General features: G+C 43.9%; 2 protein-coding genes across 6 annotated transcripts; one reads left to right on the plus strand and one right to left on the minus strand.

The window, feature by feature from the left end:
- Positions 1–265: 265 nt before the first annotated feature.
- LOC311147898 (LHFPL tetraspan subfamily member 4 protein-like) lies at positions 266–14,986 on the plus strand. 5 transcript variants are annotated; one of them, XR_014614823.1, is made up of 4 exons: positions 266–1,279; positions 12,799–13,581; positions 13,804–13,820; positions 14,107–14,156. XR_014614823.1 is itself a non-coding variant. In XM_084184733.1 (4 exons), the coding sequence occupies exons 1-4, from the start codon at positions 874–876 to the stop codon at positions 14,164–14,166; spliced, it is 723 nt and encodes a 240-aa protein (XP_084040859.1). In that variant the 5' UTR covers positions 266–873; the 3' UTR covers positions 14,167–14,986. The 5 variants fall into 5 exon arrangements, 4 of the variants coding, with proteins under 4 accessions (XP_084040859.1, XP_084040860.1, XP_084040858.1 ...); XM_084184733.1 differs by having other exon boundaries at positions 12,799–13,038; positions 14,107–14,986; XM_084184734.1 differs by having other exon boundaries at positions 266–430; positions 889–1,279; positions 12,799–13,038; positions 13,804–14,986.
- Positions 14,987–33,886: 18,900 nt separating this feature from the next.
- Positions 33,887–41,953, minus strand: LOC311147888 (cytochrome P450 2K1-like). The gene is made up of 8 exons (XM_084184715.1): positions 41,641–41,953; positions 39,158–39,320; positions 38,046–38,195; positions 37,787–37,947; positions 37,488–37,667; positions 37,211–37,352; positions 35,334–35,660; positions 33,887–34,677 (listed from the first exon to the last, which is right to left on the minus strand). Exons 1-8 carry the CDS (start codon positions 41,845–41,847, stop codon positions 34,490–34,492), a joined length of 1,518 nt encoding a protein of 505 aa, XP_084040841.1. The 5' UTR covers positions 41,848–41,953; the 3' UTR covers positions 33,887–34,489.
- Between the last annotated feature and the right edge of the window lie 12,342 nt (positions 41,954–54,295).

The raw sequence follows: 54,295 nt of genomic DNA on the forward strand, positions 1-54,295 counted from the left end.
AAATGGTCAACCTAAACCTGAAATAAAATAAAAGTACGCTTCTTTCTGCATACTAACAACCTGTTACAATAACAGTAAAATAACAAGTAGGAGTGGAGAATGATTTTCATGCAAATCCATGTAGGCTATTGTGCGGTACAGTGAACGCGCCGTCATCGACAGTGCTCAGCATCTTCTGAGAGCGCGCGAGGGAGAGAGGGGGAGAGGCGGGGAGAGGGCGCAAGACAAATAGGGGATGTCACAATAATGGAGTGGCGGCAGAAGAGGTCGGTTTCTGTCAATTGGATGTACATTCTGTCTTCACGGGCTGTGCGCCGATATCTCCAGTAGCCTAGCTCACCTAGCTCAAGAAGCCCTCCACGGATGCCGCAAATGCTACACGCAAACCGGGGATCCACCACTGGCACTAGGCAACGGCTGATCAATTCTGGTGGGCTTGAATGAGAATACTAAAGGACATATTTTGAAGGTAGCATTGGTTGAGGAGATTACAAAACCATTGACCGTTTTACTGTGAAATATCATATTTTGGACTTTTTCAATAAAGGACGATGTTAGGGATTATAAATGATACATTAAAAGTGTATCTATTCATGTCTCTTTTCAACAATGTGTAGCCTTGTATGTTCGCAAGTTGAATGTACAATGTTTTGGTATCTGAAAATAAAGGCTAGTCAATAATAATAACAACAACACTAATAATAATAAGTCAACGTCTTTGCTTTGTAATGGATTTATTCTGAATAGCTACATTGCTACCAAATTACAAACTCACCTTTGGCAACTGGTGGAAACAACCGGAGACGAGCAAAAACTGAGTGCAAAAACTGTGAGTGAGTCATTTAAAGAAACAAAAGAAACAGTGTGGAAAACATGTTGCCTTCACAGGAAGCGGCCAAGATTTACCATGACAACTACATGCGGAACTCTCGCGCCATCGGAGTACTCTGGGCGATATTGACCATATGTTTTGCCATCATCAACGTGGTTGTCTTCATTCAGCCCTACTGGATCGGGGACAGCGTGAGCACACCGCAGGTGGGTTACTTCGGTTTGTTTCACCAGTGCGTTGGGAGTGGACCGCCCAACCGAGAGCTCGACTGCACGGGCAGCTTCACTGAGTTCAGCTCCATCCCCTCCGGTGCCTTCAAAGCGGCCTCGTTCTTCGTACTGCTGTCCATGATTCTGGTTCTTGGCTGCATCGCCTGCATGGCGCTCTTCTTTTTCTGCAACACCGCCAGCGTCTACAAAACCTGTGCCTGGATGCAGCTCCTATGTGGTATGTATAAAACCAATGGAAATTCCGTTACACAATATTGTTCCAGCGCATTTAATCACAGACATTCATGCAGGCACTCATTAATTTAAGGAGATATCATTGCCTGATGATAAACTGCCCCTGCACTTGAATATTTATGAAATTCTCCTTGAACAGTTTTGAAGAGGATTATCGGTATCTGCAGATAAGGTGTAGGCTATGTTTGATTCGTTCATCAATTCGAGTCAGTTAGATAGTGTGGTTGTAGTGCCAAATCTCCAGCTGACCTATTGTATTGTGGGGGATTTGGATTGATGAGATTACAACACATGGAGAGATGGTTCAGTTGATGTTTTTAAAATTACATTTGGGGATATGATTTTCATTGGTATGTCAACAGATGACTGAACACACATGGATCTGCAACACTGGTTACAAGTTACATGCAAACAACCTTGTCAAAACATGCTGCTTGTGCTGTTGCTATTGCTAAGGATGTTGGGTTGGATCTAGAGGCAGATTAGATTAACCTCGCCACAAAAACATTTTTACTTCACATTTCTACACAGATTCCAGGCTCTGCTGGCTTACTGGCAGTGGAAGTTGTGTCTCTTCATGTAGAATCCGTCTGTGGTACCATTGTCTCTCAGTCATGAGTCATGGAACTGTGGGAGGAAGACCGATATCCTATAGGCTGCCACAATCACCCACATTGAGCTCATGAGATTGCAGATGAAGCATTCATTTGCTCAACAAATCGGTCTCAAAAACAGACAACACACAACAAAATGCCTCCTTGTGTTGGGGTGGATGCATTCCTTCAACCAGGACCTAACCACATAGAGAGCTGCCCTTCTGATAAATAGAAGAAAAGAAACAAAATGAGAGTTCTCATTTTCAGGGATATGAAAATGGGGCGTGTCTATATGGAACTTAATTCACTCACTCCCACTCAGATCTATACCTCCAGGAGCTTCCAGGGCAGTTATAACTTGATCAGTGGGATATGCACCAACGTGTGGGAGTAAGATTACCACAGCAGTCAGCAAACTGAGAGAAGAAAAATATCAGCAGTTTTATTCTGTTTGAATGATCACCAATCAAACAGAGTTTCCATGACATACTCTTTCCTCTTAGGATGCCGGAACACTCACTGTATGCACTCTTACGAAATGAGACAAAAAAAACATCCATGAAGATATCAATGCTGGTATTCACAAAGCAAGTGCACACACCTGGGTCTTTTTATCTGACCATCTCTGTGTTTGCAATTGAGTCCCTTTCCCAATTGCTGATGGATCAACTCCATTTCGGTACAGGGTATAGCCTTGTGATGAGGCTGCCTCTGCTGCCTTGTGTAAAGGTGAAAGGCCTGATGGTGTTGGCTATGAGAGGCCTGATAGAGTTGGCTATGAGAGGCCTGATATTGTTGGCTATGAGAGGCCTGATGGTGTTGGCTATGAGAGGCCTGATAGTGTTGGCTATGATAGGCCTGATGGTGTTGGCTATGAGAGGCCTGATGGTGTTGGCTATGAGAGGCCTGATAGTGTTGGCTAGGAGAGGCCTGATTGTGTTGGCTAGGAGAGGCCTGATAGTGTTGGCTAGGAGAGGCCTGATAGTGTTGGCAATGAGAGGCCTGGTAGTGTTGGCAATGAGAGGCCTGATAGTGTTGGCTAGGAGAGGCCTGATTGTGTTGGCTAGGAGAGGCCTGATTGTGTTGGCTAGGAGAGGCCTGATAGTGTTGGCAATGAGAGGCCTGGTAGTGTTGGCTATGGGCCTATTGCTCTCTAACTACTGAGGAGATGATAGTTTCATAAGCTGCTGTATCCTGGGCCGTGGCAGAGAGCCGTGGCAGTGTGTGGTGCCAACAGCGTGCCAGAGCTGGGCAGAGGACCAGCTGCTCCTCCCAGTGCCCATGGGGACTACCATCATACCCCATGGTTCTCCTTTCAGTGCCCATGGGGACTACCATCATACCCCATGGTTCTCCTTTCAGTGCCAATGGGGACTACCATCATACCCCATGGTTCTCCTTTCAGTGCCAATGGGGACTATGATAATTTAATATGCCTTTTGGCAGACGCTTTTATCCAAAGCGACTTACAGTCATGTGTGCATAATTTTTTAAAACGTATGGGTGGTCCCGGGGATCGAACCCACTACCCTGGCGTTACAAGCACCATGCTCTACCAATTGAGCTACAGAGGACCACGAAGATCTAACTTTTAGACTACCATCATACCCCATGGTTCTCCTCTTTAGTCAGGAGAGGTCAATGTTATATGTTGTACTGTTTATACAAAACCGTAAACTGTACTGTTCTCCCATTCTCCCTTTGCAGTTACATCATGGACAGAAAAGTTAGATGACGAGACAGAACATAATGACGCAGCCTTACTCAGTGAGTTGATATGGCATGATCTCTGCACTGCCTGTCTGCTCCACTCTCACTCTCAGAGCAGCGCTTCTAGAACAGCAGAGCTGGCGACCGCTCCCTTAAGCCATTTCACTGGTGCCCTGCAACTGTGTTAGACAGCAGCAGGAGAAATCACACACTCCATTCCAAACACATCGAGAGAGGGATGGAGAGCGTACTGACAGAAATAGAAACAGACAAAGTCACAGGGCCATGCAAGTGTAGTGAAAATAGTGTAGTAGAAATACAATTTCTACTACAGTACATAACTTACAAGAGGATAGCCTGATTTCTATGGGCCGGTGGTTTCCAACTCTATTCCCCATCTCTCCACTGATGTCCTGACCCTGTCTGTCTAAAATATTCAACAGAACTAAGGGAGGGAACAACCTGGTGTTCTGCTCCACTCTGCTCGGGGTACAACTAGCTATTCCTGTAGCAGCATACCATATGCCTGTTCAGTTACCTCAGGGTTCTACTACTGTTTCTGGCCTTGAGCAAGGTCCTGAGACTGACATCTAAGGCCAATTCTTTGAGGCAATATTGATGAGTGATGTTGCTGGCAACGGAGTGGGGAATGGGACACTGGAGCAATGAGCACATGGACATGAATGGTATATTTCATATGAAGAAGCACAGATCAATTTCCCCATTTATTTACTCATCTCCTATAGCTTGTTGTTGTCAGTTGACTGACACATCTGTACTGAAATGTATCAGCTAACAAACAAGCAACAAAGAGGTGTTGCCACTGCCCTGGGCATCCACTCAACCTACTGCCAGTCAAGTCAATGGCAACACAGACATAAGGATAACTAGTGTGGCAGACCAGGGGGTTTGATCAAGACGTTTACACAGATCAGACACAAGTGTGATACCTCAGTTTCAAGGTGTTTATTTCAAACAATAAAGAAAACGAAGAGAAACCAGTCTCCTCCAGGAGACCTCTTCCGGGTCACCGCCTTCTGGGCTCCGGGGAATGCTGTCTCCTCTGGGGTAGAACACAGAGCCCCTCGGTTCTAGCAGACCGTGAGAACGTCTGTCCGGTAGCAATCTCTCTACCTCCAACCCTCCCGTGTGCTGCTCTCCTGGCAGCTTTATGGGCCCTGTACGGCTGGTGAGCAATCAGCCCCTTGATTACTCACCACCCTCAATCAGCCCCAATTAGTCCTGGCCGGAGGACCCGTCGAGACCTGGCACGTCCAGCAGAGGGATCCACCGCCGCGTGATATAGACTCCGTCTGTCACCAGGCCTCGACGAGTCTCCCCCTGGTGGCTTGTCCGCGGTACGCCACACTAGATTTAGAAAACATTTTACATCACAAATCTAAGATAGGAAGTATACATGGTATTCATCAAGCTAGCCAGCTAGTTAAACATACAAAAACAATCTAAAACTAAATGTAAAATCTACATGGCTAGCTAGCTAGCGAATTAGCCTGTTTGTCCCATTTACTTAGCATGGGTTGCTGTTAGCATGCTAATCGATTAACATGCGCACCATCATGGATATTTTCAGAAGTTAACCTTTTACTGCAGTGGGCTAAATCAGGGTCACACAGAGTGATTCTTGGTATACTTATAGAAGAGATAAGGCGGGAGCGAAGGACACTGTGTGCTAGCTTAGCCATCTAGTCCTATGGAGGACTCCGGTACACAGCAGGTGGGAGGCGGGGGCGACACCGTGTGCTAGCTAACTAGTCCTATGGAGTCATTAACTAGCGTTCATATAGGAACCAATGGGGTATTCTGCCACTGTGTACTCTCTGTTTAGGGCCAAATAGCATTCTCGTTTGCTCTGTTTTTTTGTTGATTCTTTCCAATGTGTCAAGTAATTCTCTTTTTGTTTTCTCATGATTTGGTTGGGTCTAATTGTGTTGCTGTCCTGGGGCTCTGTGGGGTCTGTTTGTGTTTGTGAACAGAGCCTCAGGACCAGCTTGCTTAGGGGACTCTTCTCCAGGTCCATCTCTCTGTAGGTGATAGCTTTGTTATGGAAGGTTTGGGAATCACTTCCTTTTAGGTGGTTGTTGAATTTAATGGCTCTTTTCTAGATTTAGATAATTAGCGGTTATCGGCCTAATTCTGCTCTGCATGCATTATTTGGTGTTTTACATTGTACACAGAGGATATTTTTGCAGTATTCTGCATGCAAAGTCTCAATTAGCTGTTTGTCCCATTTTGTGAATTCTTGGTTTTGAGCGGACCCCAGACCTCACAACCATAAAGGGCAATGGGTTCTATAACTGATTCAAATATTTTTTGCCAGATCCTAATTGGTATGTCGAATTTTATGTTCCTTTTGATGGCATAGAAGGCCCTTCATGCCTTGTCTTGTGGCGCTGATGTTTAGGCCGAGGTATGTATAGTTTTTTGTGTGCTCTAGGGCAACAGTGTCTAGATGAAATTTGTATGTGTGGTCCTGGCAACTGGACCTTTTTTGGAACACCATAATTGATGTCTTACTGAGATTTTCTGTCAGGGCCCAGGTCTGACAGAATCTGTGCAGAAGATCTAGGTGCTGCTGTAGGCCCTCCTTGGTTGGGGACAGAAGCACCAGATCATCAGCAAACAGTAGACATTTGAGTAGGGTGAGGCTGGGTGCTGCAGACTGTTCTAGTGCCCTCGCCTATTCGTTGATATACACTGCTCAAAAAAATTAAGGGAACACTAAAATAACACATCCTAGATCTGAATGAATGAAATAATCGTATGAAATACTTTTTTCTTTACATAGCTGAATGTGCTGACAGCAAAATCACAAAAAAATTATCAATGGAAATCAAATGTATCAACCCATGGAGGACTGGATTTGGAGTCACCCTCAAAATTAAAGTGGAAAACCACACTACAGGCTGATCCAACTTTGATGTAATGTCCTTAAAACAAGTCAAAATGAGGCTCAGTACTGTGTGTGGCCTCCACGTGCCTGTATGACCTCCCTACAACGCCTGGGCATGCTCCCGATGAGGTGGCGGATGGTCTCCTGAGGGATCTCCTCCCAGACCTGGACTAAAGCATCCGCCAACTCCTGGACAGTCTGTGGTGCAACTTGGCGTTGGTGGATGGAGCGAGACATGATGTCCCAGATGTGCTCAATTGGATTCAGGTCTGGGGAACGGGCGGGCCAGTCCATAGCATCAATGCCTTCCTCTTGCAGGAACTGCTGACACACTCCAGCCACATGAGGTCTAGCATTGTCTTGCATTAGGAGGAACCCAGGGCCAACCGCACCAGCATATGGTCTCACAAGGGGTCTGAGGATCTCATCTCGGTACCTAATGGCAGTCAGGCTACCTCTGGCGAGCACATGGAGGGCTGTGCGGCCCCCCAAATAAATGCCACCCCACACCATGACTGACCCACCGCCAAACCGGTCATGCTGGAGGATGTTGCAGGCAGCAGAACGTTCTCCACGGCGTCTCCAGACTTTGTCACGTCTGTCACATGTGCTCAGTGTGAACCTGCTTTCATCTGTGAAGAGCACAGGGCGCCAGTGGCGAATTTGCCAATCTTGGTGTTCTCTGGCAAATGCCAAACGTCCTGCACGGTGTTGGGCTGTAAGCACAACCCCCACCTGTGGACGTCGGGCCCTCATACCACCCTCATGGAGTCTGTTTCTGACCGTTTGAGCAGACACATGCACATTTGTGGCCTGCTGGAGGTCATTTTGCAGGGCTCTGGCAGTGCTCCTCCTGCTCCTCCTTGCACAAAGGCGGAGGTAGCAGTCCTGCTGCTGGGTTGTTGCCCTCCTACGGCCTCCTCCACGTCTCCTGATGTACTGGCCTGTCTCCTGGTAGCGCCTCCATGCTTTGGACACTACGCTGACAGACACAGCAAACCTTCTTGCCACAGCTCGCATTGATGTTCCATCCTGGATGAGCTGCACTACCTGAGCCACTTGTGTGGGTTGTAGACTCCGTCTCATGCTACCACTAGAGTGAAAGCACCGCCAGCATCCAAAAGTGACCAAAACATCAGCCAGGAAGCATAGGAACTGAGAAGTGGTCTGTGGTCACCACCTGCAAAACCAGTCCTTTATTGGGGGTGTCTTGCTAATTGCCTATAATTTCCACCTGTTGTCTATTCCATTTGCACAACAGCATGTGAAATTTATTGTCAATCAGTGTTGCTTCCTAAGTGGACAGTTTGATTTCACAGAAGTGTGATTGACTTGGAGTTACATTGTGTTGTTTAAGTGTTCCCTTAATTTTTTTGAGCAGTGTATATGTTGAAGAGGGTGGGGCTTAAGCTGCATCCCTATCTCACCCCATGGCCATGTGGAATAAATGTGTGTGTTTTCTGGGTCTCTTAGGTTTTTGCATTCTTCATCAAACCATTTGTCATTGTTGTTAATTTTCTTAGGTTTTCTGCTTGAAAGTTTTTGATTTGATAGGGAAGCTGAGAGGTCAAATATACTGTTTAGGTTTTCTACTGCCAAGTTTACACCTTCACTATTACAGTGAAACGTTTTGTCCAGGAAGTTGTCTAAAAGGGATTGAATTTGTTGTTGCCTAATAGTTTTTAGGTAGGTTTCCACACTACTTTCCTTCCATCTATAGCATTTTTTAATATTATTCAGTTCCTTTGGCTTTGATGCCTCATGATTGAGTATTGCTCTGTTCAAGTAGACTGTGATTTTGCTGTGATCTGATAGGGGTGTCAGTGGGCTGACTGTGAACGCTCTGAGAGACTCTGGGTGATAAGTAGTCTACAGTACTACTGCCAAGAGATGAGCTATAGGTGTACCTACCGTAGGAGTCCCCTCGAAGCCTACCATTGACTATGTACATACCCAGCGTGCGACAGAGCTGCAGGAGTTGTGACCCTTTTTTGTTGGTTATGTTGTCGTAGTTGTGCCTAGAGGGGCATATGGGGGAGGGAATGCTGTCACCTCCAGGTAGGTGTTTGGCCCCCTGTGTGCTGAGTGTGTCAGGTTCTTGTCCAGTTCTGGCATTTAGGTCGCCACAGACTAGTACATGTCCCTGGGCCTGGAAATGATTGATTTCCCCCTCCAGGATGAAGAAGCTGTCTTCATTAAAGTATGGGGATTCTCTCTCTCTCTCTCTTTCTCTGTGTCTTTGTGGTGTTTGATGTGCGTGAGCCACATGTGTGAAGTGTTATATAACAGGAGAGGCAGCTCATTATGATGATCTTGTTCCTGTGGTCCTCTTCAGGGAGACGGCTTCCTCACTTTAATATCCCCATTCGTTCAGTACCAGCAGGGGTGTTTTGTTTCCCCTAGTTCACATGTTCTTCATTCTCCCTGTGTTACTGTAAAAATGCTCTTTGTTCATCTACTGTAATGTATGCTGTGTGTGTGTGTGAAAAAAGATGTGCTGCGTTTTTGTGTGTGTGCGAGCATCCGTGTATAGGTATGTGTGTGTGTGTGTATGTGTGTGTGTAAGTTCATGCACGGGATTGTTTTCCATAAGCTTGCAGAAGGAGGTGTTGTAAGAGTTACTTTACATAGAAATAAAGGGGAGAGTTTATGGGATTACATTTACATTTATGGGATTACATTACAGAGTCATTTAGCAGACGCTCTTATCCAGAGCAATTTACAGTGCCTTCAGAAAGTATTCATACCCCTCTACACACAATACCCCATAATGACAAAGTGAAAACATGTTTTTTGAAATGTTTGCAAATTTATTGAAAATGAAATACAGAAATATCTCATTTACATACTGTAAGTATTCACACCGCTGAGTCGATACATGTTAGAATCACCTTTGGCAGCGATTACAGCTGTGAGTCTTTCTGGTAGGCCGGGGAGGCCAGGGGCCAGGGAGACTGGGGAGGCCAGCAGGCCATGGAGGCTGGGGGGGCTGGGGAGGCCAGGGGCCAGGGAGGCTGGGGAGGCCAGCAGGCCATAGAGCCTGGGGGGGCTGGGGAGGCCAGGGGCCAGGGAGGCTGGGGAGGCCAGCAGGCCATGGAGCCTGGGGGGGCTGGGGAGACCAGGGGCCAGGGAGGCTGGTGAGGCTAGGGAGGGATCTAGTACACACTGCTAAGTGTTACTCACTAGTGAACCAACCCTCAGGGGAAGCTTTACAGGGCTGACCAAGGAGGAGAAAGACAATTCCTATAGAACAGAGCCCCAAAAACACACCAAGCCCTAGAAACCCACCGTCCTAGTAACACACCAAGCCCTAGAAACACACTAAGCCCTAGAAACACACCAAGCCCCAAAAACACACCAAGCCCTAGAAACACACCAAGCCCTAGAAACACACCAAGCCCCAAAAACACACCAAGCCCTAGAAACACACCAAGCTCTAGAAACACACCAAGCTCTAGAAACACACCAAGCCTATAAAACACACCAAACCCTAGTAACACCCCAAGCCCCAAAAACACCCCAAGCCCCAAAAACACACCAAGCCCTAGAAACACACCAAGCCCAAGTAACACACCAAGCCCTAGAAACACACCAAGCCCTAGAAACACACCAAGCCCTAGAAACACACCAAGCCCTAGAAACACACCAAGCCCTAGAAACACACCAAGCCCTAGAAACACACCAAGCCCCAAGAACACACCAAGCCCAAGAACACACCAAGCCCTAGAAACACACCAAGCCCTAGAAACACACCAAGCCCTAGAAACACACCAAGCCCTAGAAACACACCAAGCCCCAAGAACACACCAAGCCCTAGAAACACACCAAGCCCTAGAAACACACCAAGCCCTAGAAACACACCAAGCCCTAGAAACACACCAAGCCCCAAAAACACACCAAGCCCTAGAAACACACCAAGCTCTAGAAACACACCAAGCTCTAGAAACACACCAAGCCTATAAAACACACCAAACCCTAGTAACACACCAAGCCCCAAAAACACCCCAAGCCCCAAAAACACACCAAGCCCTAGAAACACACCAAGCCCAAGTAACACACCAAGCCCTAGAAACACACCAAGCCCTAGAAACACACCAAGCCCTAGAAACACACCAAGCCCTAGAAACACACCAAGCCCTAGAAACACACCAAGCCCCAAGAACACACCAAGCCCAAGAACACACCAAGCCCTAGAAACACACCAAGCCCTAGAAACACACCAAGCCCTAGAAACACACCAAGCCCTAGAAACACACCAAGCCCCAAGAACACACCAAGCCCTAGAAACACACCAAGCCCTAGAAACACACCAAGCCCTAGAAACACACCAAGCCCTAGAAACACACCAAGCCCTAGAAACACACCAAGCCCTAGAAACACACCAAGCCCTAGAAACACACCAAGCTCCAAGAACACACCAAGCCCTAGAAACACACCAAGCCCTAGAAACACACCAAGCCCTAGAAACACACCAAGCCCTAGAAACACACCAAGCCCTAGAAACACACCAAGCCCTAGAAACACACCAAGCCCCAAAAACACACCAAGCCCTAGAAACACACCAAGCCCTAGAAACACACCAAGCCCTAGAAACACACCAAGCCCTAGAAACACACCAAGCCCTAGAAACACACCAAGCCCTAGAAACACACCAAGCCCCAAGAACACACCAAGCCCTAGAAACACACCAAGCCCTAGAAACACACCAAGCCCTAGAAACACACCAAGCCCTAGAAACACACCAAGCCCTAGAAACACACCAAGCCCTAGAAACACACCAAGCCCCAAGAACACACCAGCATCAGAGAAAAAGGGTATAGTTTCACTTCAATGACATGCTCTCTACAGGCCCTCAGGCAACAAATGACTGTTATCCAAACATGTTGGGGAAAGAAGAGCCCTTGAGGATGCACACTGGGAGAGGGAAGGGGGTGGACATTAGCACATTTAGTACAAGAAGCAAAGTTATTATTAGAGAGTGTCAGGCTTGTGTCTTTTCATTTCTCTGTCTGTGTGTCTGTCTGTGTGTCTGTGTGTCTGTCTGTCTGTCTGTCTGTCTGTCTGTCTGTCTGTCTGTCTGTCTGTCTGTCTGTCTGTCTGTCTGTGTGTATGTCTGGGAAGCCTTGTGTTTGGTAATGATGGGAGGCCGTGTGTTTGGTAATGATGGGAAGCCTTGTGTTTGGTAATGATGGGAGGCCGTGTGTTTGGTAATGATGGGAGGCCGTGTGTTTGGTAATGATGGGAGGCCGTGTGTTTGGTAATGATGGGAGGCTGTGTGTTTGGTAATGATGGGAGGCTGTGTGTTTGGCTCTGCTCAGCAGTATTGTGCATATGGGAGGCCGTCTTACAGGCTCATTACTGTGACATCAGCAGAGAGATTGGAGTGAGCTCAGCAGTGGAAGCAGCAGCAGCAAGGCAGGGGCAGGAGAATGAGAGAGCGGTGGGGACTCCGAGAGACACAGCAAGGCAGGGGGCAGGAGAATGAGAGAGGGGTGGCGACTCAGAGAGACACAGCAAGGCAGGGGGCAGGAGAATGAGAGAGAGGTGGGGACTCCGAGAGACACAGAGGCCCAGAGCTGAAACATAAGAAGCAGTAGGAACATCAGCAGAAAATACCTTGTTCCACCCCACTAACTCCCTGAGAGACAGGCACAGGGATCTTACTTACTCTCTCACTCAAGGAATAGTGACTCATGACTTCGTAATGTCAAGGCTAATGTCTCCTTTTCTGACGACTCATCCTGAATTTATCCTGAATCTGCTGCTCTATCCATTGTTGCATGCATTCAGTCTGCATCTGTTTTCCTAGAAGTCGTTTGCGTGACATCAAAATTACGGGCGTTGTACAAAACAAATTAATCAGCGATTGGATTGTCTCTAACAAATCTAACCAATCAGAGTATCGAAGCTGATAACGTCATCGGTTTCTGGGACCAATCAGAGTGGTCAGAATGTGTTTGCATTCTAGAAGTCGTCGGGGATGGAGGCAAATCCAGAATCATGGTGGAGAAGAAAGCCTAGTGGGCGTGGCATTTGGCCGGAGCGATGTGGATGGTTAACCAGGCATGTCTCCACCATGTCTCCACCATGTCTCCTCTAAAACATTATTGCAATTACGGTTGCATTTTGTTATCCAACAATGCCTATACTGTATTTGTACTTGCTGTGACTGGCCTTTTGATTTCAATATAAAATACAGTTGAACTTACCTTAATTTGAATCATGCATCCATGTTTTCCGTGGACTACAGCTTCCAACGTCCTCTCTGTCTTCTCTCTCCCCCAGCTGTATGCCTGGTTTTGGGCTGTATAATCTTTCCGGACGGCTGGGATGCGGAGGTGGTGCGGGACCTGTGTGGGGAGGAGACGGGGAAGTATACCCTGGGTAAATGCTCTGTCCGCTGGGCTTACATGCTGGCTATTATGGGCATCCTGGACGCCCTGATCCTCTCCTTCCTGGCTTTCGTTCTGGGGAACAGACAAAATGACATGTTCCTGGACGAACTCAAGGCTGACAACAGTAAAGGTGAGGGATGGATTAGACCAAGTCTGCATCTGAAATGGCACCATTTTCTCTATACATTGGGTTCTGGTCAAAAGTAGTGCTCTCAGGAATAGGGTGTCATTTCGGACACACAAGTATTCACTAAAACCCATCTGTAATTAATCAACACTAGATGCATGTTGATTTCCAAAGACAGATACATTTTCCTCTATATAGACAAGAGATAGATTGCATAACCTGCACCCGTAGTTGACATGTTTTCGGAATGATAAAATAGGACATCTGGTATTGTAATTCAGTTAGTGTACCCTATTGCGCTCATCATGGAACTGCATGAAAGAGGGTAGGAATTTTCACCAAAGTCTAATTCTCACTGTTTGCACAGGATTGCATCAGACTGTTCTGTTCATATTGACTGATCAGAACAGGGAGATGTTCATTCAGGGGACTTTTGAAGAGACTGATGTCGAAACATTGTTAGAAGTCTTCTAACTCATTCTCACATAAATTTAATAGACCCCTCATGAAGTTGTCAACTGTCAGATCAGAGGATTACATCGTTTGGTAGGAAAATAGGATTTCTTTATACTGTACACTCTATAGTGGTTTCCATGGTTACTCACCAGATTCCAGTGGGATATAGCCTACTCTGCCCTGTCTCTCTCACCGCTCATCTGATTAACCTTGAACTAACTCACAGATAGAGATTATACCATGTGTAATATCTTGATTTCTGTACAATTAATTACATCCTGCATACAACAATATTTGACTTTGTTCTTGCAGATTTCGCTGTGTCCAGGGTAAGTGACTTTGTAAGTGAGCAGTTAACAGTGTCATGGCTTTGTGCACCTTGGTCTGTGTTCGTTGTGTAGGGCTGATGTGTAGTGTTGTTGAGGCATCCATGGCAGTGTTTGTCTCTATGGATCAGTGTGTTAGTCCCGTTACTCCCGTCTTGTACAATATATGTTTGTCAGAATAAGCTCCATGCACTGTCTTGTTGTTTATTGTAAAATGTTTCTATGTAATGTGTATTATTTCAATATCCTTACATGATGTGCTGCTGGGATACTTTTTTCTTGCCTTTAGATTGAGGTCCAGGACAGAAGAAGCGACCCAAGGTATGTTGCAGTCCAGAGGTTCCACTGAGGAGATCCTTGCCTTGGATGACCGCCCTCTGAGCGGATCCTTGCCTTGGATGACCGCCCTCTGAGCGGATCCTTGCCTTGGATGACCGCCCTCTGAGCGGATCCTTGCCTTGGATGACCGCCCTCTGAGCGGATCCTTGCCTTGGATGACCGCCCTCTGAGCGGATCCTTGCCTTGGATGACCGCCCTCTGAGCGGATCCTTGCCTTGGATGACCCCCCTCTTAGAGGATCCTTGCCTTGGATGACCCCCCTCTCCTCTACTCCCTCTCATCCAGTTATCAGGCTAATATCCAACCCGGCTCAATGCTCAGACCACATGTACAGCATTCTGTAATATAAAACTGGGATAAACTATATTTTACATAGTATGATGTTGTAAAGTGCATTAACACTACTTTCAAAAAAGGACAATATTTGTAAATAAAATGTGTCCAAACGGAACTATACTTTTCAGCTTTACAGAAATAGACCTCTCTGGGAATCTAGATACTGTACATACAAAGCAATGTATATATTTGTAACGGTACAATGAGCAGCAGACAATATCACCCTTCAATGGAAATGTTGTTCAGTGTATTTCTACCCTCTGCATAACGATTTGGGTACGAAAAGTAGAATAAAGCAGAACAAAACAAATATTTTGTAAACATTTAATAGACCCCATAAAACTGAAGCTCTTTTTAAAGTTATTTACTGTCAAGCAATTAAAAGTAGAGAATCATTTCTGAAATGATTAAACTGAAACAGGGTAAACTAAAGAAATGATTCACTTGAACTGAAACAGGGTAGCCTAAAGAAATGATTAATCTGAAACAGGGTAGACTAAATAAATGATTAATCTGAAACAGGGTAGACTAAAGAAACGATTCACCTGAAACAGGGTAGACTAAATACAGTGAGGGAAAAAAGTATTTGATCCCCTGCTGATTTTGTACGTTTGCCCACTGACAAAGACATGATCAGTCTATCATTTTAATGGTAGGTTTATTTGAACAGTGAGAGACAGAATAACAACAAAAACATCCAGAAAAACGCATGTCAAAAATGTTATAAATTGATTTGCATTTTAATGAGGGAAATAAGTATTTGACCCCTCTGCAAAACATGACTTAGTACTTGGTGGCAAAACCCTTGTTGGCAATCACAGATGTCAGACGTTTCTTGTAGTTGCTCACCAGGTTTGCACACATCTCAGGAGGGATTTGGTTCCACTCCCCTTTGCAGATATTCTCCAAGTCATTAAGGTTTCGAGGCTGATGTTTGGCAACTCGAACCTTCAGCTCCCTCCACAGATTTTCTATGGGATTAAGGTCTGGAGACTGGCTAGGCCACTCCAGGACCTTAATGTGCTTCTTCTTGAGCCACTCTTTTGTTGCCTTGGCCATGTGTTTTGGGTCATTGTCATGCTGGAATACCCATCCACGACCCATTTTCAATGCCCTGGCTGAGGGAAGGAGGTTCTCACCCAAGATTTGACGGTACATGGCCCCGTCCATTGTCCCTTTGATGCGGTGAAGTTGTCCTGTCCCCTTAGCAGAAAAACACCCCCAAAGCATAATGTTTCTACCTCCATGTTTGACGGTGGGGATGTTGTTCTTGGGGTCATAGGCAGCAATCCTCCTCCTCCAAACATGGCGAGTTGAGTTGATGCCAAAGAGCTCCATTTTGGTCTCATCTGACCACAACACTTTCACCCAGTTCTCCTCTGAATCATTCAGATGTTCATTGGCAAACTTCAGACGGGCATGTATATGTGCTTTCTTGAACAGAGGGACCTTGAGGGCGCTGCAGGATTTCAGTCCTTCACGGCGTAGTGTGTTACCAATTGTTTTCTTGGTGACTATGGTCCCAGCTGCCTTGAGATCTTTGACAAGATCCTCCCGTGTAGTTCTGGGCTGATTCCTCACCGTTCTCATGATCATTGCAACTCCATGAGGTGAGATCTTGCATGCAGCCCCAGGCCGAGGGAGATTGACAGTTCTTTTGTGTTTCTTCCATTTGCGAATAATCGCACCAACTGTTGTCACCTTCTCACCAAGCTGCTTGGCGATGGTCTTGTAGCCCATTCCAGCCTTGTGTAGGTCTACAATCTTGTCTTGGCCATGGTGGAGAGTTTGGAATCTGATTGATTGATTGCTTCTGTGGACAGGTGGCTTTTATACAGGTAACAAACTGAGATTAGGAGCACTCCCTTTAAGAGTGTGCTCCTAATCTCAGCTCGTTACCTGTATAAAAGACACCTGGGAGCCAGAAATCTTTCTGATTGAGAAGGGGTCAAATACTTATTTCCCTCATTAAAATGCAAATCAATTCATAACATTTTTGACATGCGTTTTTCTGGATTTTTTTGTTGTTATTCTGTCTCTCACTGTTCAAATAAACCTACCATTAAAATTATAGACTGATCATTTCTTTGTCAGTGGGCAAACGTACAAAATCAACAGGGGATCAAATACTTTTTTCCCTCACTGTACATGATTAACCTGAAACAGGGTAGACACATTTTTTTATCCTGAAACAGGGTGACTAAAGAAACAGGGTAGACTAAATAAATGATTCACCTGAAACAGGGTAGACTAAATAAATGATTCACCTGAAACAGGGTAGACTAAATAAATGATTCACCTAAAACAGGGTAGACTAAAGAAATGATTCACCTGAAACAGGGTAGACTAAAGAAATGATTCACCTGAAACAGGGTAGACTAAAGAAATGATTCACCTGAAACAGGGTAGACTAAAAAAATTATCTGGTACACTAGATACAGTAGATGACAGGAAAACATATTTGTGATACTAGTCCTCTCAGAAGGAAGCCCTGTATGCTGCATTCCCCTCAGGTCCCTCAGCACTGAGACACTGGGGCCAAAGGTCAAGTCACCACACCATCCTAACAGACCTTCTACTGCACATTGCAGTGACCAACACACTCTGGGCCTGTGTGGATTTAACCTGATAACCCCACAATGGGGAAAGTATACTGGGAAAAATGTAGAGGCAGAATTTCTACCAACTTTTAAAAATATATCAAACGGCATCTAGTGTACTACTTCTTGTCCACAATCCTTGCTACATTGTACAGAGTTATTGTAAATTGAGAAGCTAAATACCTATGTTATTAGGTGGCAGCCAATTCTCAGGAAGCTGTACTGTAGGGGACAGTGGGGTATGTCATGTCAAAGGGTTAGTTGAGCCACCCCTTGTTTCTAGGAAACCATACACAAAATAAATCATGTTACTAAATATGTAGGAAGTCTGTGAAGGAAGAAACCACATGGAAAAAAATGGTAAGCAAGTTAGGTAAAAAACTAACAGATTTTCACAAAGTCAAGTAAATGTATTGTCTTACAGGTTTCATGATGCTTGTATCTAAACCAAAGTAGATCATATTAACACTGTTTTATACATCAGTTGGGGGCTATATAAGCTACAATATGAGGTCCTAAACCTAGCATGAAAGTGCATCCTTGTAGCGATGTGAGCTAATAAAGTAAAAATGGTTGCTTTGGGGTAAATTGTGGCATTTTACCAGGGGCAAGTTGAGCCAATGGCTAATCAATATACCCCATACAAATGATGATTACATTTGGTATGTTTTACGCATAATATGCATAGTATTTTGAAGACACTTCATATTTATGTGATTCTCAAATGATGAAAAATGCCTTCCCCAGTTGGGTTCGCCCCCCTCTAGGCCACAATTGAAGTGTTTTCTTCTCAGGCATAATGCAAGGCATATGAGGTTACACCAGGGCCTGAGCCTATGTTAAAAGTGCTTTAAAAAGTAACAAGTGTTGTACCAAGAAATGTGTCCCTATGCTAACCCTGTCCCCGTGCTCCATTTACCCTATACCCATGCTCTATTTACCCTATACCCATGCTCTATTTACTCTATACCCATGCTCCATTTACCCTATACCCATGCTCCATTTACCCTATACCCATGCTCTATTTACCCTATACCCATGCTCTATTTACCCTATACCCATGCTCTATTTACCCTATACCCATGCTCCATTTACCCTATACCCATGCTGCATTTACCCTATACCCATGCTCTATTTACCCTATACCCATGCTCTATTTACCCTATACCCATGCTGCATTTACCCTATACCCATGCTCCATTTACCCTATACCCATGCTCTATTTACCCTATACCCATGCTCTATTTACCCTATACCCATGCTCCATTTACCCTATACCCATGCCCTATTTACCCTATACCCATGCTCTATTTACCCTATACCCATGCTCTATTTACCCTATACCCATGCTCCATTTACCCTATACCCATGCTCCATTTACCCTATACCCATGCTCTATTTACCCTATACCCATGTTCCATTTACCCTATACCCATGCTCCATTTACCCTATACCCATGCTCCATTTACCCTATACCCATGCTCCATTTACCCTATACCCATGCTCTATTTACCCTATACCCATGCTCCATTTACCCTATACCCATGCTCCATTTACCCTATACCCATGCTCCATTTACCCTATACCCATGCTCCATTTACCCTATACCCATGCTCCATTTACCCTATACCCATGCTCCATTTACCCTATACCCATGCTCCATTTACCCTATACCCATGCTCCATTTACCCTATACCCATGCTCTATTTACCCTATACCCATGCTCTATTTACCCTATACCCATGCTCCATTTACCCTATACCCATGCTCCATTTACCCTATACCCATGCTCCATTTACCCTATACCCATGCTCCATTTACCCTATACCCATGCTCCATTTACCCTATACCCATGCTCCATTTACCCTATACCCATGCCCTATTTACCCTATACCCATGCTCTATTTACCCTATACCCGTGCTCTATATACATTTACATTTATGTTTACGTCATTTAGCAGACGCTCTTATCCAGAGCGACTTACAAATTGGTGCATTCACCCTATAGCCAGTGGGTTAACCACTTTACAATAAACACATTTTTTTATTCAAATTATTATTATTATTATTTAAAAAAAAATTGGGGGGGGGGGGGGGGGGGGTAGAAGGATTACTTTATCCTATATCCCAGGTATTGATTGATTGCTTCTGTGGACAGGTGTCTTTTATACAGGTAACGAGCTGAGATTAGGAGCGCACTCTTAAAGGGAGTGCTCCTAATCTCAGCTTGTTACCTGTATAAAAGACACCTGTCCACAGAAGCAATCAATCAATCAGATTCCAAACTCTCCACCATGGCCAAGACCAAAGAGCTCTCCAGGGATGTCAGGGACAAGATTGTAGACCTACCTACACAAGGCTGGAATGGGCTACAAGACCATCGCCAAGCAGCTTGGTGAGAAGGTGACAACAGTTGGTGCGATTATTCGCAAATGGAAGAAACACAAAAGAACTGTCAATCTCCCTCGGCCTGGGGCTCCATGCAAGATCTCACCTCGTGGAGTTGCAATGATCATGAGAACGATCATCATACTCCTGAGTGGCGCAGTGGTCTAAGGCACTGCATCGCAGTGCTAACTGTGCCACTAGAGATCCTGGTTCGAATCCAGGCTCTGTCGCAGCCGGCCGCGACCGGGAGACTCATGGGCGGCGCACAATTGGCCCAGGGTAGGGGAGGGAATGGCCGGCAGGGATGTAGCTCAGTTGATAGAGCATGGTGTTTGCAACGCCAGGGTTGTGGGTTCAATTCCCACGGGGGGCCAGTATAAAAAAATAAATGTATTCACTAACTGTAAGTTGCTCTGGATAAGAGCGTCTGCTAAATGACTAAAATGTAAATGTAAACGGTGAGGAATCAGCCCAGAACTACACGGGAGGATCTTGTCAATGATCTCAAGGCAGCTGGGACCATAGTCACCAAGAAAACAATTGGTAACACACTACGCCGTGAAGGACTGAAATCCTGCAGCGCCCGCAAGGTCCCCCTGCTCAAGAAAGCACATATACAGGCCTGTCTGAAGTTTGCCAATGAACATCTGAATGATTCAGAGGAGAACTGGGGGAAAGTGTTGTGGTCAAAATCAAGCTCTTTGGCATCAACTCAACTCGCCATGTTTGGAGGAGGAGGAATGCTGCCTATGACCCCAAGAACACCATCCCCACCGTCAAACATGGAGGTGGAAACATTATGCTTTGGGGGTGTTTTTCTGCTAAGGGGACAGGACAACTTCACCGCATCAAAGGAACGATGGACGGGGCTATGTACTGTCAAATATTGGGTGAGAACCTCCTTCCCTCAGCCAGGGCATTGAAAATGGGTCGTGGATGGGTATTCCAGCATGACAATGACCCAAAACACATGGCCAAGGTAAGAAAGGAGTGGCTCAAGAAGAAGCACATTAAGGTCCTGGAGTGGCCTAGCCAGTCTCCAGACGTTAATTCCATAGAAAATCTATGGAGGGAGCTGAAGGTTCGAGTTGCCAAACGTCAGCCTCGAAACCTTAATGACTTGGAGAAGATCTGCAAAGAGGAGTGGGACAAAATCCCTCCTGAGATATGTGCAAATCTGGTGGCCAACTACAAGAAACGTCTGACCTCTGTGATTGCCAACAAGAGTTTTGCCACCAAGTACAAAGTCATGTTTTGCAGAGGGGTCAAATACTTATTTCCCTCATTAAAATGCAAATCAATTTATAACATTTTTGACATGCGTTTTCTGGATTTTTGTTGTTGTTATTCTGTCTCTCACTGTTCAAATAAACCTACCATTAAAATTATAGACTGATCATGTCTTTGTCAGTGGGCAAACATACAAAATCAGCAGGGGATGAAATACTTTTTTCCCTCACTGTATATACATATATATATATATATATATTTGTAAATATCTGTCTCTATCATTTGTGTTGTTATTCTGAGGGCTTGACAACATGTTATACCTTAACCAAATGAGCACACTACTGTACCTTTAGAGGCCTAGGGAACTCTGTAATACAGATGGGTTACATATCCATCAACTCTTTTTTTCCCTTCTGGCTCCAAAGTAAGGTTGAGCTCTGAGTGCTGTCTTTGCCCCATCACTCAACTCAGTGGCAGGCCTCTTTGAATTACAGTCAACTAAGAGAGTCAAAGAGAACAGTGGGCTTCAACAGACGCACACATAAAGAGACACTGGGACATACAGTCATTTATTAATTACGCCCAGCTAGTACCGGATCGGACCCCCCTTTGCCTCCAGAACGGCCTGAATTCTCTGGGGCATTCTACAAGGTGTCAGAAACGTTCCACAGGGATGTTGGTCCATGCTGATGCGATGGCATCATGCATTTGCTGCAGATTGGTAGGCGATACATTCATTCCATCTCATCCCAGAGATAGTCTATTGGGTTGAGGTCTGGGGACTGTGCAGGCCACTCAAGTTAACTGATTTTGCTGTCATGTTCCTGGCAACGTTTTTCCACTCCTCAATTGTCCAGTGTTGGTGATCACGTGCCAAATGGAGCCGCTTCTTCTTGTTTTTAGCTGATATGAGTGTAACCCGGTGGGGTTGTCTGCAATAGCCTATCCGTGACAAGGATCGACGAGTTGGGTGTTCCACTGTTGTACTGCGGTGTTATTTGTCTGTTTGTGGCCCGCCTGTTAGCATGCACGATTCTTGCCATTCTCCTTCGACCTCTCACATCAACGAGCTGTTTTCGCCAACAGGACTGCCGCTGACTAGATGTTTTTTGTTTTACGCTACCATTCTCGGTAAACCCTAGACACTGTCGTGCATGAAAAGCCCAGGAGTGCAGCCGTTTCTGATATACTGGATCCGGTGCGCCTGGCACCAACGATCATACCACGCTCAAAGTCGCTTAGGTCACTAGTTTTGCCCATTCTAACGTTAAATTGAACAGTAACTGAATGCCTCGATGCCTGTCTGCCTGCTTTATATAACAAGCCACGGCCACGTGACTCACTGTCTGTAGGAGTGATACGTTTTCGTGAACGGGGTGGTGTACTTAATAAACTGTCCGGTGAGTGTATATTACAGATATATCATTTCAACAACAAAAAATTAGAATGACATTTTAGATATTGGTCTCAATCAGTTTGTACTTTTTTACCTTCATAAATGTTGCCAAAATATGTTGCCAACATCCGAAAAATGTATTAATGACAATCTGTGGATTTGTTGTATATTGAACTATAATACTGTATACAATATTGTTGAGATCTTCTGCTGACATTTTAGTTGGTCTGTGTTATGGAATGAAGCATTAATGTATTGTGAGATTTTCACTGAAAATGTGATGATGATCGTTCAGTCTCTCACTTTGTAAAATGTCTTAATCCCACGAAGGCAAAATGTATTGATAGAGTGCTGGTTGAACAACTACATCAAAACAATAACAGTATCAACTAGTCAAGTAACATTTCCCCATTGTCTAATGTGTGTCCAAAGACATAAACGTGACAACATTTTGTAGCATTTTCTCACTGTGTCGACATTTATTGAAGATTCTCAGGAAATGTTCGAGTCAAATGTGTGAATATACAGGTAACCGCCATAATAAAGGAAACACCAACATAAAGTGTATTAATAGGAGTTTTGCCACCACAAGCCGCCAGAACAGGCATAGATTCTACGTGTTCTAAGTGTCTGGAACTCTATTGGAGGGATTCGACACCATTCTTCCTCGTCTGGTGTTTTGTTGATGGTGGTGGAAAACGCTGTCTCAGGCGCCGCTTCAGAATCTCCCATAAGTGACTGAGATATACACGCACACACACGCACGTACGCACGAACACACACACACACGCACACACACACACACACACACACACACACACACACACACACACACACACACACTCCCTTTAAACCCCTTATGCTCCTTTGAGACCCCTCTTTCAAAGTCACTGAGATATCTTCTTCTAGCCATGGTAGCCAAAATAATGGGCAACTGGGCATTTTAATACATGACCCTAAGCATGACGGGATGTACTCTGAACAAAAATATGAACGCAACATGCAACAACTTCAACGATTTTACTGAGTTACAGTTCATATAAGGAAATCAGTCAATTGAAATAAATTAATAGGCCCAAATCTATGGATTTCACATGACTGGGACAGATATGCATCTGTTGGTCACAGATACCTTTAAAAAAAAAATAGGGGCGTGGATCAGAAAACCAGTCAGTATTTGGTGTGACCACCATTTGCCTCATGCAGCGCAACACATCTCCTTTGCATAGAGTTGATCAAGCTGTTATTTGTGGCCTGTGGAATGTTGTCCCACTCCTCTTGAATGGCTGTGCGAAGTTGCTGGACATTGGTGGGACTGGAACACGCTGTCATACACATCGATCCAGAGCATCCCAAACATGCTCCATGGGTAACATGTCTGGTGAGTATGCAGGCCATGGAAAAACGGGGACATTTTCAGCTTCCAGGAATTGTGTACAGATACTTGTGACATGGGGACGTGCATTATCATGCTGAAACATGAGGTGATGGCGGTGGATGAATGGCACGACAATGGGCCTCAGGATCTCGTCACGGTATCTCTGTGCATTCAAATTGCCATTAATAAAATGCAATTGTGTTCGTTGTCCGTAGCTTATGCCTGCCCATACCATAACCCCACCACCACTATGGGGCACTCTGTTCACAATGTTGACATCAGCAAACCGCTCGCCCACACGATGCCATTCACTCTGTCTGCCATCTTTCCGGTACAGTTGAAACTGCAGAGCATGCAGATGAGCTTCCCTGAGACTGTTTCTGACAGTTTGTGCAGAAGTTCTTTGGTTGTGCAAACCCACAGTCTCATCAGCTGTCCGGGTGGCTGGTCTCAGACGATCCCGCAGGTGAAGAAGCCGGATGTGGAGGTCCTGCGCTGGCGTGGTTACACGTGGTCTGCGGTTGTGAGGCCGGTTGGACGTACAGCCAAATTCTCTAAAACGACGTTGGAGGCGGCTTATGGTAGAGAAATTAACATAAAATGATCTGACAACAGCTCTGGTGGACAGTCCTGCAGTCAGCATGCCTATTGCATTCTCCATTAAAACTTGAGACATCTGTGGCGTTGTGTTGTGTGACAAAACTGCACATTTTAGAGTGGCCTTTTATTGTTCCCAGCACAAGGCGCACCTTGTATTGGACAGGGACAGTATTGGACAGGGATAATGTTGGACATGGACAATGTTGGACAGGGACAGTGTATAGAGCAGATTGTGCCAATCCAACAAGAAGTGAGTCACCAAGGAGGAAGTCAAGGCCATGGAGAAGGGTGGCATTAAGAAGAAAGCCTCATAAATGCTCACTCTGTCATAACAGTCCCTCATCAGTTTGGGCTTCACTGTGTGGTTGTTTCTCTCACTTACCTACCGCAGTAGGCCTTCTGTCAGAGAGAAACAGGATAAGTCCCCACAGCCCTCCTCCCATCAATATTGGCAATTACACACAAGAAGAGCTATGTTTTAAGTGAATGCAGGTTTAGACAAGATTGACATTCCATTAGAACGATAAACAGGTGGAGTATCATAACTAAAGCGTAAATTACAAAAAGATGGAAGCAGAGGAATTGTAGTTACATCCATGGGCAAAACAACACTATGTTTGCCTCACATTCCAGCATAATCTGACGACATAAAACACCAGCCTGATGTTGATGTGACCACAGCAGTTGTCTTAGCGGTTGTGGTGTGGGTTGCCCTGGGTTGAGGGGTGGTTGGTCTGAGGTGAGAGGTGGGTTGGTCTGGGGAGAGAGGTGGGTTGGTCTGGGGTGAGAGGTGGGTTGGTCTGGGGTGAGAGGTGGGTTGGTCTGGGGTGAGAGGTGGGTTGGTCTGGGGTGAGAGGTGGGTTGGTCTGGGGTGAGAGGTGGGTTGGTCTGGGGTGAGGGGTGTCTGGTGGTGAGAGGTGGGTTGGTCTGGGGAGAGAGGTGGGTTGGTCTGGGGTGAGAGGTGGGTTGGTCTGGGGTGAGAGGTGGGTTGGTCTAGGGTGAGAGGTGGGTTGGTCTGGGGTGAGGGGTGGGGTGGGTTTGTCTGGCGTGAGGGGTGGGTTGGTCTGGGGTGAGGGGTGTCTGGGTTGAGAGGTGAGGCATGTCAGAGGACCACCATATGTTCCAATCCCTTAGACTATGGGACCGTTTGTTTTCCTTTCTCTCAGAGCAAGCTCTGTTGACTAGCCAGGCAGCCTGGTGGAAGAAAGAAAGAAAGAAAGAAAGAAAGAAAGAAAGAAAGAAAGAAAGAAAGAAAGAAAGCCAGTCAGCCAGCCAGCCAGCCAGCCAACCAACCAACCAACCAACCAACCTTTTACCAGTCAATCGATCAATAATATAATAATACTTTTAGCAAAAATGTTTATTTTTAATTCACAATGAGAATAGAAAGGTTCAGAACTTTTGTAAAACATCACAGTATGGTTGAAGTATATATGGCAAATAGAAATCCTATATGGATGGTGTTAAGAGATAGATGGGAGGTATTGAATGGAGTTGAAGGATGGGACTAATAACAAATAACAACAAATAATTACAAAGATAGCTAATAATGTAAGCATACTGTGTCCATAATAAGTATATAGGTTGTATGTTGGGAGCTTTTGGGAAAGAGCACAGTTAGAAAGATATGGCATATAGAAGCAAACCGGATGGACATCATGAAAATGATCGGAGAGGTTGAGAGTAGAAGAAGTTCAGGAGCAAAAATAAATAAATAAATATATATAATAGAATTATTGTAAAATTGACTGTGTCCATAAGGGGTAGATAGTAAGTATAGGCCGGAAGTAGAGGCCTGGGCATTGTTGTTCACTAATTTACTCCAAGTAGGGAAAGGATGGCGGGTTTGAAAAGTAATAAAGGGGAGTATATATATAAAAAACATGGGGGATTGGAAGTGATGCAGACAATAACATTGATAGAAGTTACAATCTATCTGCAATATTAAGCTGATCCATCCCCCCCGCAAAAAAAAAAACAACCTTCTAAGACAACAGAGATGTGGTCCGTAAATCTTACTGCATAGCCAGGCCTCCTGAACCCACACTCTTAGATGACCTTTTTACTTTGTTAAGTATCTGTGAATGTGGGTGCCCGTCATGTTATGTGGCTACATGCCTTGCAACAATACACTTCATTGTACCGGTGCACCGTAGGCACTTCATGTGTTTGATTTAACCCATCTGGGAGACCAGGTGTGTTGAATTTAGGCAATTACTGAACTGATCAATTAGCTCAGTTGGTCAGGTGTGGTGCCTAGTTGGAACAAAATCATGCAATACCTGCGGCACTCCAGGAACAGGGTTGCCTGCCCCTGTACTAATGTACTGTATGCAAGCCCTTACAATTACTGTAATAAGTTCAACTCAGCTCTATGGCTTCCTGACAGTTCAACTGTTTCAGACAGGTGAGGTAACTAATGTAGTTCAATTCAAACCCACTCTCCCATTTCTTAAATGTGACTAAACACCCTCAGAATCCATGACCATTGTTTAGTTTCCCTCAACAGCATAACCCAGTTTCTCCTTAACGAAGTCTTGGCTTCACTCCCAGACAGCTTCTCTGTAATTAAACATAATCACTCGAGACATTCTCATCCAGAAAGACCTACGCAGGCTGCCTCTGTAATGTGTGTGCTGTGTGTGTTTGTCTATGTGTGTGATTTGTGCGTGCATGTGTGTGTACATGCATGTGTGTGTGTGCATGTGCGTGCAAGAAAGAGAGAAAACAGAGAGAAAGACAGAGAAAAAGACAGAGAGAAATACAGAGAGAAAAACAGAGAGAATTCCCATCATGGAAATAGTCTCTGTGTTGAACCATAGTATGCCATGAGGAGGACAGCCACAGGAAACCCAGATGAGTGACATTTGAACGCCTTATGCAGTACATTACATTTACATTACATTTACGTCATTTAGCAGACGCTCTTATCCAGACGCTCTTGTACATGTAGTCATTCACCCACACAGAGCAGAGCAGAGGAGAGGAGACTTGTAGACACCAATCTTAATATTTACAGGGATGCTTGGTTATCCAGCCAAACCCAAATAGCTTGAAACAAAAGGTGGAGGCAGAGTGGAAGAAGGGCACCAACGTGGCTGGAACGAAAAGAGAAAACAAACAGTCTGATGGAATCCCTTCATTTTTTAACTTCCTGCCTCAGCCCATTTTCTGTAGAGTTCACAGGTGGGAAGTAGTGTACGTACGTTTCCTATAAATACAGACTGTAGAGATGCTGGGTTGTCAGTCACTAAGGCATTACAGTGGCTGCAGGTGGATGTGTTCCCTATTTCTCTACACAGGCACCTTCCCATCTGTCTTGGTGTGAAGAGTTAGTTGAAGACTTTTCCAAGGGAAACATTAAAATATTAGAAAATCCAGGTCCTTCCAAAGAGGCTGTGACAAGCTGGGCGCGTCCTTCCAAAGAGGCTGTGACAAGGTGGGAATGTCCTTCCAAAGAGGCTGGGACAAGCTGGGAACGTCCTTCCAAAGAGGCTGGGACAAGGTGGGAACGTCCTTCCAAAGAGGCTGGGACAAGCTTGGAGCGTCCTTCCAAAGAGGCTGGGACAAGCTGGGCGCGTCCTTCCAAAGAGGCTGTGACAAGCTGGGAACGTCCTTCCAAAGAGGCTGGGACAAGCTAGGAGAGTCCTTCCAAAGAGGCTGTGACAAGCTGGGCGCGTCCTTCCAAAGAGGCTGTGACAAGCTGGGAGCGTCCTTCCAAAGAGGCTGAGACAAGCTGGGCGCGTCCTTCCAAAGAGGCTGTGACAAGCTGGGCGCGTCCTTCCAAAGAGGCTGTGACAAGCTGGGAACGTCCTTCCAAAGAGGCTGGGACAAGCTGGGAGAGTCCTTCCAAAGAGGCTGGGACAAGTGCTTTTGTCAAGAGTTTGGCTTCTTCTTCTTTTCGTGAGTAAAATTGTGCCAAATCATTAAAATGTAGTCAGAATTGTCAATTTGAAAGGCTCAATCATTTTTAACAATTGTTTATCACACCCAGCACGGTATTGTTGCATAAAGACCTCATGTCTCTTGTGTATGGTCTGTAATATGCACATGCCCAGATCTGGACTACAGCTGGATCGACTGATTATACTGCACCTCTATACCTCTGTCTGCACAATGTAGCCCTTTCCTGCAGTCAAATGACCAAAGCGCACCTCTAGTGGCCTCATGGGTGGAATATTATTCATATCTTTCATAATTTCATAATTAATAAACATGATTTATTTATTTTCGCAGAAAATCCGGGGTTTCTTTGTCAAACGGTTTTGTCGTCTGTGATGTATATAAAGTGTAATATTGGGATTGAAACTCGAAATTGAATACGTTTCAACTCTATATCTGACATGGTACAGGTGTCTTCTTTTTTAAGCCCATAACCATGTGTGTGAGGTGTATAACATATATGAAATCATGTAGTAACCAAAAAAGAGTTAAACAAATCAAAATATATTTTACCTTGATGACAGCTTTGCACACTCTTGGCATTCTCTCAACCAGCTTCACCTGGAAGGCTTTTCAAACAGTCTTGAAGGAGTTCCCACATATGCTGAGCACTTGTTGGCTTCTTTTCATTCACTCTGCGGTCTGACTCATCCCAAACCATCTCAATTGGGTTGAGGTCGGGGGATTGTGGAGGCCAGGTCATCATCTGATGCAGCACTCCATCACTCTCCTTCTTGGTAAAATAGCCCTTACACAGCCTGGAGGTGTGTTGAGTCATTGTCCTGTTGAAAAACAAATGATAGTCCCACTTAGCCCAAACCAGATGGGATGGCGTATCGCCTTAGAATGCTGTGGTAGCCATGCTGGTTAAGTGTGCCTTGAATTCTAAATAAATCACAGACAGTGTCACCAGCAAAGCATCCCCACACTATAACACCCCCTCCTCCATGCTTTATGGTGGAAATACACATGCAGAGATCATCCGTTAACCCACACCGCGTCTCACAAAGACATAGCGGTTGGAACCAAAAATCTCCAATTTGGACTCCAGACCAAAGGGCAAATTTCCACCGGTCTAATGTCCATTGCTCGTGTTTCTTGGCCTTTTGTGGAAAATAACCACCATACTTTATTACAAATAAGGTCTTACAGAGTTTTTGTTGCATCAAGAAATGACTTTATTAAAGTTTTCAACAAAGCCAATACCCGTCTGCAGAGGGGCACCCATTCTTAAGGTCCCCCTCCACCTTATATAGTCCTCTTCAGTTTTCCCGCTCTTTTATTGCTCTGCCCACTTCTTTTGTCCCTGAGGACGGCTGAACTATTACTCCAACCAATCACCCGCTCCCCTGTACCTCACCCCCTCAATCTGTAATCAATCAAGAAGATACCAAGGAGACAAAGGTCTAGCCCAAACTCTATTCAACCCTGGTGCCGCTCCCTTCACTGTGTTTGAAGAGAGAGACAAAAACAAACGGCCCAATTCAGTTAGCCACAAAGAATTTTTACTATATGTTCATGACTAACTCAATTTCATCTGATAATCCATTAAAACTACACATCAGACCCAAGCAAGTCTCTTCTTCTTATTGGTGTCCTTTAGTAGTGGTTTCTTTGCAGCAATTCGACCATGAAGGCCTGATTCACAGTCTCCTCTGAACAGTTGATGTTGAGATGTGTCTGTTACTTGAACTCTGTGAAGCATTTACAGTGAGGGAAAAAAGTATTTGATCCCCTGCTGATTTTGTACGTTTGCCCACTGACAAAGAAATGATCAGTCTATAATTTTAATGGTAGGTTTATTTGAACAGTGAGAGACAGAATAACATCAACAAAATACAGAAAACGCACGTGATAAATGTTATAAATTGATTTGCATTTTAATGAGAGAAATAAGTATTTGACCCCCTCTCAATCAGAAAGATTTCTGGCTCCCAGGTGTCTTTTATACAGGTAACGAGCTGAGATTAGGAGCACACTCTTAAAGGGAGTGCTCCTAATCTCAGCTTGTTACCTGTATAAAAGACACCTGTCCACAGAAGCAATCAATCAATCAGATTCCAAACTCTCCACCATGGCCAAGACCAAAGAGCTCTCCAAGGATGTCAGGGACAAGATTGTAGACCTACACAAGGCTGGAATGGGCTACAAGACCATCACCAAGCAGCTTGGTGAGAAGGTGACAACAGTTGGTGCAATTATTTGCAAATGGAAGATACACTAAATAACTGTCAATCTCCCTCGGCCTGGGGCTCCATGCAAGATCTCACCTCGTGGAGTTGCAATGATCATGAGAACGGTGAGGAATCAGCCCAGGACTACACGGGAGGATCTTGTCAATGATCTCAAGGCAGCTGGGACCATAGTCACCAAGAAAGCAATTGGTAACACACTACGCCGTGAAGGACTGAAATCCTGCAGCGCCCGCAAGGTCCCCCTGCTTAAGAAAGCACATATACAGGAAGTTTGCCAATGAAGATCTGAATGATTCAGAGGAGAACTGGGTGAAAGTGTTGTGGTCAGATGAGACCAAAATCGAGCTCTTTGGCATCAGCTCAACTTGCCGTGTTTGGAGGAGGAGGAATGCTGCCTATGACCCCAAGAACACCATCCCCACCGTCAAACATGGAGGTGGAAACATTATGCTTTGGGGGTGTTTTTCTGCTAAGGGGACAGGACAACTTCACCGCATCAAAGGGACAGTGGACGGGGCCATGTACCATCAAATCTTGGGTGAGAACCTCTTTCCCTCAGCCAGGGCATTGAAAATGGGTCGTGGATGGGTATTCCAGCATGACAATGACCCAAAACACACGGCCAAGGCAAGAAAAGAGTGGCTCAAGAAGAAGCACATTAAGGTCCTGGAGTGGCCTAGCCAGTCTCCAGACCTTAATCCCATAGAAAATCTGTGGAGGGAGCTGAAGGTTCGAGTTGCCAAACATCAGCCTCGAAACCTTAATGACTTGGAGAAGATCTGCAAAGAGGACTGGGACAAAATCCCTCCTGAGATGTGTGCAAAACTGGTGGCCAACTACAAGAAACGTCTGACCTCTGTGATTGCCAACAAGGGTTTTGCCACCAAGTACTAAGTCATGTTTTGCAGAGGGGTCAAATACTTATTTCCCTCATTAAAATGCAAATCAATTTATAACATTTTTGACATGGGTTTTTCTGGATTTTTTTGTTGTTATTCTGTCTCTCACTGTTCAAATAAACCTACCATTAAAATTATAGACTGATCATGTCTTTGTCAGTGGGCAAACGTACAAAATCAGCAGGGGATCAAATACTTTTTTCCCTCACTGTATTTGGGCTGCAATTTCTGAGACTGGTAACTCTAATGAACTTATCCTCTGCAGCAGAGGTAACTCTGGGTCTTCCATTCTTGTGGTGGTCCTCATGAGAGCCAGTTTCATCATAGCGCTTGATGGTTTTTGTGACTGCACTTGAATAAGCTTTCAAAGTTCTTGAAATGTTCCGTGTTGACTGACCTTCATGTCTTAAAGTAATGATGGACTGTCATTTATCTTTGCTTATTTGAGCTGTTCTTGCCATAATATGGACTTGGTATTTTACCAAATAGGGGGGCTACCTTGTCAAAACACAACTGATTGGCTCAAACGCATTAAGAAGGAAAGAAATTCCACAAATTAACTTTTAACAAGGCACACCTGTTAAGTGAAATGCATTCCAGGTGACTACCTCATGAAGCTGGTTGAGAGAATGCCAAGAGTGTGCAAAGCTGTCATCAAGGCAAAGGGTGGCTATTTGAAGAATCTCAAATATAAAATATATTTTGATTTGTTTAACACTTTTTTGGTTACTACATGATTCCATATGTGTTATTTCATAGTTTTGATGTTTTCAGTATTATTCCACAATGTAGAAAATAGTAAAAATAAAGAAAAACCCTTGAATGATTAGGTGTGTCCAAACATTTGACTGGTAGTGTACGTGCTCCCCTCCTCTCACCTTTTCCCTTCTCTTGTGGACTTCAATGCACAACTTACCAAGCTGAACCATATCATAACCGCTACACACAGCCCACATCGTTGTCACCATATTCTAAAACTTTTGACCAGTAGTGTAAGTGTAATATATTTATTTTCTTCCAGAACCTATATCATTTCTGTACTTGCATTCAGTTCCAGTGTATTGAGTTCAATATAAGTTCATTCAGATAGTGATCTCATCTGTTCTGATGTTCACACCCTAAGGCTTTGTTCCATTGTTAATGCTCGCTCAAGAATAAGATTGCTCATGAATGGTTGTTGTAAAAACATAAAGGGAACATAAAGGGAATTTAAATATTTCATATGTATATGCTTGTAAATGAAAAGGTATGATTATTTTTCCATTAAAGAGCTCCCTCTGACATAGCCCTGAGGTTCATCTTCCATACCCAATATTGTCTTTTAACATAACCTCTAGAATGGCATGACCTTCTATTGAAAAATAGATAGATGAAAAAAAATATATACTTTATGAAAAATTAATCCAATTTAAAGGTAGATTTAGTTTGGATCAAATTTAATTTGATGATATCTAGCTACTGCATCAGCGTGAATTCAGTATGAATGAACCAGTGAAACGTTATTATTATTCCGTTGGGATAGAACAGATCTAGTGAAACATATCAAGATTACATGAAAAACTATCAACAGTACAGTCAGTGGGAGAAGGAACAGGTGAAGGAGGGTACTGATAAACTCTCTGTAGCAAAAATAAGATCCTTGGAGACGCCACAGAATTTAATAAAACACAATTGTTTGACATTTTAGAATAGTACACGCTATTGTGTACTAAGTTGCTATCAGGAACAATAAAAGGGTTCTTCGGCTGTCCCCATAGGAGAACCCTTTGAAGAACCCTTTTTGGTTCCCGGTAGAACTCCCCTTTTGGGTTCCATGTAAAACCCTTTCCACACAGGGTTCTACATGGAACCCAAAAGGGTTCTCCTGTGGGGACAGCCGAAGAACCCCATTTGGAACCCTTTTTTCTAAGAACATTTTAAATAAAGAAAGATTTTCATTTATTTATTTGATATTTTTATTGGATTTCTTTCCCTCAAGCTAAATATACAGCAATCGACTATAGATTAGGATCATTAAAAAAACATACAGTTATTATACATGTATATATTTTATTGTTAATGATAATATAATACAGTTATCCTTGAATAAGGGGAAAGGGAAGGATGGGGGTACTGGTGTGTAAGTATCTTAACTGGTTAACATATATCTCACGTGAGAATGATGAGTGTAGGTTGGCTCATAGTGATGACCGGAATGGGACAACTGGAACGGAACCAAACACCTGGTTTCCCATGTTTGGATGTGATTGACTCTGTTTCACCCACCTCACCGCAGCCACCAATACAAGCCCGTCCCTGATTAAAGTGAGAAGTGACACCAATGATACAATCATCTGCATATACATCCACATACCTACATAGCTATCTATTTTCATATCTTCACATCATTAGAAAAGCTTTCAGAAAGTGCCAGAGTGACTAGCTCTTTTTAGGGGGGGTGGGGGGAGATTACATCATTGGATTCAAGAAATGTATCCTGAGGTCGCTCTGGATAAGAGCGTCTGCTAAATGATGTTAATGTAAATGTAATGATATTCTTGAATTCAAGAAACTGATCCTCGGACTGTATTCTTGAATTACAAACCAAGAATATTATCCCAGGAGTAGGGAGATCACTTTACATTTACGTCATTTTAGCAGACGCTCTTATCCAGAGCGACTTACAGTTAGTGAATACATATATATATATATATTTTTTATACTGGCCCCCCGTGGGAATCGAACCCACAACCCTGGCGTTGCAAACGCCATGCTCTATCAACTGAGCTACATCCCTGCCGGCCATTCCCTCCCCTACCCTGGACGACGCTGGGCCAATTGTGCGCCGCCCATGAGTCTCCCGGTCACGGCCGGCTGCGACAGAGCCTGGATTCGAACAAGGATCTCTAGTGGCACAGTTAGCACTGCGATGCAGTGCCTTAGACCACTGCGCCACTCAGGAGACACTTCTATGGAGCTCAGTGGGGGTAAGGGCACTTGCAGTATAAGAATAGGATCCTAACATCCAAGTTTGCTCTCTCAATCATAACGTCCACTTCCTGCGGACATTGACATTTTACATAGGACCCCACCTAGGGCATCCCTAAAAGGTCATTTGAGTGTCATGTTTCTAGATCAAAATTGGTTTTACACAAATGCCCCTCAGACATCATACGGATGTCAGCATCTAGGACTGCAAGGCCACTCTGAATGGTGATCAAAAGCTGCTTCAGTTCATTTTGGTCCAATCAACTTTAAACCTCTGATCCCTGTAGCCAGTTATATATATTCATATCATTCATGTCCATGTTCAGCGACAAAATAGTTATTCAGCATATTCATAAAGTTGGGAGTCTAGTGTGTAATATACATTGGGACCAGACTCTCATCTCAGACACGGCTCACAGCACACAACTGGTGTGGTGAAGGAGTGAGGGTGAACCCCAGGGATGGTGTGAGGTCCAGATCATCCTCTGTTACCCCGGGAGGAGGAGAGAAACAAAATCTCTGCAGGAGGGAGGTGAAGAAAAGGAAGAGCTCCATCCTGGCCAGACCCTCTCCTAGACACACCCTACGACCTGGAAGAGGAATATGAGGAAGCAACATGAGGACAATAGATCTGTAACTATATAATAACATAGATAACTATAGGTTCCTATAGTTGACAAATATCAATATTCCCACTGGGCACAGACGTCAATTTAATGTCTATTCCACGTTGGTACAACATCATTTCCATCCCCTCAACTCTCTTTGAGTCAAAGCAATGAGGATATCAGATTTAGTTAGTTGAGCACCATAGAAGGATATCAGAATTAGTTAATTGAGCACCATAGAAGGATATCAGATTTAGTTATTTGAGCACCATAGAAGGATATCAGATGTAGTTAATTGAGCAAAATAGAAGGATATCAGATTTGGTTAATTGAGCACCATAGAAGGATATCAGATTTAGTTAGTTGAGCACCATAGAAGGATATCAGATTTAGTTAATTGAGCACCATAGAAGGATATCAGATTTAGTTATTTGAGCACCATAGAAGGATATCAGATTTAGTTAATTGAGCACCATAGAAGGATATCAGATTTAGTTAATTGAACACCATATAAGGATATCAGATTTAGTTAATTGAGCACCATAGAAGGATATCAGATGTAGTTAACTGAGCACCATAGAAGGATATCAGATTTAGTTAATTGCTGAATGATAGTATTAAAAAACAGTGGGACTCACCTGCAGAGAAGGGCATGAAGGCATCCTTCTTGACGAATCGACCTTCCTCGTCCAGAAAGTGGGCGGGGTTAAAGGTGTGAGGGCTCTCCCATTCGCTCTCATCTTGCAGGACAGACGTCAGCAGAGGAAACACTTCAGTCCCCTTTTTGATGAAGTATCCCTGGAAGGTGATGTCTCGGGTGGTGGTGTGAGGGATGGCCATGGGTACAATGTTGGCCAGTCTCTGGGTCTCATGGATCACTGCATCAGTGTAGGGCAGGTTCTTCCTGTCCTCTACCAAGGCCTGACGACTTCCTATGACCCTGCTTATCTCCTCTTGGACCTTGTCTGGAAAACAAAGAAAGAGGGAGGGACAAAGACACTATAAAATATGAATGATCTTTATCCTGAGGGAGGGACAAACATACTATAAAATCTGATTGATCTTTAGTTGAGGGAGGGACAAAGATACTATCAAATCTGATTGATCTTTAGTTGAGGGAGGGACAAAAACACTATAAAATATGAATGATCTTCTGGCTGAGGGAGGGACAAGCATGTATCTGTTAATTCAATTCAAAGACCTGTGATTCGAGTGGGAAATTTGCCAACGTTTACAGCAAGTAAAACCTTATTTACATAAGTATTCAGACCCTTTGCTATGAGACTCAAAATTGAGCACAGGTGCATCGTGTTTCCATTGACCATCCTTGAGATGTTTCTACAACTTGATTGGAGTCCACCTGTGGTAAATTCAATTGATTGGACATGATTTGGAAAGGCACACACCTGTGTATATAAGGTCCCACAGTTGACAGTGCATGTCAGAGCAAAAACCAAGCCATGAGGTTAAATGGAAGAAGTTTGGAACCACCAAGACTCTTCCTAGAGCTGGCCGCCCGGCCAAACTGAACAATCGGGGGAGAAGGTCCTTGTTTAGGGAGGTGCCCAATAACCTGATGGTCACTCTGACAGAGCTCCAGTGTTCCTCTGTGGAGATGGGATAACCTTCCAGAAGGACAATCATCTCTGCAGCACTCCTCCAACAAGGCCTTTATGGTAGAGTGGCCAGACAGAAGCCAATCGTCAGTAAAACGCACATGACAGCCCACTTGGAGTTTACCAAAAGGCACCTAAAGGACTCTCAGACCATGAAAAACAAGACTCTCTGTTCTGATGAAACCAAGAAACCTTTGGTCTGAATGCCAAGCGTCACGTCTGGAGGAAAACAGCTCATCACCTGGCCAATACCATCCCTACGGTGTAGCATGGTGGTGGCAGCACCATGCTGTGGGGATGTTTTTCAGCGGCAGGGACTGGGAGACTAGTCAGGATCGAGGTAAAGATGAACGGAGCAAAGTACAGAGAGATCCTTGATGAAAATCTGCTCCAGAGCGCTCAAGACCTCAGACTGTGGCATAGGTTCACCTTCCAACAGGAAGTTGCCCAGCCAGAACCCGGACTTGAACCCGATCGAACATCTCTGAAGAAACCTGAAAATAGCTGTACAGTGATGGTCCCCATTCAACCTCACAGAGCTTGAGAGGATCTCCAGAGAAGAACGGGAGAAACTCCACAAATACAGGTGTACAAAGCTTGTAGCGTCATACCCAAGAAGACTCGAGGCTGTTACCGCTGCCAAAGGTGCTTCAACAAAGTATGGAGTATAGGGTCTGTGATATTTGTTTTTCTTATTATTAATACATTTGCAAACATTTCCAAAAACCTGGTTTTGCTTTGTCATTTTGGGATATTGTGTGTAGATTGATGAGGGAAAAAAACGGTTTAATCTATTTTAGAATAAGGCTGTAACTTAACAAAAAAGAAAGGGTCTGAATACTTTCCGAATTCACTGTACAACGTGTTTGTCAGGTGAGTGTGTGAGTATCAATCCTTACCCTGTATATGGGGGTACTTGGCCATGAGAAGCAGACCCCAGCGCAGGGTTGTCCCGGTGGTGTCGGTACCAGCAGCAAACAGGTTGGCCACTGTCTGTATGAGATTCTCATTGTGGTAATGAGAGTTCATGTTGCCTGATTCCTTTTAATACATAAACAAACAAACACAGGTCATGTTTCAGTAAACAAGAACAGGTATTTCTAAATCATCTCCCCGGACCCCCTAGTTATTCACTCCAAGAAATGACATGTTTATAACTGTAATAACTCTTTATACCTCCAGGGTCTGCTTTCGGACAAGGAACGAGTCCACAAAGCCTCTACACATCTGAGGGTTGAGAGTCTCCTTCAGCCCCCTCACCAGCTCCATCATCTCCTCTTTGTTGTTGGTAACATTTTTAATGATACGGGTCCTGGACTTCAGCAATGGGCCCAACCATGGGAACATGTTGTACAACTTTAAATAAAAAGCAACGCAAGAATGAACTCTGTATATATTATACTTGGACTAATTTAGTCTAGTGTGACCAGTCTGTCATTGTTCTCAAAGTAAACATGATAAGCACCGTATCGTACCTGTATTGAAACAGATCCTCCAAGTTGGATGATCTCATTGGCTTGATCCACCGAGCGTCGGAACCGGGGATCAGAGTATTCAAACCTGCTGCCGTACACAATGCTGCAGATGATGTTGGAGACGGCGTAATTAATTGGCTGGGTTGTATCAAATGCTTTACCTGTGACAAAGCGCAACAACAGACTCGAAATGAGAAAAACTGACAAGATGAAGACTTATTTTTCTTGTGTTATTGATATAAGAACATCAAACTTTTACCCTTGTGCTCTTCAAACACTTCAGTCAGGTAGCGAATTTCTTCAATGATCTTCTCCTCGCTCGCTTTCTTGCCCATTCCAAAGTCCCTAAGGTTTGTCAGGGCAAAGCGTCTCATCTCTTTCCATGAATCTCCATTGGCAAATACAATACCTATAAAAAAGTACAGTAGAACAAAATTGTTCTGATGTAGTAGTTGAGTGACATTCTTAAAGGAATACAAAACTATTTTAAGAAAACAGATTAATGGAAGTAGCAGGTTTCATACAAAATCAGATTTTTTCTTCATATTTATATCAGATATTTGGGGTTGTTAGAACACAGAAGAGCATCATATATATTGTTGTTGGTTTTTACAGTATGGCACCAAGCAGTGGTGTAAAGTATTTAAGTAAAAATACTTTAAAGTACTACTTAAGTAGTATTTTGGGGTATCTGTACTTTACTTTACTATTTATATTTTTGACGACTTACTTTTACTTCACTACATTCCTTAAGAAAATATTATACTTTTTACCCCATACATTTTCCTTGACACCCAAAGGTACTCGTTACATTTTGAATGCATATTAGGACAGGAAAATAGTCAAATTCACCCACTTATCAACCGAACATCCCTGGTCACCCCTGCTGCCTCTGATCTGGCGGACTCACTAAACACACATGCTTCGTTTGTAAATGATGTCTGAGTGTGCCCCAGGCTATCCGTAAATTAAAAACAAGAAAATGGTGGTGTCTGGTTTGCTTAATATAAGGAATTTGAAATAATAATATAATAATATGCAATTTAGCAGATTTTATCCAAAGCTTTTATCCAAAGTGACTTACAGTCATGTGTGCATACTTTTACTTTTACTTTTGATACTTAAGTACATTTTAGCAATTATATTTACTTTTGATACTTAAGTATATTTTATTTTAAACCAAATACTTTTAGACTTTTACTCAGGTAGAATTTTACTGGGTGACATTTTCTCTAGGTATCGTTACTTTTACTCAAGTATGACAGTTGGGTACTTTTTCCACCACTGGCACCAAGCATGCCTACTTAACTGTCCATTGTCAAGGTTTGCAATGTAGTAGGCCTGAGAATCAGTTAAGTTATCTGACATTACCGTGTCCTTTGTTTATTTCATTAAACATATGATTGATGCCCCTGTCCCCAAACTCCTCTGCATGGTTGACCAGTGCTTGCTTGACTGTCTTGTATCCTACAAGAACGACCACTTTTCTGGGTCCAACGTGAACTGTGAACACCGAGCCATATTTCTTGGACAGCTGTAAAACATGAAATAAGCCGAAAGGCCAGGTTTAGACAGACAAGATCCTTTCCTTTCAAAGCCAAATGCCTCGTAAAATGTGAGAGTATGAACTTCTAAGGTCAATGTTTGACAGACAAGTTTTTTTGTGTTACCTTCCAGAAATTAATGACTGATAATGTAAATACCCAGCTAGCACATAACGTTCTGAGAACCATGTTTCTTAGAGCTTGGTGAGAGCGTGGTTGTCATATGGTTATTCTGCAAACAACCTTCCCACATCTTTCTGGGAATGGTGCAGTATAGCTGCTTGGCTTTCGAACATTGTCACTTCATTTAAGGAACTTGACAAAAAATACGTTATTTTATTGGTATTTCATGACTTTAACAGAATGTTTCCTAAAAGTTCAAACATGGTGACATTTAATTAAAATGTTGGTAATGTTCAGGAACGTTCTCAAACTGGTTTAACCTCTTAAGGATCTGACCCTTTTTTTCAATTTCCGTCTAAAATGACATACCCAAATTTAACTGCCTGTAGCTCAGGACCTGAAGCAAGGATATGCATATTCTTGATACCATTTGAAAGGAAACACTTTGAAGTTTGTGGAAATGTGAAATTAATGTAGGAGAATATAACACATTAGATCTGGTAAAAGATAATACAAACAAAAAAGCATGCGTTTTATTTTGTTCCATCATCTTTGAAATGCAAGAGAAAGGCCACAATATAATATTGCAGTTTAGGCGCAATTTAGATTTTTGCCACTAGATTGCAGCACTGCGCGCGCAAAGCTTCAGATTGATCCAGTGAAGCATTGCAATACTGGACTATTTTGTATCAAGACTGCCCAAATGTGCCAAATTGGTCAATTGATACATTATTAAGTACATAACTATAGAGAACATACAAAAATGATATGGTAATACAAAATGTAAGTTTGGAATGTCATACATGATGGATCATTAGCTTATACCCTAACTTTCATAGATCTAGATGGCCGGGAGGGGTTGGTGTGGAGCCAGAGACAGCAAGGGTTCAAATTGTAGAACCCAGTCCCTACATTTGAATATAAAAATTGATTTTATCAAACAAAACTATGCTACCTTTTATCTCTGGGACACTGAGGATGACAAATCAGATAAAGATTACTGAATGTAAGTATATTATTTACCTTCAGAGGTGAATGTATCAAACCAGTTGACTTGATGTGTTTTTTGTTGTTGTGCACTCTCCTCAAACAATAGCATGGTATTTTTTCACTGTAATAGCTACTGTAAATTGGACAGTGCAGTTAGATTTACAAGAATGTAAGCTTTCTGCCCATATAAGACATGTCTATGTCCTGGAAAGTTTGCTGTTACTTGCAACAGTCAAGCTAATCACATTAGCACACATTAGCTCAACCGTCCCATTTACTGGACACCGATCCCGACAAATGTTCTCAAATAGTTCAGAGAACATTAAGAAAAAACGTTCTTCTGTGGGAATTTGAGAACTTCATCATAATGTTTCCTACAGGTTTCCTCATTGTTCAATTTAAAGTCATGTTCTCAAATTGTTCTGAGAACATTAAGAAAACTTTCCATAAAAACCACAAGAAAACTTTAATAACGTTCAGAGAACGTTATAAGAATGTTATTTATAAACATACATTCCATTCTCAGCATCAACAAAACTCTCTCTATCCTCTATCTTGTTAAGTGTGTTCGGGTGTGTTGGCTGCACCTACTGTTCAGCCACAGCTAATCTTAATGAGTGCTTGTTTCCTTTTAAATGGGGTCTGTTTGAATAGACTAAAATTAACAGATTTGTATGATTAAAAAAACATGGCATGCTAGCTCCACCCTGGTGACGCTGTGGACCAATTCCATTGATAGAGAACAGAAAATTATAGGTTTGAATCTCATTGATGCTGTGTCACAATTAAAAGAGAAATGTGTTTTCAAGATTAATGCCTAAGGAAATGAAATTCCATGTGTCCTGTCTGTGCTTGGAATTCAAAAAAGCTAACACAAAATAAGCTAGCAGTGTTATTAAAAGTCTTATTGAAACATTCAGTGCAACTTTTAAGGAAGTTCTTAAAAAACCCTCAAGATAATCAATATTTTCCGCAAACTGTTCCCTTCTGTTCTCAGAATGTTTAAAAAACGTTAAATTTTACCGGTCAGGAAACGTATGGCTTCGTTCCCACAACCAATATGAAACCAAAAACATACGTTCCCACAACTTCCAAGAAACCAAATGTGCTAGCTGGGTACTGTGAGCCAATACCTTGAAAGGAGGTACTTGAAATTGAATAGTTCAAGCAAGCAAGCTTTTGACATTAAAATCTCACCTCACAGAGAGTCTGGTAGGGCCTCTTGAGATCCAGCTGGAGCAAGTTACCAAGCAGGGGCAGCGGCCTGGGTCCTGGAGGCTCCTTTCTGTGTTCCTCAGAGCTGGATCCAGAGGAGAGGAGGTAGAGGACCAGCAGAAACAGCACAGCCCCCACCAGTGTCACTGTGCTGGGAGCCTGGAGGAGAAGACCCTCCATAAGAGACATCCTCGATCTGAGCTATTACACCTTACACTGGGCTAAAAAGAGAGACCGCTTGTGCTCATACACAACAATGACTCTCTAAGAACTTCCTGCCCATTGAGATGCCTGCCTATGGAGCTCTTCTTATGTAGAGGAAGGGACTGCCTCCAGGGAGGAGCTAGGTGTCTAGGCAAACACAAACAATAGTAAAACGGCCAAGGCTACACAGCACATTCCCTGCTGATCATTGACTAAATGATAGCATGGACTGATCATACTTTAGCTAAGGTCACTATGCCTGTCCTCATCCTGAGAGATGTTCCTCTTTATTACACCCTCGATAAAACACTGAATAGAACTGCAGACAAGTGGAAAAAGAATGAGGAACAACCTGGGGATTAGGCAATAGCTCTGTGTGTTTGCTTCGGCTGTAACAGGGTGCTTCCTACACCACCCTATGTGAATGCCATTGAGTATAGAGAGCTCTGACTCGAGCCACACACAGGTTCTTAGACTTTGGTTTGGACAGGCGGGTTACAAAGTAGAGGCAGACAACAGTTTCCAAACAAATGTTTTATTAAGGCGTGGCTCAGTGTGGTTGTCCAGAAAAAATTCAGTTTCACCAGTTCAGTTCAATATTTTGTCATTCAATTTATTAATAGTGATCTGTTGTATAGATTTAAAACAAAGTCAGCAAAGACCCAACACAGGAACAGAGAGATCCTCTGAACGATCTTTAGCCTGGTATCGGTTCAATGACCTGTGCTTCAAGTCGGTCTCTTGCCAATGTTTAGAGCTGGCAACACCTGTCTCTGTGTTTTGTGTCACTGTATAAAAGGTCACGGACGGTTTTTATTCAGTGTAAAGGTCCCTACATAATGGCTGTGTGTATCTATTGGTCCTTACCCTAAATTGGACACTTACACTGATATCAGTACTGGCCAATCCCCTCTAAAGTATTAATTCCTGCAAAAAGAAATTAACTGTACATTTTACATTTAATGTAGTAGGAGTCAATGGTTTTGTTCTCTTCAATTGAGATAAAAATTGGACTCCCTTTACTCCCTTGTGTTGTAACGCAAAAAATATATACTGTCAAAATGTACAGTTCATTGCTTTTTGCAGGAATTAATACTTTACCACAACTACTTGAAATTATAGGACATTATGACAGTTCAAATTATAGATTATAAAAAAACACTGCATATTCATGTATTTCATGAATACACAATAATTAGAATTTGTTGGTTACTTGGATAGGTTCAAGTACAAACACACAAACAATGCACTGCACTATAGTGTGTCTAGCTTACGCTAACTTTCAACAACCGTTCCCAGCTTACGCTAAATTTCAACAACCGTTCCTAGCTTACGCTAACTTTCAACAACCGTTCCTAGCTTACGCTAACTTTCAACAACCGTTCCTAGCTTACGCTAACTTTCAACAACCGTTCCTAGCTTACGCTAACTTTCAACAACCGTTCCTAGCTTCGCTAACTTTCAACAACCGTTCCTAGCTTACGCTAACTTTCAACAACCGTTCCTAGCTTCGCTAACTTTCAACAACCGTTCCTAGCTTACGCTAACTTTCAACAACCGTTCCTAGCTTACGCTAACTTTCAACAACCGTTCGATGGAAACAAAAGGAAAGAAAGAAAATACAGAACCAATTGAAAATCACATAAAATCACATATGAGCACAATATCACAAATGTCACAGGCATTTGTCTCAATCGCACTCCACACTGCCCTTTCACACCTGGACAAAAGGAACACCTATGTGAGAATGCTGTTCATTGACTACAGCTCAGTGTTCAACTCCATAGTGCCCACAAAGCTCATCACTAAGCTAAGGAACGTGGGACTAAACACCTCCCTCTGCAACTGGATCCTGGACTTCCTGACGGGCCATCCCCAGGTGGTAAGGGTAGGCAACAACACATCTGCCACGATGATCCTCAACACGTGGGCCCCTCAGGGGTGTGTGCTCAGTCCCCTCCTGTACTCCCTGTTCACCCACGACTGCGTGGCCAAGCACGACTTCAACACCATCATTAAGTTTGCTGACAACGGTGGTAGGCCTGATCACCGACAATGATGAGACAGCCTATAGGGAGGAGGTCAGAGACCTGACAGTGTGGTGCCAGGACAACAACATCTCCCTCAACGTGAGCAAGACAAAGGAGATGATAGTGGACTACAGGAAAAAGAGGGCCAAACACGCCCCCATTCACATCGACGGGGCTGTAGTGGAGCGGGTCGAGAGTTTCAAGTTCCTTGGTGTCCACATCACCAACAAACTATCATGGTCCAAACACACCAAGAAATTCATGAAGAGGGCAAGACAATGCCTTTTCCCCTCAGGAGACTGAAAAGATTTGGCATTGGTCCCCAGATCCTCAAAAAGTTCTACAGCTGCACCATCGAGAGCATCCTGACCGGTTGCATCACTGCCTGGTATGGCAACTGCTCGGCATCCGACCGTAAGGCACTACAAAGGGTAGCCCGTACAGCTCAGTACATCACTGGGGCCAAGCTTCCTGCCATCCAGGACCTATCTATTAGGCGGTGTCAGCGGAAGAACCCAAAAATTGTCAAAGACGCCAGTCACTCAAGTCATAGACTGTTCTCTCTGCTACCGCAAGGCAAGCGGTACCGGAGTGCCAAGTCCAGGTCCAAAAGTCTTCTTAACAGCTTCTATCCCCAAGCCATAAGACTTCTGAGCAATTAATCAAATGGCCACCCGGACTATTTACATTGACCCTCCCTTTGTTTTTACACCGCTGCTACTCGCTATTATTATCTATGCATAGTCACTTTACCCCTACCTACATGTACAAGTTACCTCAACTAACCTGTACCCACGCACATTGATTCGGTACAGGTACCTCTCTAGAAAGCCTCATTATTGTTATTTTATTGTGTTACTTATTTACATTTTTAATTTTTAACTTTAGTTTAGAAAATATTTTCTTAACTTTATTTTCTTAAAACTGCATTGTTGGTTAAGGGCTTGTAAGTAAGTATTTCACGGTAAGGTCTACACCTATTGTAGTCGGTGCATGTGACAAATAAAATTTGATTTGATTTTAAATCAAACAACATAAATATTTACCTTAATATTTACAACTTGATGGAGATAATATATGCCATTTAGCAGACGCTTTTATCCATAAGGACTTACAGCTCATTCACATATATTATTCAAAATACACTGTATCAATCTGCAATAACAATAACCTTTTTATGTTGGTCTAAAGCCGTGTGTAATATACATTGGGACCAGACTCTCATCTCAGACACGGCTCACAGCACACAACTGGTGTGGTGAAGGAGTGAGGGTGAACCCCAGGGATGGTGTGAGGTCCAGATCATCCTCTGTTACCCCGGGAGGAGGAGAGAAACAAAATCTCTGCAGGAGGGAGGTGAAGAAAAGGAAGAGCTCCATCCTGGCCAGACCCTCTCCTAGACACACCCTACGACCTGCGAGGGTGACCCCAGTGAGATTAAAAAATATAGCATAATTATAATAATAATATGAAAGCTGTCCAAAAAGCTACTTTGATTTCTCAATTTGATTTCCCTTCTCCATGCCCAACAAAATGTAAATGTATATGTTAAAATGAATGCACCTGCATAAAAGGCATAGAGGAATCACAGACGTCCCCTGCAGTGAGAGACTGGCAGAGAGCTGTTACTTGTGTATTCAGAATGACAGTAATCACCTCTGACAGCTTTTTGTCAGGTCCAAGGTTTTTCACTGTGACGTTAGTGCATGCAACTCTTATAACACAACATCAAAAGGGAACCGCTATGGTCAACGATTCAGTATAGCCTTGGAAGGTGACGTCTCGGCTGGTGGTGTGAGGGATGGACATGGGTACAATGTTGGCCAGTTTCTGGGTCTCATGGATCACTGCATCAGTGTAGGGCAGGTTCTTCCTGTCCTCTACCAAGGCCTGACGACTTCCTATGATCATGCTTATCAGTCTGGAAAAAAGACAGTGCCAATGTTCCTATAACCCAGAGGTGAAACATTAATCTGAATGATCTTTAGCTCGTTATCAATGACCTGTGTTTCAGGTTGGCCTCTTGCCAATGTTTACTGCTAATAACACCTTAAGTGTCTCTGTGTTTTGTGTCACTATGTAAAAGGTCTCGGAACGGTTTTTATCAGTGGCAGTCGGTGCCGTTTAAGATGAGGGAGGCTGAATTTTTATTTATATTACAGCATATTGGATGAATGTCATTCATATTCCATTCACCCAGTTCAATGTAACAGCGATAGGTTTAGGCTACTACATGATACTCAAATATACACACACACACACGCACGTGGGAACACATACACACACACACACACACACACACACACACACACACACACACACACACACACACACACACACACACACACACACACACACACACACACACACACACACACACACACACACACACACACACACACACACACACACACTCCCTTTAAACCCCTTATGCTCCTTTGAGACCCCTCTTTCAAAGTCACTGAGATATCTTCTTCTAGCCATGGTAGCCAAAATAATGGGCAACTGGGCATTTTAATACATGACCCTAAGCATGACGGGATGTACTCTGAACAAAAATATAAACGCAACATGCAACAACTTCAACGATTTTACTGAGTTACAGTTCATATAAGGAAATAGGTCAATTGAAATAAATTAATAGGCCCAAATCTATGGATTTCACATGACTGGGACAGATATGCATATGTTGGTCACAGATACCTTAAAAAAAAAAAATTGGGGTGTGGATCAGAAACCAGTCAGTATCTGGTGTGACCACCATTTGCCTCATGCAGCGCAACACATCTCCTTTGCATAGAGTTGATCAAGCTGTTATTTGTGGCCTGTGGAATGTTGTCCCACTCCTCTTGAATGGCTGTGCAAAGTTGCTGGACATTGGTGGGACTGGAACACGCTGTCATACACATCGATCCAGAGTATCCCAAACATGCTCCATGGGTAACATGTCTGGTGAGTATGCAGGCCATGGAAAAACGGGGACATTTTCAGCTTCCAGGAATTGTGTACAGATACTTGTGACATGGGGACGTGCATTATCATGCTGAAACATGAGGTGATGGCAGTGGATGAATGGCACGACAATGGGCCTCAGGATCTCGTCACGGTATCTCTGTGCATTCAAATTGCCATTAATAAAATGCAATTGTGTTCGTTGTCCGTAGCTTATGCCTGCCCATACCATAACCCCACCACCACTATGGGGCACTCTGTTCACAACGTTGACATCAGCAAACCGCTCGCCCACACGATGCCATTCACTCTGTCTGCCATCTTTCCGGTACAGTTGAAACTGCAGAGCACACAGATGAGCTTCTCTGAGACTGTTTCTGACAGTTTGTGTAGAAGTTCTTCGGTTGTGCAAACCCACAGTTTCATCAGCTGTCCGGGTGGCTGGTCTCAGACGATCCCGCAGGTGAAGAAGCCGGATGTGGAGGTCCTGGGCTGGCGTGGTTACACGTTGTCTGCGGTTGTGAGGCCGGTTGGACGTACAGCCAAATTCTCTAAAACGACGTTGGAGGCGGCTTATGGTAGAGAAATTAACATAAAATGATCTGACAACAGCTCTGGTGGACAGTCCTGCAGTCAGCATGCCTATTGCATTCTCCATCAAAACTTGAGACATCTGTGGCGTTGTGTTGTGTGACAAAACTGCACATTTTAGAGTGGCCTTTTATTGTTCCCAGCACAAGGTGCACCTTGTATTGGACAGGGACAGTATTGGACAGGGACAATGTTGGACATGGACAATGTTGGACAGGGACAGTGTATAGAGCAGACTGTGCCAATCCAACAAGAAGTGAGTCACCAAGGAGGAAGTCAAGGCCATGGAGAAGGGTGGCATTAAGAAGAAAGCCTCATAAATGCTCACTCTGTCATAACAGTCCCTCATCAGTTTGGGCTTCACTGTGTGGTTGTTTCTCTCACTTACCTACCGCAGTAGGCCTTCTGTCAGAGAGAAACAGGATAAGTCCCCACAGCCCTCCTCCCATCAATATTGGCAATTACACACAAGAAGAGCTATGTTTTAAGTGAATGCAGGTTTAGACAAGATTGACATTCCATTAGAACGATAAACAGGTGGAGTATCATAACTAAAGCGTAAATTACAAAAAGATGGAAGCAGAGGAATTGTAGTTACATCCATGGGCAAAACAACACTATGTTTGCCTCACATTCCAGCATAATCTGACGACATAAAACACCAGCCTGATGTTGATGTGACCACAGCAGTTGTCTTAGCGGTTGTGGTGTGGGTTGCCCTGGGTTGAGGGGTGGTTGGTCTGAGGTGAGAGGTGGGTTGGTCTGGGGAGAGAGGTGGGTTGGTCTGGGGTGAGAGGTGGGTTGGTCTGGGGTGAGAGGTGGGTTGGTCTAGGGTGAGAGGTGGGTTGGTCTGGGGTGAGGGGTGGGGTGGGTTGGTCTGGCGTGAGGGGTGGGTTGGTCTGGGGTGAGAGGTAGGTTGGTCTGGGGTGAGGGGTGGTTGGTCTGGGGAGAGAGGTAGGTTGGTCTGGGGTGAGAGGTGGGTTGGTCTGGGGTGAGGGGTGGGTTGGTCTGGGGTGAGGGGTGGTTGGTCTGGGGAGAGAGGTAGGTTGGTCTGGGGTGAGAGGTGGGTTGGTCTGGGGTGAGGGGTGGGTTGGTCTGGGGTGAGAGGTGGGTTGGTCTGGGGTGAGAGGTGGGTTGGTCTGGGGAGAGAGGTGGGTTGGTCTGGGGTGAGAGGTGGGTTGGTCTGGGGTGAGAGGTGGGTTGGTCTAGGGTGAGAGGTGGGTTGGTCTGGGGTGAGGGGTGGGGTGGGTTGGTCTGGCGTGAGGGGTGGGTTGGTCTGGGGTGAGGGGTGTATGGGTTGAGAGGTGAGGCATGCCAGAGGACCACCACATGTTCCAATCCCTTAGACTATGGGACCGTTTGTTTTCCTTTCTCTCAGAGCAAGCTCTGTTGACTGGCCAGGCAGCCTGGTGAAAGAAAGAAAGAAAGAAAGAAAGAAAGAAAGAAAGAAAGAAAGAAAGAAAGAAAGAAAGAAAGAAAGAAAGAAAGAAAGCCAGTCAGCCAGCCAACCAACCAACCAACCAACCAACCTTTTACCAGTCAATCGATCAATAATATAATAATACTTTTAGCAAAAATGTTTATTTTTAATTCACAATGAGAATAGAAATGTTCAGAACTTTTGTAAAACATCACAGTATGGTTGAAGTATATATGGCAAATAGAAATCCTATATGGATGGTGTTAAGAGATAGATGGGAGGTATTGAATGGAGTTGAAGGATGGGACTAATAACAAATAACAACAAATAATAACAAAGATAGCTAATAATGTAAGCATACTGTGTCCATAATAAGTATATAGGTTGTATGTTGGGAGCTTTTGGGAAAGAGCACAGTTAGAAAGATATGGCATATAGAAGCAAACCGGATGGACATCATGAAAATGATCGGAGAGGTTGAGAGTAGAAGAAGTTCAGGAGCAAAAATAAATAAATAAATATATATAATAGAATTATTGTAAAATTGACTGTATCCATAAGGGGTAGATAGTAAGTATAGGCCGGAAGTAGAGGCCTGGGCATTGTTGTTCACTAATTTACTCCAAGTAGGGAAAGGATGGCGGGGTTGAAATGTAATAAAGGGGAGTATATATATAAAAAACATGTGGGATTGGAAGTGATGCAGACAATTACATTGATAGAAGATACAATCTATCTGCAATATTAAGCTGATCCACCCCCATAGAAAAAAAAAAAAAAAAACCTTCTAAGACAACAGAGATGTGGTCCGTAAATCTTACTGCATAGCCAGGCCTCCTGAACCCACACTCTTAGATGACCTTTTTACTTTGTTAAGTATCTGTGAATGTGGGTGCCCGTCATGTTATGTGGCTACATGCCTTGCAACAATACACTTCATTGTACCGGTGGAAAAAATGAAGACATTGTTTAGTAGGCCTACATTCTGACAGATTGGTCCGGAAATGCTCCACAAGCATATGAACAAGAATTGTATTGTTTTAATATTTCCTGAATTGTTTTCGTTTAAGCCTATAGCGATGAAAGGTCACCCACAATTCTCCTCCCTCAATATGGAGCTCTCAGTCTGCAGTATATTTTTATTGTAGTCTCAGGCCATACTGTGTACACTGAGAAATACCAAACGTTCCCTTAGAAATCATGCTGTGTTTACAGTAGCCTATATACAGTATTGATCCACTAATACTGGGGTAGGCAACCATGGTCCTGGAGCACCGTAGGCGCTTCATGTGTTTGATTTAACCCACCTGGGAGACCAGGTGTGTTGAATTTAGGCAATTACTGAACTGATCAATTAGCTCAGTTGGTCAGGTGTGGTGCCTAGTTGGAACAAAATCATGCAATACCTGCGGCACTCCAGGAACAGGGTTGCCTGCCCCTGTACTAATGTACTGTATGCAAGCCCTTACAATTACTGTAATAAGTTCAACTCAGCTCTATGGCTTCCTGACAGTTAAACTGTTTCAGACAGGTGAGGCTGGGACAAGCTGGGAGCGTCCTTCCAAAGAGGCTCTGACAAGCTGGGAGCGTCCTTCCAAAGAGGCTGGGACAAGCTGGGAGCGTCCTTCCAAAGAGGCTGGGACAAGCTGGGCGCGTCCTTCCAAAGAGGCTGGGACAAGCTGGGAGCGTCCTTCCAAAGAGGCTGTGACAAGCTGGGAGCGTCCTTCCAAAGAGGCTGTGACAAGCTAGGAGCGTCCTCCCAAAGAGGCTGGGACAAGCTGGGAGCGTCCTTCCAAAGAGGCTGGGACAAGCTGGGAGCGTCCTTCCAAAGAGGCTGTGACAAGCTAGGAGCATCCTACCAAAGAGGCTGGGACAAGTGCTTTTGTCAAGAGTTTGGCTTCTTCTTCTTTTCGTGAGTAAAATTGTGCCAAATCATTAAAATGTAGTCAGAATTGTCAATTTGAAAGGCTCAATCATTTTTAACAATTGTTTATCACACCCAGCACGGTATTGTTGCATAAAGACCTCATGTCTCTTGTGTATGGTCTGTAATATGCACATGCCCAGATCTGGACTACAGCTGGATCGACTGATTATACTGCACCTCTATGCCTCTGTCTGCACAATGTAGCCCTTTCCTGCAGTCAAATGACCAAAGCGCACCTCTAGTGGCCTCATGGGTGGAATATTATTCATATCTTTCATCATTTCATAATTAATAAACATGATTTATTTATTTTCGCAGAAAATCCGGGGTTTCTTTGTCAAACGGTTTTGTCGTCTGTGATGTATATAAAGTGTAATATTGGGATTGAAACTCGAAATTGAATACATTTCAACTCTATATATGACATGGTACAGGTGTCTTATTTTTTAAGCCCATAACCATGTGTGTGAGGTGTATAACATATATGAAATCATGTAGTAACCAAAAAAGAGTTAAACAAATCAAAATATATTTTACCTTGATGACAGCTTTGCACACTCTTGGCATTCTCTCAACCAGCTTCACCTGGAAGGCTTTTCAAACAGTCTTGAAGGAGTTCCCACATATGCTGAGCACTTGTTGGCTTCTTTTCATTCACTCTGCGGTCTGACTCATCCCAAACCATCTCAATTGGGTTGAGGTCGGGGGATTGTGGAGGCCAGGTCATCATCTGATGCAGCACTCCATCACTCTCCTTCTTGGTAAAATAGCCCTTACACAGCCTGGAGGTGTGTTGAGTCATTGTCCTGTTCAAAAACAAATGATAGTCCCACTTAGCCCAAACCAGATGGGATGGCGTATCGCCTTAGAATGCTGTGGTAGCCATGCTGGTTAAGTGTGCCTTGAATTCTAAATAAATCACAGACAGTGTCACCAGCAAAGCATCCCCACACTATAACACCCCCTCCTCCATGCTTTATGGTGGAAATACACATGCAGAGATCATCCGTTAACCCACACCGCGTCTCACAAAGACATAGCGGTTGGGACCAAAAATCTCCAATTTGGACTCCAGACCAAAGGGCAAATTTCCACCGGTCTAATGTCCATTGCTCATGTTTCTTGGCCTTTTGTGGAAAATAACCACCATACTTTATTACAAATAAGGTCTTACAGAGTTTTTGTTGCATCAAGAAATGACTTTATTAAAGTTTTCAACAAAGCCAATACCCGTCTGCAGAGGGGCACCCATTCTTAAGGTCCCCCTCCACCTTATATAGTCCTCTTCAGTTTTCCCGCTCTTTTATTGCTCTGCCCACTTCTTTTGTCCCTGAGGACGGCTGAACTATTACTCCAACCAATCACCCGCTCCCCTGTACCTCACCCCCTCAATCTGTAATCAATCAAGAAGATACCAAGGAGACAAAGGTCTAGCCCAAACTCTATTCAACCCTGGTGCCGCTCCCTTCACTGTGTTTGAAGAGAGAGACAAAAACAAACGGCCCAATTCAGTTAGCCACAAAGAATTTTTACTATATGTTCATGACTAACTCAATTTCATCTGATAATCCATTAAAACTACACATCAGACCCAAGCAAGTCTCTTCTTATTATTGGTGTCCTTTAGTAGTGGTTTCTTTGCAGCAATTCAACCATGAAGGCCTGATTCACAGTCTCCTCTGAACAGTTGATGTTGAGATGTGTCTGTTACTTGAACTCTGTGAAGCATTTACAGTGAGGGAAAAAAAGTATTTGATCCCCTGCTGATTTTGTACGTTTGCCCACTGACAAAGAAATGATCAGTCTATAATTTTAATGGTAGGTTTATTTGAACAGTGAGAGACAGAATAACATCAACAAAATACAGAAAACGCATGTGATAAATGTTATAAATTGATTTGCATTTTAATGAGAGAAATAAGTATTTGACCCCCTCTCAATCAGAAAGATTTCTGGCTCCCAGGTGTCTTTTATACAGGTAACGAGCTGAGATTAGGAGCACACTCTTAAAGGGAGTGCTCCTAATCTCAGCTTGTTACCTGTATAAAAGACACCTGTCCACAGAAGCAATCAATCAATCAGATTCCAAACTCTCCACCATGGCCAAGACCAAAGAGCTCTCCAAGGATGTCAGGGACAAGATTGTAGACCTACACAAGGCTGGAATGGGCTACAAGACCATCACCAAGCAGCTTGGTGAGAAGGTGACAACAGTTGGTGCAATTATTTGCAAATGGAAGATACACTAAATAACTGTCAATCTCCCTCGGCCTGGGGCTCCATGCAAGATCTCACCTCGTGGAGTTGCAATGATCATGAGAACGGTGAGGAATCAGCCCAGGACTACACAGGAGGATCTTGTCAATGATCTCAAGGCAGCTGGGACCATAGTCACCAAGAAAGCAATTGGTAACACACTACGCCGTGAAGGACTGAAATCCTGCAGCGCCCGCAAGGTCCCCCTGCTTAAGAAAGCACATATACAGGAAGTTTGCCAATGAAGATCTGAAGTGTTGTGGTCAGATGAGACCAAAATCGAGCTCTTTGGCATCAGCTCAATTTGCCGTGTTTGGAGGAGGAGGAATGCTGCCTATGACCCCAAGAACACCATCCCCACCATCAAACATGGAGGTGGAAACATTATGCTTTGGGGGTGTTTTTCTGCTAAGGGGACAGGACAACTTCACCGCATCAAAGGGACAGTGGACGGGGCCATGTACCATCAAATCTTGGGTGAGAACCTCTTTCCCTCAGCCAGGGCATTGAAAATGGGTCGTGGATGGGTATTCCAGCATGACAATGACCCAAAACACACGGCCAAGGCAAGAAAGGAGTGGCTCAAGAAGAAGCACATTAAGGTCCTGGAGTGGCCTAGCCAGTCTCCAGACCTTAATCCCATAGAAAATCTATGGAGGGAGCTGAAGGTTCGAGTTGCCAAACGTCAGCCTCGAAACCTTAATGACTTGGAGAAGATCTGCAAAGAGGACTGGGACAAAATCCCTCCTGAGATGTGTGCAAACCTGGTGGCCAACTACAAAAAACGTCTGACCTCTGTGATTGCCAACAAGGGTTTTGCCACCAAGTACTAAGTCATGTTTTGCAGAGGGGTCAAATACTTATTTCCCTCATTAAAATGCAAATCAATTTATAACATTTTTGACATGGGTTTTTCTGGATTTTTTTGTTGTTATTCTGTCTCTCACTGTTCAAATAAACCTACCATTAAAATTATAGACTGATCATGTCTTTGTCAGTGGGCAAACGTACAAAATCAGCAGGGGATCAAATACTTTTTTCCCTCACTGTATTTGGGCTGCAATTTCTGAGACTGGTAACTCTAATGAACTTATCCTCTGCAGCAGAGGTAACTCTGGGTCTTCCATTCTTGTGGTGGTCCTCATGAGAGCCAGTTTCATCATAGCGCTTGATGGTTTTTGTGACTGCACTTGAATAAGCTTTCAAAGTTCTTGAAATGTTCCGTGTTGACTGACCTTCATGTCTTAAAGTAATGAT

This window comes from Coregonus lavaretus (assembly GCF_964263955.1).
Source record: "Coregonus lavaretus genome assembly, chromosome: 20".
In the NCBI taxonomy this organism is placed as follows: Eukaryota; Metazoa; Chordata; class Actinopteri; order Salmoniformes; family Salmonidae; genus Coregonus; species Coregonus lavaretus.

Excerpts from the sequence above, each read along its gene's own strand:
- LOC311147898 (XM_084184732.1), top strand. The coding sequence starts at position 874 with ATGTTGCCTTCACAGGAAGCGGCCAAGATTTACCATGACAACTACATG. Across the intron at positions 1,280-12,798 it reads CTGGATGCAGCTCCTATGTG|CTGTATGCCTGGTTTTGGGC; the intron begins GTATGTATAAAA and ends TCTCTCCCCCAG. Across the intron at positions 13,039-13,803 it reads CAAGGCTGACAACAGTAAAG|ATTTCGCTGTGTCCAGGGTA; the intron begins GTGAGGGATGGA and ends TTGTTCTTGCAG.
- LOC311147888 (XM_084184715.1), bottom strand. The coding sequence starts at position 41,847 with ATGTCTCTTATGGAGGGTCTTCTCCTCCAGGCTCCCAGCACAGTGACA. Across the intron at positions 38,196-39,157 it reads TGAAATAAACAAAGGACACG|GTATTGTATTTGCCAATGGA; the intron begins GTAATGTCAGAT and ends ACTTTTTTATAG. Across the intron at positions 37,948-38,045 it reads AGTGTTTGAAGAGCACAAGG|GTAAAGCATTTGATACAACC; the intron begins GTAAAAGTTTGA and ends GCTTTGTCACAG.